The 72,089-nt window shown below is 40.0% G+C and overlaps 1 protein-coding gene across 1 annotated transcript; it reads left to right on the top strand.

Annotated features, from left to right (window-relative positions):
• The first annotated feature begins 27,677 nt into the window (after positions 1 to 27,677).
• LOC124283448 lies at positions 27,678 to 69,612 on the top strand. Its single transcript, XM_046719509.1, has 2 exons — positions 27,678 to 27,835; positions 68,140 to 69,612. Exons 1-2 carry the CDS (start codon positions 27,764 to 27,766, stop codon positions 69,010 to 69,012), a joined length of 945 nt encoding a protein of 314 aa, XP_046575465.1. The 5' UTR covers positions 27,678 to 27,763; the 3' UTR covers positions 69,013 to 69,612.
• The last annotated feature ends 2,477 nt before the right edge of the window (positions 69,613 to 72,089 follow it).

Here is a 72,089-nt window from a genome sequence, read left to right as displayed (position 1 = left end):
GGAAAACAATGACAGCATGTCAACGTCGTCAAACATATCTTTTTTCACATATATATCAACATCAGATTAATCAATCAGACAGGAGAAAATGATTTCTGTCAGACACAAAAAATTCACAGATTATAATCTGACAATCATGGTGAAAGCAATGTCGATTAGAGTGGTTATATTCTTTTGACACTTTTGCTCTTGATCCGATTTTGACACAAAGTTGCAGGTGTTGTCATAAATGTAGACAGAGATGCATTATATATAAAGAACGTGCATTTGTAAACATGTATGGATTGTGGAGTGTCGAGAGAGATTCGGTCTCAGTGCTAGTCTCTCTCTCCAAATGTTTTGTTCACTCTCAGGGAGACCTCTTATAACAATAGCCCAATAAGCTGATTGATATAGTGGTCTACATGATATTTCCAGCAGTATGTAGAAGGTTGCTACATATGCTTATAGGACGGCTAGTATTGTCACGACCGTTGGTAGTAACATGAGCACAGAATAGATGGTTATTGAGTTGCAATCATTATTACAGTTAATCATTTTTTCTGCACTTGTGACTACAATAAATACTGTTTCAGCTACAAACCTAATCTTGAAGGAAATTATAGTGTGGGGAAATAGATAATGTAGACCTTTTTTCAATTTTACTCTCAACAATTGGTATCCGCTGTCACTAGAATGAATGATGTTATTGGTAATCTGTAATGGCAAATGTAATCGTTTTTCCTTACTTCAAGTTTTCAAGCGTTGGTTGACAGATGACTGTCAAATTACAAATTCTCAATGGGAGACTGTAGATACGTTGTGCATTTGGATGACGTTCTCTGGAACAAATAGATGCCCTTTTAGATGTTTATGGAGTTTAACTTTCCTGTGCGTTTTCGTAAACGATCGACATTGAATTTGCCCTTTTCCCAAGAAAGCAGCTATACCGATATGACGAATTCCATAATTTCTTTTAGCAAATGACAAGAAACGAATTCGGAATAATATTGATTTTGTCTGACTCGATAATTGAAAATTGCCAGACGATGGGCGTTTCAAAGATCTAATTTTCTAAATCTAAGAACGTATCACATGTTATTTGAAGTTTAAACAAAATGAAACGACTAAGGAAACGGAGACATTTGCATTGATGGATATTGATGTTTATTCTGTGAAGGAACAACTTGCAGTGATTCTGGGGTACAGCTGATCCCTAAAAAGCTATGGTTAGAGTGCGAGTTGACTAGAATGAATCAGATGGTCAGACTATGTGATCTTACTGAGTGGGTGGTACTGTGTTCTGATGGTGCGTATCGGTGTTCTTGCTTTCGCTCACAGGTTTCAACTCGATTATTGGCAATCGCTGTAAGTTGTCATTGGTCTCTGTGGTGTGAAGAGCATTCAACCAACTGTTTAAACAGTTTAACTAGTGTCACAGAAGTAGGGCAGTTTTTCCTGAAATAAAATGACACAACCTCACCATTACTCGAGGTCCTTGACCCATTGAAATCCATATATCTGTATCTTTGGACACTTTCACACTTTCCAGCTGCATGTTCCGGACACTCCTCACTTAACAGTTCGAATTAATAAGATTCACAACGGAGTGAGTGGGTAAGATTTTACGCAGCTTTAAGAAACATTCCAGCAAAAACACATCAAGGGAAGACCAGAAATATGATTCATACATTGCACCAATATTGGGATTCGAACCGGGTCTTTGGTAGGACGAACGTAGGCTTTACCCACAAGGCTACCCAACAGCATCCATTCACAACGGAACTGCAACATAGACGCCTATTGCCAACAAACACACTTTATACAAGCAGAATTTCGTGAAGTTCGGGGAAGATTTTGAAAAGAAGCCAAAACAATCAAGATTGTCACAAATGGCAAAGTTTTTACATGACACTACATAATTTGATAGCACAAATTTAGTGTAGAAGATAAGGTAAAAAAGTATCTCCAGTCGTATTGATGGTCACTATTATTATTAACCAATTTCTATTTTATCATCTGATAAAGTTGTGACAAGCTTTGCTCTACTTGTGGTTTCGACTGTCAGTTTCAGAGGATAGGTAATTAAACAAAATTAAACTTGGACCTTTTACCTTTAAGATACGGGCAGCCGATGTGCACTAAATCTGTATGAAGAGCGGGTCTTCCAAAAAGAATTGAAATTTAAAATCAGCTTAGATATTTATCTGAAAAAGTGAAGAACGAACTTTTTAGACCATGTTTTATCGATGTACTATGATAAATAAGATGATATAGGAAAGATAAGTTTCGAGTAAACTATTGGAGAAAAAGAAATATATCAAACCCTGAGAATATGATCAAGTGCCACAGTTTAATATCAAATATGACGGTTCCGAAGGAAACTGATGCCAAACATATGAACGCCAATATCATTAAAAAGCAATTACCCTACATTGATAGGTTTGAAAAAGGAGGTCAATAACGAATCAGGTACGCTCATTGCAACATGGCTTCTTGTAAGCTGTTTTTGTGAATTGGTTGACAGTGTATCTGTCTAACCGGGAATGGGGGAAATGTATTGTCTTGCCACTGGGAATAGTAGGTGGTACGGTGCTTTCGTTGATACTGTTTGGAAGTTTGCTATGATAACGCCGCACTTAGCAATATTGAAGCTATATGGCGGCAGTCTGTAAATAATCAAGTCTGAACCAGACAATACATCTATCTGCGCAGTTGGGATACGATGACATGTGTCAACCAAGTCAACGAGAATGACCATCCGATCCTGTTAGTCGACACTTACGACAAGCATGAGTTGCTGAAGACCAATTTTAACCCGGATCTTCATGGGTCGTATAAGAAAAGCTATAAAAACCTAGTTCTATGTGGATGTTTCTCATGTCCGTTTGGGTAGCTTATGTTCAGCTCATTATTTACATCTTCCCCTTGTGGTGTGGTTGTTAGTTTGCTTGTCGTGTTTCCTCATTTTAGAAAACACATTCCCAGCTATTCGCGTTTAGGGGTCCATGCAAGCTAACGCAGACTGAATCCTCCGACCTTGGCCCTTCGCCTGACCTTGCTTGGCCGTTACTGGTCGTGGTGTTATTAGATGGTCAGATTTCAAAACTGAGTTCGCTATTAAGGATTTAAAGGGCGATTTTGATCTTGTAACGACTTACGTCTGGTGTTACTCAGCCGAACCTGAAGGGGGTTATAGTTTATAGCCCTGCAGTGGATAACCAATTTTCACGGGATTGATTAGAGTTTATTGTTTTGAGTTAAGTGACACTTCTGGTCAAGTAACCACATCTTCTAGAAATCTAGAAATTCTTTGTTCAGTCTAAGCGACTCTATGTTGTAAGACTAGGTATTTTAGGTGTGTTCGCCTGATCTTATTTGTCCAAAAGACATATTTAATGGGAATATATGTAGATGGTCACAACTAACTTAACCGGTAGTCTGTGCGTCTTGTCAACTGCCTTTCAGAGAGGTTTGTTACCTATCTTCAGTACTAGCGGTTATACCATGGCGCAGCTAATCGGTTTGTATTTCTGCTGTTGTTGTGTGAATCAACGATCACTGTCAGTGTTCGTTGGGGCTTTGATCTCTTGGAATCACGTTACTGTCAGTTGCCAAGAATCAAACTTTGTACTCGTTTATTAGTATCACTGTATTTGTATTTAATGAGACCCCGATCTCCGGAGCACAGTTGGGAAAGACATTTTGAAAACAACATGTTTCAGAGGCCTTGAAAGTTGAAACCTAGATAAAAGACTTATGAGAAAGTCCCACGAGACTCTTTGAAATACGATTTTCTCAATATCTATTGCCAATGTAATAACACACTGGCGACTTAATAACACAAAAATGGCACGCAGCTGTCAGTTTGGACAAGCTATAGGCTGGTTTAATAGAAAATGACACAACTCTTCAATAACAGGCCAAGTTTCTTGAAGGTTTCCCTAAAAAGAAATTTCTCGAGCCCATTGATTTCATTAAATGTCACTATCAGCCTCGTCCCTTCCCTTCATCAATCAGCTGAAGTTGCACGAGAGCATGCTAATCTCGCGCACATTCACGCGCTCCATCGCGCATGCCTTTCCTTCAGCCGTAAAGGTTTCACCTCCGCTTTTAAAACATATGTGGTTTGGTAAGAAATTAAATAATAACCAGTTTTATGAGAACCTAGAAGGTTCATGGTCTCTTTCACTTGATTTTATCGATTTTGTATATCATCTGTCATGAGTCAGAGAGTATTATTTCTGCAGAAGATAGCGTTCTGTTTTCATCCATCAAAATGTCATCTGTGATGAAAATTCTTCATTTCTTCAGAACAAATTTGTTCTCCGACATATTTGCCTTCATCATGCCTCACGATGGGCCACAGGAACAAATATGAATTGTTTTGATCACTTCTCATTGCCCAATGACGTTTGTGTGATTTTAAAGTTTGTTTTTCTTCCGGGTATTCCCTGTTGGAAGAATTATGATTGGAATGTCATTTCATTCGTGAATCAAAACGGGTTTTGTCGTGTTCCTTTTTTATAAAACGTTCTTCAAACTCCACCTTTCTGTACAATCTTACTGCGATCTTATTGTTACTTAGTCTCCTATTAAACACGGGAATTGTGGTAATTTGTGCCTGTAGCTCCACAAGCAGGCGCATTTATGGGGTTCCCCGCTGTGATATTGCTGGAATATGCTCACTGGGGCGTAAAGCCATATTCACACACTCACCAGATGCACAAAGCGATATTAACATATAGGTCTCTTGCATAAAGGTATTTCACTGACACGATGTTCATCCTTTTGCTAATGTTTATCAGAAACGCTGCGGTAGACTGAGTGTGGTTTTACGCCGCATTTAGCAAATATTCCAGCAATATCACGACAGTGTACACTAGACATGTGTTTCACGCATTGTACCCACGTTGGTGATCGGATCCAGGTCTTCGGCATGGCAAGAGTTAACCACTAAACCACCCTTATGCCGCTCATGCCGAATAACTCGGCAATAATGTGTGACCTAAGTGATTGGCATCATTATCTTCTACTGGTCTGGATCCCTTTGGTTTAAAATTTCAGAAATGATTTTATAAATCTGGATTAGGAATACAAGTTCCAAGCAAGTCTTGAAGAATGGTTTCAGTTGGGCAGGGATCTGGTTAGAACTGATCATCAGCAACCCATGCTTGTCGAAAGAGTCGCCTAGAGGGTTCGGGTGGACAGGCTCACTGACTTGGTTGATACATGCCATCGTATCCCAAGTGCATAGATCAAAGCTTATGATGTCAATTATAGGACTGACTGGTCCAGATTATATTATTTACATATGGCTGGGATATTGCTGCACCCGGCGTTAACAAACAAACAAACTACATCAACTGGACATGCATTCTTTCTACCGAGGGTGAGTTGTCGGTGCTGATTGTTTTAATCGTGTCTTCACTAATCACTCGATTATCTGGTCCAGATTCACACATTTTCGTTATGGTGGGGCAGGACATCCTAACCCTTTCAGCAAACACCTGGTGTCATCAACGATATTCAGTGATTCATCATGCATGGGGTTCCGAGCTATTTTGCCTTTAACACCCAAAGGAATATCTTTCAGCTGAACGAATGAATGTCTTTATTTCCTCCATAGCTGACTCCGAAGATAATACAAATTCAAATACATTATTTACAATACATTATTTCCGTGTATGAAATGAAACCACTATGCTGTTCTCCCCTTTCTTAAATAATTTACAATGTACAATTTGTGAGAAGTAGGGAGCATGTGTGTAGTAGATGTACATAAGATGTTTCTTTAGATTCCACACAAAGTGACAAAATGACACTGTGATGTATTCCCATGAATGTTTTCAGAAAAGTCACGAATATCATCGCGGAAAACAATGACAGCATGTCAACGTCGTCAAACATATCTTTTTTCACATATATATCAACATCAGATTTATCAATCAGACAGGAGAAATGATTTTTGTCAGATACACAGATTATAATATGACAATCATGGTCAAAGGAATGTCGATTAGAGTGGTTACATTGTTTTGACACTTTTGCTCTTAATCCGATTTTGACACAAAGTTCCAGGGATTGTCATAAATGTGGAGGCAGAGATGCATTATATATAAAGAACGTGCATTTGTAAACATGTATGGATTGTGGAGTGTCGAGAGAGATTCGGTCTCAGTGCTAGTCTCTGTCTCCAAATTTTTGTTCACTCTCAGGGAGACCTCTTATAACAATAGCCCGATAAGCTGATTGATATAGTGGTCTACATGATATTTCCAGCAGTATGTAGACGGTTGCTACATATGCTTATTGGACGGCTAGCATTGTCACGACCGTTGGTAGTAACATGAGCACAGAATAGATTGTTATTGAGTTGCAATCATTATTACAGTGATACATGTTACCATTCATTGACCACATTTCTAAGTTTCAAGTACTCGAATCTGTTGGACGTCTTTTACCAAGGCCGTATATACATATGGCGAGCGACGGAACGCTGTGTGCGCGGTTTAGCAATATTCAAGCAATATGACTGTAGGGAAACATCTTAAATGGGCTTCACACAATAACCCATGTTGGGAATTGAACCTTCGTTCTTAGAGTGACAAACGAACACTTTAGCCATTCTGGAATATTGCACTAATATAAACAACAAACAAATTCTAATTACAGAATGACTAAATAGGTCTTTTATGCCCAGGGAAATCTATCTCACCAGATAACTGATTGAATATCGTGGTTTTCAATTTGGCCACATTTTTCCCTGATGAAGACCTAATGATCTACAGGGTTCCGTCTTATAGTTGAGGTATCGTTAACTGCGGCGTATAACAACATTTACTTATTTAGTCTCTCACAGAGCGATTAACTGCTGGCTTTCACTTTTGGAAACTATTTGTAACTGAGACATAGAATAAATGGGAGTAGGTGTGAAATAATATTTTCTGCACTTGTGACTACAAGACATACTGTTTCAGTTACAAACCTAATCCTGAAGGCAATTATAATGTGGGAAAATAGATAATATAGAAAAAGACCTTTTTTCAATTTTATTCTCACAATGTATCCGCTGTCACTAGAGTGAATGACGTTATTGGTAAACTGTAATGGCAAATGTAATCGTTTTTCCTTACTTCAAGTTTTCAAGCGTGGGTTGACAGATGACTGTCAAATTACAAACTCTCATTGGGAGACTGTAGATATGTTGTGCATTTGGATGACGTTCTCTGGAACAAATAGATGCCCTTTTAGATGTTTATGGAGTTTAACATTCCTGTGCGTTTTCGTTAATGATCGAGATTGACTTTGCCCTTTTCCTAAGAAAGCTATACCTAAACTAGGGCTGGGACGGGTACTCGGGTACTCGAATCCGGGTCGGGTACACCTGGAATCGAGTCGTATTTCTAGGAATCGAGTACCCGGAAAGGGAGAGAACTCTGTAATGACAAGGGCAGATAATAAATTGTCTTTTTCATAATTGACGTAACACACAATTAAATCATTGGTATTGTCCGATTAAGGAAGGTTATTATTAACGACTGTAATTTATCTACGCGTGAGCGGCGGGAACGAAAAGTTCTGTGAAATAAAACACTATCTTTATACATATATTTGGCTCGTTTTCTCATTAGGTGTGCTCTCATTCGCATAATCCGGAATATCCTCTTCTATCAACACGTAGGCCCATCATTGTCTCTATAATCCAATGTGAAATGGCTAAAGGACGGGACATCGACCTTTTTTTTCTTAACTCATCCGTTTGGACCAAAGGTCGATAGAGGGGAGTTTCCATGTATATTCTCACGCCATTATCTGGATAAAAGTAACTACAACCAGGTGAATAGAAGTATATATGCATAGTGACAAGCAGCAAATTAACAACAACAGGTACTTCAGCAAGTAGCACATCGTTGGGGTCAACAGGAGAGTAAGATCAACAAGTCGAAATCCACTCCATTATCCAAGTGATGGAATCAATCAACATTCAGTCAGCTTGTTTATTCTGAACGATGTACATCGGAATGCCGTTCTATGCAATAAACAGGGAGTTGTTATCACGTAAGTGGTATGTTTCGTTATGTATCCCCATATTGTTTACTGCAGTATAAGTGAGATCTGCTTCAGTTTGCGAATGACCAATCTTTTGAAGTTGATTTAAGTTCTACTTTAGTAAACTGCTACCTAACAGATTGATCTCAGATTAAAACATCTCATCCAAATTCGTGTTTTCTATTTCAGGTACTAAGAAATACTGAATTTTTACATATTAGATATAAATCTATCGGTACCAGTTTGACGTGTCTGGTCATGAGTTAACTAACATAGTGATTATGTATTTTTACCATTACATGTGTCATTAACACGTCATTTATGCCATTATAATGTTCTCTGATCCATTTCATCATACAGCATTTATTTCATTCAATGTTTTGAAGCTCATATGATAACATGAAAAATGTTACTGTTCCAGTTCCTTTTGAAGCGAGAAATTATTTTTGTTCCTCAAGTGTTCCAACCAATATAGTCATGGTTACAAACGGCTTGATTTTAATACCTATCAAGTTAGATGTTATACACGAGTGCATGCACACAAACCCACACAAAACATCTGTAATTTGTGAATTCCGTTCGGACGATAAAGAAATATCTAATTTGATAAGAATCACTATATAAATTATCTTCCCTTACTCTGAGAGAAGCATGGCATTATTCCTTCATTTTTTAATAATTTTATCTGCATAAAAGAAGGTATTATCAAAAATGTGAAACAAACTTCCGTATACTACCATTTCACTCACATTGCGATATTGACCATGGAATAATGTTAAGTTTAGTCTGTTTTCAATGTCATAATATGTGAGGTTCCTCATTCACACATACATACAAACTGACAGCATAACACAAAACAATATGCAACCAACCAAATTCAATACAATACAACTTTCACCGCCTGTGCATACAACACTGTTAACGAATCTCTCAGGTGTGTTAGAGCGATAATCACATCGAGACATGATTAACAAACCTACAGCTCAGTGGATTTTAATAACTTACCTTTTTAATAAGAAAAGCAAGATTTATGGATGTCAACTTCTTTATTGTGAATAACACGATGTTTCGGAGCATATGCTTGCTCCTTCATCAGGTGAAAATCAGGTCACAGTAAGGAAGTTGACATCCATAAGTCTTGCTTTTTGTATGCATTCCACTTCTAAATGGCCATCAAAGATATAACTTACTTCCAGAGGCTTCTTTAAGAGGCATAAAAAACTTGCAACTTGGTTTTCCTTCCAGAGGCTGTCTAAACTGACTTCACTCACTCATTAATTTAACAAGGCAGTAGGCCTTGTTAATTGGTGACTCTTAACTGCCTTGACTTACTCATCAATTAACAAGGGATTAGGTCCTGGGCGTGCAAAGAACAATCATTTACCATCACCCACCAGTTATCTCCCCTTGTTGACATTTCCAAAATTGTAAATTTTTTGGAAATCTCATATTTCCAAAATTGTAAATGTCTTGGAAACATCATCTTTCCAAAATTGGAAATGTCTTGGAAACATCATCTTTCCAAGACATTTCCAAGCTTGTAAATGTGGACTTTTTTTCCAGTGTAACGAGGAATGTAAGTAATGCTGATACTCTTTATATTGGTTAAATAGACGTAAATTAAATAGCCTAAGATCTGTTTTAATGTCTTATTGCCATTCTTTCAAGTTTCTATAATAATCTCTGTCAACCCGTGATTGAATTTTCAGACAGTTGACAGAAGCGCTGTATTCCTTACATTTCCGGGTACTCGATTCCGATTCGGGTAAGCACATGCGGGTACTCGATTCCATTTATTCCTACCCGTCCCAGCCCTATTCTAAATCGAAGAACGTATTCAGTCACGAATGGATGACATGTTATTTGAAGTTTAAACAAACTGAAACAACTAAGGAAATGGACACCTTTGCAGTAGTTGATATTGATCTTTACTCTGTGAAGGAAGATCTTGCAGTGGTTCTGGGGTACAACTGATCCCCCAAAAGCTATGGTCAGAGTGCGTGTTGACTAGAATGAATCAGGCGGTCAGGCTCTTTGCCTTACTAGTGGGAGGTACCGTGATCTGATGGCGCGGATCGGTGCTTATGCTTTCGCTCACAGGTTTGCCTGACTGAACACGGTTATTGACAACCGTGGTATTTCTTCAAACAACTGTTTCATCAATTTAATCATAGTGTCACAGTGGTTGGGTAGTTGTCAGTGAAAAATCCCAACTTAAACTCGGTTTACTTCAAGCCATTGGTCCGTCGAAATTACATCGATATATCTGTATTTCGGGACAATAGGATGCCTTAGTATACGTTAGTGCAGGAAATGATTCAGCTGGGCCCAATAAATAAGGTTTCAACGTCCATAAAGTTGAGAGGTTACTTGTATCGAACCTTTGTCTTCAGTGTGACGAGCGTAGTGCTTTATCCACAAGGCTACCCAAGAGCACCAATTTACAACGGAAAAGGGAACTGTATGGCTATGTCCTACAAACACATTTTTTAGAATTTTTTAGAATTGTTTTAAGATTTTAATGAACAAAACAATACAATCAAGACTGTCGCAAATGACCATGCGTTTACATGACATTACATAAATTAATAGCACATAAAGTTAAGGTAGGAAATAAGACAAAAGAGCCACGCATATCGTAAGCATCATTATATCGAATTTCATTGTACTTGCTAAAATGCATTAACGGTGATCATATAATTCAGATGTTTTAGCTGCAGACATTCACTTCATAAACGTGTTCTAATGACTGATATTCAAAACGATTGGAGTGTGTACGATTTTACGTTGCTTTTAACAATATCCCAGCAACATCACTCCGGGGAAGCCCAGAAATGTGATTCACAGATTTTACCTATGTTGGGTATCGAACCTTGTCTTCAGTGTGACGAGCGTAGGCTTTATCCACAAGGCTACCCAGAGCACCAATTTACAACGGAAATGGGAACTGTATGGCTATGTCCTACAAACACATTTTTAGAATTTTTAGAATTGTTTTAAGATTTTGAACAAAACAATACAATCAAGACTGTCGCAAATGACCATGCGTTTACATGACATTACATAAATTAATAGCACATAAAGTTAAGGTAGGAAATAAGACAAAAGATTATCTCCAGCCGCATTGTTGTTATACGTATTATTAGTAACCAACAACAAAAGCCACAAGATCTAAACATAACAAAGGAAAGATCTGCTAATAGCAAATTCAGCTTACTTTGATATTATGTGTTGATGATTTAGTGTCAAATGGTGATTATACGTGGAGCATATTCGGCTACACCAGATATCCTACAAGACGATCAGCTTCGTATTTCTAATTTATCATTTAATAAAGTAAGCTGATTTGATAAGCTTTGTACTACTTGACACGTGGTTTCGACTGTCAGTTTCAAAAGATAGTTAACTGAACAGCATTAAACGTGGACCTTTTACCTTTAAGATACGGACAGCCTATGTGCACTAAATCTGAAAAGAAATGAAATAATCTAAAATCAGCTTACATTTTTATCGCAAAAAGTGAAGAAGAAAATATCAAGCTTTATAGAGCACGTTTTATCAATGTACTATGATAGTTAAGATGATTTCGGAATGATAAGCTTCGAGTATACTTTGGAGAAAAGAAATAAATCTAACCCTGAGAATATGATGTCTGAAGCTGTACACGTCACTATCACAGATTACACTGACATTATGATCAGGTGGAGGGACAGTTTAATATCAAATTCCAAATGAAAGTGATGAATGCCAGATATGTTAACGCCAATACTGTCAAAAGCCAATTACCCTACTTTGCATGGCTTGAAAAAGGAGATCAATAACGAATCTAAGCAGGTACGCACATTTCAACATGACCTCCTGTAACGGTTTTTGTCTCTTGGTTGAGAGTGTATATTATCTAACCGGTAATAGGGGATAGGTATTGTTTGATCACTGAGAAATATAGGTACGCTGCATTCCATTACAATGTTCAGTACGCAGGTTGTTAAATAGCAATACTCCAGCTATATATCCGGTAACGGGGATACGTATTATCTGGACACAGAGAAATATTGATGCAATGTATTCCTTGATATTGTTTGGTATGCAAATATAAGGTGTTTTTGTTTCTTTGTGTTGTTTTAACTCCGCAGTCAGCGATATTGAAGCTATATGGCAGCGTTCTGTAAATAATCGAGTCTGGATCAGACATTTCAGTGATCAAAATCAAGAGCATAGATCTACCCAATTGGGATACGATTATATGTGTTAACAAAGTCAGCGAGACTGACCACCAAATCCCTTTATCGCCTCTTACGTCAAGCAGGGGTTGCTGAAGACCTATTTTAATCCAGAGCTTCACGGTATCTAATATAAGTACGAAAGCTTTCAGATTGCCACCTCCAATGTCTGACCATTCTCTTGGCCTTACTTCACCGTTACTGTCTGTGCTGTTACTGGGTAGTCAGGCTTTGCGCTAATAAGGATACAAAGGGCGATTTTGATCCTATATCGATTTACGTCTGGTGTTACTGAGCTCAACACGTTGCCAAGGGGTATTTTGTACTTTGTGACTTCTAGCATTACGTGGATAACCAGTTTTCTCGGGATTGCCTAGTCTCTTTTAAGTACCACTTTCTTGTTTTGAGTGAAACTACTCTTCTGGTCAGGCACCCGCATTTTCTAGAAATCTAGACATTATTTGTTCAATCAAAACGACTTTTTACGTAAGTCTTTTCAGGTGTGTTCGTTGATCTTAATTGTTCAAAAGACATATTTTGGGGGCAGTTTCTCAGTGCGCATCTTCCCAAATTACCCAGGCCTTTATATCCTGAGAGTTTTGAAACTTCAGATTTCGAGGCTTCAAAGTTGTAACCGAGATAATAGAACATATGAGCAAGTGTCGTACGAGATTCTTTTAAATCTCTGTACAAAGCATAAGCACGCCCGCACAGACAACACAACACTTTTTTAGTAATCTTAAAAACTGCGTTAAACAACTTGTTCACCGTGAGGAGCGAATACCGACAAAACTAGCTCAAACTGTTCAAATATAGGTTTTTTATCTGTATCAAGACAATATCTATTAAATGCATATAGCACACGGTTATTATGACAATATGTAGACCAAGACTGAACTGTGCTACAAGAAAGTGGAAGAAAGCCTTGTCTTTGCATGTGTTTGCGACAGGTGCGTGGGCTAAACAGGGTAGGCTCACCTTTTTGCAAACACTTCGTATAATCTCTTTTGTAGTGAATAATAGACACATGCTCGTGATATAGTCAATATCTGGTCAATGGTTTCTGTTTTACCAGACATTTCTTATGATCAAGGAAGTGGCTTTTGACGCTTGCTATTTAAGAAATCAACAACCAGTTCACTCGTACTGCACAGGACGTGGTCAGTTTCAGCCCAAGGCTATCGTTACTCTAATACCTTGACATAAAGCTTCCGTGGTTAAGTAACATTTGTTGTTGGGAACAAGGTTCTCATATATATAGTAAGGAAGATACTTGTTTTCGTCCAAAATACATCAACGATCGACCTAGATAGTGAAACAGGTCTTGTTTGTTTGTTGTTTATCGCCTTACTCAGAAATAGTCCAGACAATCTAGTGATCACCATCAAGAGCAACATCGATCTACCCAATTGGGATATGATGACATGTTTCAACCAAGTCACCGAGACTGACCATCCGATCCCGTTAGTCGCCACTTATGACAAGCGCGGGTTGCTGAAGGCCAATACTAACCCGGATCTTCACGGCTCTCAGAAGGGGTAGAGTTTTGAAATGTATGTATAAGATGCATTACAATACTTAGTAAGGGTTTCAAAATCACCACTCAGAAACATGAATGTCGTTAAATGCACTTTCTGTCTGCAGTGAATGCTCCTCATCAAAAGTAGATATTTCCCCAGACCTGCAATCTCAACAAACAAATCTAATAGAGTATTTTACGTTGCGACGTTCTTAAGCCTAATAATTGCAATTGAAGGAGTGTACACACATCAAATGCCCTAACTCTGTCTTCCGACACCGATTTCTTAATATTTGTTGCCAATGTAATAACACACTGGTGACTTAATAACACAAGAAATGGCCAGTAGCTGTCACACTGGGCAAACAATAGGCTGGTTTAATAGAAAATGGCGCAACTCTTCAATAACAGACTGAGTTTCTTGAAGGATTCCCTCAAAAGAAATTGCTCGAGCCCATTGATTTCCCTAAATGTCACTGTCAGCCTCGTCCCTTCCCTTCATCAATCAGCTGAAGTTGCACGAGAGCATGCTAATCTCGCGCAAGTTCAAGCGCTCCCACGCGCATGCTTTCCTCCTGCCCTAAAGGTTTTACCTGCGCTATTTAAAACATATGTGGTTTGGTAAGTAATGAGAAAAACGGTTTCAAACTTGTTGAATGTCAGAGAGTAGTATTTCTGCAAAAGATTGCGCTGTGTTTGCATCATTCAAAATGTCAAATGTGAGTACAATTCTTAATTCTTTTCAGAACAATTTTGTTCTCCGACATATTTGCCTTCACCATGCCCCACGATGCGTCACAAGAAAAACTATGAATTGTTTTCATCAGTTCTCATTGCCAAATGACATTTGTGTGATTTGAAAAGGGGGTTTTCTTCCGTGTATTCTCTGTTGGATGAATTTTGATCGGTATGGCATTTCATTTGTGAAACAAAACTGTTTCTTCAGGTTTTGTCGTGTTCCTTTTTTATAAAACTTTCTTCAGTCCTTCTAACGTAAAGGTTTCACCTGCGCTGTTTAAAACATTTGTGGTTTGGTAAGAAATGAAAAACAAATGGTTATAGGGGAACCTTGAAGGTTAATGGTCTTTTGAATCTTGATTTGATCGATTTTGTATATCATCTGTCATGCAGAATATAGCGGTCTGGTTTAACATTCAAAATGTCATGTGTGACGACAATGCTTCAATTTTCCAGAGGAGATTGTTACAATTTCATTCTCCGACGATTTTCCCCTTCATCATGCGTAATGATGAGTCACAAGAAATAACATGAATAGTTTTGACCACTTCTCATTGCCCAGTGATGTGTGATTTGAAAGTTTCTTTTTCTTCCGGGTATTTCCTGTGGGAAGATTTGTTATTGGAATGTCATTTCAGTCGTGAATCAAAACTGTTTTGATGGGTATTTTCTTCTTCCTTTTTTCCAAAAACGTGCCCAATGTCCATCACAGAGTACAATCTTACTGGGATCTTACTGTTTTGTAGTCTCCTGTTGATCAAGTAAATTGTGGTAATCTGTGCCTGTGACTTCAACATGCAAGGTCATTTATGGTGTGCCCCGCTGTGATATTGCTGGAATATACTCGCAGCGGCGTAAAAACGTATTCACATACTAACCAGATGCACAAAGCGGTGTTGACATACAGGTCACATAGGGCACAAAGTGACCTCAGTGACACGATGCACATCCTAAAGATAATGTAAGGGAGGAGTGGCCCAGTAGAGCAAATCAAATTACGCCGCATTTAGCAATATGCCAGCAATATCACGAGAGGGTACACTAGAAATTAGCTATACACAATGTACGGTGGGGGTGTCGGCGTTACAAGAGTTGACTTTAACTACTTGGCTACCCCACCGCCCCTCAATCATAACGTGTGACCTAAATGATTGAACATCATTATCTCCGACTGTTCTGGATCGCTTTGGTATAACTTCAGAAATGATTTTATAAATCTTGATTAGGGATACAAGTTGAAGAATGATTAATTGGTCTTCAGCAACCCGTGGTCGGGCTCGCTGACCTGGTTGATGCTTGTCATCGTATCCTATTTGCGTCGATCGATGCTTGAAATGTCAATCATAGGATTGATTGGACCAGACTCGATTACTCGCAGACCGACTTCATATAGTTGGGATATTGCCGAGTGCAGCATTAAGAAACAAATAGCGTACATCGGGTGGACACGCAATTTTTACGACCATGTGTTCACTTATCACTTGATTATCTGATCCAGATTTGACTGCTGAGTGTGCCGTCAGGCAATACACATTTTCCTGTCAGTGTGAACTGTGTGAGTGACGGGACGGGACCTTCTGGCCCTTTCCGCGAACACCTGGTGTCATCACCGATCTTCACTGATTCAACATTCATGGGATTCCAAGCTATTTTTGCGTTTTACACCCAAATGAATCTCTTTCCGCAGAAGGAATAAATGAAAGTCTGTATTTCCTCCAGAGTTAAATCCGAAGATCATACAAAGGCAAGTACATTATTTACAATACATTATTTGCATTCCTTCAGTGTATAACATGAAAGCATGACAGTGGTAGTTTGTGACAGTATGATGTATTCCTATGTTATTTTCAGTTTCAATGACAGTATGTCATCGTCATCAAGCATACCATAAACAACAGCATCAAGTTTGTCAATGAAGCAGGAGGAAATATTATTTCTGTCAGACATAAAAGATTCACAGTGCAAGATAATATGACAATTCTGGTCAATAGCAATGTCGATAACAGTGGTTACATTCTTTTGACACAAAGATGCAGGGCTTCAACACATGTTATATTTGGGATTACACTTTCTTAGTAAAGTACAAATTCTAGTACTTTTGGGGGTTGAGTCCCATCCGGGATTGGAACCCACACACTCAGAGTCGGGCACCAAATCGCCAACACACAAAGTCAGCCGCCTAACCCGCTCAGACACCGCGACTTCCATTTGTGGATGTGGGTTCCAATCCTAGATGGGACTCTACCCATAAAAAGTACTAGAATTTGTACTTTACTAAGAAATTTTAATCCCAAATATAACATATTTGCATTTGACCACTTTCTAAATGGCATTGTGTAACCGATGCAGGGGGTTGTCTTAAATGATGCATTATATTACAAAGAACGTGCACTTGTAAACGTGTATGGACTGTACAGTATCGCGAGAGATTCGGTCTTTGAGCTTGTCTCTCTCTCCAAATGCTTTGTTCACTCTCCGCGAGACGTCTGATTACAATAGCCCACCAAGCTGATTTTCTTTTGGAATGTCTTTAAATACTTTCTTCGATGTAGTGGTCCACATGCAGTATGTAGAAGGTTGCTAAATATGCTTGTCGGACGGCTTTATCAGGGAGTGTTGGTTGTAACATGAGCACATAATAGATTTTTTGTTACAGTGAGTTGTAATCACTATTACAGAGACTTCCTAATACTTTTAATGTATATTTATAAACGTGACCATTCGTGATTAAGTTCGAAATAGACGAATCTGTAGGATGTCTTTTACCCAGGCCTTGCACATGGCGATCGAAGTAACGTTGTCTGTGCTTCTAACAATATGACTGCGGGGGTTCATACGAATTGGCTTCATGCAATGTGCCCATGTCAGGAATTGAACCCTCGTGTTCGGCGTAACGAACGAATGCTTTAACCAGGCTTGAATATTGCGCTAAACGACAAACAAATATTAATTATACAATGAATTAATAGGCCTTTTATGCCCAGTGAAATGAAATCTATCGAACCTATTTCCCCAGATAACAGAATGAATATCGTGGTTTTCAATTTGGTCACATTTTTCCCTGATGAAGACCTAATGATCTACAGGGTTCTGTCTTATATTTGAGGTATTGTTGACTGCAACGTAAAATAACATTTACTTACATTGTCTTTTCTAGAGCAATTAACTGCTGGCTTTAACAGCTTTTTTGTTCAGATTTACCAAAAAATTCACCACCTTCATCACGTTTAAAATCTAATTTGTAACGGCGACAGAGAAGAAATGGGACTACATTTGACATCATATGTTCTGTACTTGTGATTACAAGAAATACTGTTTCAGCTACAGACGTAATCTTAAAGGCAATTATAGTGTGGGGAAATACATAATGTAGACTTTGTTTCAATTTAATTTTCCACAAGTGGTTTCACCGGTCACAAGAGTGAATGACGTTATTGGTAATCTGTAATGACAAATGTAATCGTTTTTCCTTGCTTCAAGTTTTCAAGCGTGGGTTGACTGATGACTGTCAAATTACAAACTCTCATTGGGAGACTGTAGATATGTTGTGCATTTGGATGACGTTCTCTGAAACAAATAGATGCCCTTTTAGATGTTTATGGAGTTTAACTTTCCTGCGCGTTTTCGTAAACGATCGACATTGAATTTGCCCTTTTCCCAAGAAAGCTATACCGATATGACGAATTCTATAATTTCTTTTTTAGCAAATGACAAGAAACGAATTCGGAATAATATTGATTTTGTCTGACTCGATAATTGAAAATTGCCAGACGATGGGCGTTTTGAAGATGAGTTTCTAAATCTAAGAGCATATTCAGTCACGAATGGATGACATGTTATTTGAAGTTTAAACAAACTGAAACAACTAAGGAAACGGACACCTTTGCAGAGTTGGATATTGATCTTTACTCTGTGAAAGAAGATCTTGCAGTGATTCTGGGGTAAAGCTCATCCCCAAAAAAGCTATGGTTTAGAGTGCCAGTTGACTAGAATGAATTAGATGGCCTGGCTAGCTATTCTCGAAACGTCCGTAGCCTTACGAACTTCTTAAGCCCATTCTTAACACATTGGCTTCGATCAAAGTTACGAACTCTTAGGGACACGAACGTTTCGAGAATAAGGGCCCAGGCTCTTTGATATTATTGAGTGGATCGTACCGTGATCTGACTGCGCGGATCGGTGCTCATGCTTTCTCTCACAGGTTTGCCTGGTTCAACTCGGTTATTGACAACCACTATAAGTCTTCATTCAAACATCTGTTTCAATCAAAGCGTCACAGTGGTTGTGTAGTTTTCACTGAAAAAATCCCAACAAAAGCTTGTGTTAATTCAAGCCCCTGGTTCATCGAAATTACATCGATATACATGTGCATCTGTATCAGGACATTTCAGTACACGCTAGTGTCGTTAATGATTCAGCTGGGCCCCATAGATAAGGTTACATCGTCCTTCATCGTTATACTGAAATTCATTGGAGGAGTTGGGACTGCACAAAGTGAGAACAAGATTATACTCTTAGTCATTAAAATAAATTAAACAACTCCAGCAACCTTTGCTGATGGGTGGACGCCCACAGTATATCGACTAGAGAGTATATAGAGTATATTTCTTGACATTGCTTCGAAGCGTTTGGCGAAACCAGAAACAGACTCACCTGAATCGGACAAAGACCGCATGTTCTTGAATCTGAAAGTTGCAAACAAGGGAATTGATGCTTTCAATTTAAGCAGCATTCTGAACCAAAAATCAGTTTCCCAAATGTGCCAAAATATTTCCGATTTCAGGAAATACCAGCAATTTTCCTATACAAACATAATTTCATCCAGGTTGTTCAATTATAGGAACGTGTTGCAGAACGTGGACTTGGCAGATTACGATGTAAATTCCACCTCATGTGGCCGCCAAGACTCAAAGTTTTGCTACCAACCTGCAGAACATATAATGACAGGTGACTTCTCCACTATTGACATAGGCAACCTTCGTCAACTTTTTCGATATGGACCTAGATGTCGTGAACAGCCTCCTACCATTTGAGACTACAACTTTAATCTCATTTTGGATGCTGTGAAATCATATGCCAAAAATATACCATAAGAGAAGATGAACCTGTAGAATGTCCTTCAGAGGGGGTTAAGTGCGTGATTTTGTCATTGGTCGAATGCACAAACTGAAAAAGAGGAAACAGAATTGGAATAGACCCATTCTGTCCCAGCCAGTGGTCATCCAAAGGCTGGCTGCTCTGCATGAAATGTTTGTATTATAACTGACAAGGCCTCAAATAGCATAACCATTATATGTAAACATCATTACATGATATATTTTAATCAAATAGCTTGGTATACGTGACATATCGGATTGTTAGATGCTTGATTGGCATTTTAGAAGATGATATTTGATGAACATAGAGATTTTTTCTGGGTTACATCTTCTTTTTATTCTCGAGTACAACGTTTCAGGGCTTGTTTTGGCCCCATCATCAGGTAAACTGTTCAGTTTACCTGATGATGGGGCCAGAACAAGCCCTGAAACGTTCATTTTACCTGATGATGGGGCCAGAACAAGCCCTGAAACGTTGTACTCGAGAATAAAAAGAAGATGTAACCCAGAAAAAATCTCTATGTTTATCGGATTGTTGTTTTGTGAATCAGCGATCACTGTCAGTGTTCATTGGGGCTTTGATCCCATGGAATCACGTTACTGTCAGTTGCTAATAATGAAAATTTGTAGTCGTTTATTAGTATCAATATATTTGTATTCATTGAGACCCTGATCTCCGGAGCATAGTTGGGAAAGACATTTTGAAAACAACATGTTTCAGAGGCCTTGAAAATTGTATCGCAGCTAAAAGATTTATCAGCAAGAGTCACACGAGACTCTTTGAAATACGTTTCTTCTCATAGTTGAGTAATATGGGTCCAGTACATTCCTTTCTACTGTTTGGTTTATATAAATATAAGGTTTTTTGTTATTCCAGCTATATGACAGCGGTCTGTAAATAATCGAGTCAGGACCAGACAATCAAGTTATCAATACCATGAGTATCGATTCGCACAATTTGGAACCGATGACATGTGTCAACCAAGTCAGCCAGCCTGACCACCCGATCCCATTAGTTGTCTCTTACGACAAGCATGAGTTCCTGAGAATGGTGATCTTCGCTTTGTCTTAATAATTAAATACACCACTCAGAAACATGAATCTCGTTAAATGCACTTTCTGTCTGCAGTGAATGCTCCTCATCAAAAGCAGCAGACATTTCCCCCGACCTGTAACATGGGTAGTCTATTTGACACCTGCAAACTGTTTGACACCTGCAATCTCACCAAACAAATCTAGTTGATTAGTTTACGTTGCGACGTTCCCAAAGCGTAATCATTGCAATTGAAGGAGTGTACACACATCAAATGTCCTAACTATGTCTCCCGATACCGATTTTCTCCATATTTATTGCCAATGTAATAACACACTGGTGACTTAATAACACCAAACATGGCACGCAGCTGTCAGTTTCGGCAAGCTATAGGCTGGTTTAATAGAAACTGATCCAGCCCTTCAATAACAGACCGAGTTTCTTGAAGATTTCCCTCAAAAGAAATTGCTCGAGCCCATTGATTTCCCGAAATGTCACTGTCAGGCTCGTACCTTCCCTTGATCAATGAGCTGAAGTTGCACGAGAGCATGCTAATGTCGTGCCAGTTCATGCGTCCCCTCGCGCATGCCTTTTCTTCAGCCGTAAAGGTTCACCTCCGCTTTTAAAACCTATGTGGTTTGGTAAGAAATGAAAACATAACAGTTTTATGAGAACCTAGAAGATTAATGGTCTTTTTCACTTGATTTTTTCGATTTTGTATATCATCTGTCATCAGACAGAGGGTATTATTTCTGCAGAAGGTAGCGTTCTGTTTTCATCCATCAAAATGTCATCTGTGACGAAAACTCTTCATTTCTTCAGAACAATTTGTTCTCCGACAAATTTGCCTTCATCATGCCTCACGATGAGCCACAGGAAAAAATATGAAATGTTTTGATCACTTCTCATTGCCCAATGACGTTTGTGTAATTTGAAAGTTTGTTTTCCTTCTGCGTATTCCCTGTTGGAAGAATTATGATTGGAATGTCATTTCATTCGTGAATCAAAACGGGTTTTGTCTTGTTCCTTTTTTTATAAAATGTTCTTCAAACTCCACCATACGGTACAATCTTACTGCGATCTTATTGTTACTTAGTTTCCTATTAAACACGGGAATTGTGGTAATTTGTGCCTGTAGCTCTACATGCAGGCGCATTTATGGGCTTCCCCGCTGGGATATTGCTGGAATATGCTCATTGGGGCGTAAAGCCATATTCACACACTCACCAGATGCACAAAGCGATATTAACATAGAGGTCTCTTGCATCAAGCTATTTTACTGACATGATGCTCATCCTTTTGCTAATGTTTATCAGAAACGCTGCGGTAGACTGAGTGTGGTTTTACGCCGCATTTAGCAAATATTCCAGCAATATCACGACAGTGTACACTAGACATGTGCTTCACGCATTGTACCCATGTGGGTGATCGGACTCAGGTCTTCGGCATGGCAAGAGTTGACTTTAACCACTAAACCACCCTCCGCCTCTCATGTGGAATAACTAGGCCATAATGTGTTACCTAAGTGATTGGCATCATTATCTTCTACTGGTCTGGATCCCTTTGGTTTAAATTTCAGAAATGATGTTATAAATCTGGATTAGGAATACAAGTTCCAAGCACGTCCTGAAGAATGGTTTCAGTTTGGCAGGGATCTGGTTAGAACTGATCATCAGCAACCCATGCTCGAAAGAGGCTCCTAAAGGGTTCCGGTGGACAGGCTCACTGACTTGGTTGATGCATGCCAAAAATATGCCATAAGAGAAGATGAAATGTCCTTCAGAGTCGGTTAAGTCAGTGCGTGATATTGTCATTGGTAGAATGCACAAACTGAAAAAGAGGAAACAGAATTAAAATAAACCCAATTCGTCCCAGCCAGCTGTCATCCAAAATCTGGCTGCCCTGCATGAAAAGTTTGTAGTTATTCCCACTGACAAGGCCTCAAATAACGTAACCATTGTATGTTAACATCATTACATATATATTTAATCAAATAGCTTGGTATAGGTGACATATGGGATAGTGCCACATATAAGGCCAGTCTGTGAACTGAGGAAGAAATCTGTCTAAACTATGCAACGGTGTTATCAACGTTTGTCTTGACTTTGGAACCTGAAGACATGTCCATTCCTCTTTTGTACTGAATTTCAAAACTACATACAAATCCGAGAGAGATTTATTGCTGGATCCAGTAAATGTACCACGAAATCCCTGTCTCAAAGATTATCATAATCCGTAATACTGTCAAGGAAGGAATTTCTCGATATTCACAGAAGGTATTTTAGAGAAGCGGAATTAACACCATGTGGATTCTCAAAAACTCAAAGAATATGCTCACATTTTTTCAACCTCCGAAACGGACCGAGTTCCGTTCTGTCAAAATATCTTTCTTCTTTTTATCACTATCCCACATGACAAAATTAAGGAAACCCTTCCATTCTTGATCCATTGGGCATTTGTAAATTAACGTGGTGGACACAGATGTACCTACATATCTATCTTCAGAGGTTCAGGACAATTTGTCAGAAATGAAAGCAAATGTCATTTGAAGTTTTCCGAGAAAACGATATGGGAAATGCTGGACTTTCTCATTGATAACATCTTTGTAAAATTTTGGGGTAAAACATTTCGCAAAGACGTAGGCATCCCCATTGGCACCAATTGTGCTCCCCTCCTTGCGGATCTGATTCTTTATGCATATGAATTAGAATTTCTGCTTGAGTTGGCAATATCAAAACAAGATAATTTGGTCAAGAAGTTTAACTTAAGCTTCCGGTACATCGATGATCTAATGTTCAATAACCATTAAATAACCAATTCCCTTCCACTTATTTACCCACCTGAACTTGAAATTAAGGGGACAAGTTAGACCGTCTCAACTGTTTCATATTTAGACCTATGCATAAAGATTCAGAGTGACAAAAATCTCTCCACAAGCCTGTAAGACAAAAGATGATTTCAACGTTCCAATAGTCAACTTTCCTTTCATGCACTGAGCACCCGTGAAGATCCGGGTTAGAATTGATCTTCAGTAACCCGTGCTTGTCGTGAGAGGCGGATACCGGAATCGGGTGGTCAGGCTCTCTGACTTGAGTGACACATGTCATCGTATCCCAGTTGCATAGATCGATTTTCATGCTGTTGATCACTGGATTGTCTGGTCCAGACTCGAATATTTACAGACCGCCGCCATTTAGCTGGAATATTTGCTAAGAGCGGCGTAAAACTAAACTCACACACACACTAATGCATCGAGCAATATTCCAACAGCTCCAGCCTTTGGTGTTTACATTTCACAACTTTTGAGGTACAATCGAGCGTGCTCTTTTTATCAGGATTTCAAAGAGCGTCATACACGCAGTTGTTCGATCAAGGTTACAATATTCAAGCCCTCAGTAAAGCTAAGGAGTAAGGAGCTTTATGGTAGACATGTAGAGGACATTTCGAAAATTGATTCATCAGTGACAAAAATGATGTCCCTGTTTTGACTTATACCACACATTCCTGAAATATTTGAGGTGAACAAAAAAATAGACTAAGCATATGTTTATGACGGGTGCCCCTCTGCGGGATGGAATACGCTCACATTTTCGCGAACACCTGGTATCATCACAATTTCATAGTGATTCATAAACACATGCTCTGTCATCGTATTGAATGGTGCCAATCACTGGATTGTCTGGTCCAGACTCGATTTGTTTACAAACAACATCAAACAGCTAATGCTGCTGAATCAAATATATGCTATAGTCACAATTGTACAACCGACTCTTGCTTTTAGCAGGGATTTCTTATGAATGTGGAAAGGGTTTGGTCGCTTCTATTTGTTAAAATACATTAACAGTGGTCATAATTCAGACTTTTCAGCTGCAGACACTCACTTCATAGGCGTGTTATAATTGATATTAACAACGGAGTGACAGAATAAGACTTTAGCAATATCCCAGCACAACACGGCAGAAGAAAACCAGAAATGTGATCCACACTTTTTACCCATGTTGGGAATCGAACCCTGTCTTCGGCTTGACGAGCGGAGGCTTTATCCGCAGGGCTACCCAATAGCACTAATTCACAACGGAACAGGGAACTGTGTGGCTATGTCTTACAAACACATTTTTATAATACAAAGTAGAATTTCGTGAAGATGATTTTGAACAAAACAACACAATCAAAACTGTCACAAATGACCTTGCTTTAACATAACAGTATATAATTCTATAGCACATAATGTAGTTAAGTTTGGGTAGGAAATAAAGCAAATGATGCTCAGATTTTAATACTTATTAATGATAACAATATAATCAATATTGTAAAAGCCATCCCTTACATTAACGTACGTGACAGACTCTACAGAATGTGTTGAAACATGACAACCGCGCAAGGCGTGATTGTCTGAGGTGTGACAACGGCACCATGTTGAGAGATCCTCCTGATTCACGGTGACATGTGTTCTGATGATAAACGGTGCAAGCTTGATAATGTCCACATGGAAAGCAGCACCGTAGACCACATGTTAGAGACATACGTGCTAAGTGACAATCTACATCCGGGTTTCAGTCAGACCAGTGCTACGTGCATTCATCAAAACAAGGTTAAATAAAACTGGAAGCAAAATTGTGAAAAATCAAATACTCTTCCCCTCTGCTGATAAATGTATGTAGTTATTTTGTTGACATAACATATGCATAACAAAATTATGGATAACAACTTTATGTTGTGAGTGTGAAGCTTCGGTCCAGATCCTTGCTAGACAATGATACAACAATCTATACCGAAACGTCGAACTCTCAAAATAGAGAAGGTGCTATTCCAAAATTTGTCAGGATTGTTCTTCCAATTTTCTACAATGCCACTTAAGCATTTAGAGGTGTGCCAAATGCTTAAGAAATGCGTGTAAATATTCATAATTCGCTAAACGACTTCTTCTCACGACCTTTTCTTGGTGGAGTGGAGATAGTGTCAATCCTGAAAACGGGACGTCGGTGTTTCAATCCCCTGCCGTAACAGTAAGTTGTGGTTCGGGTCTGGGGTTCATATTCATGGGCTAAACAATGACTAATGATGAGCTCATTGTGAGTCAGGTTACTGTGGTGTGACAGTGTTAAAACTAAGGCGGGGTATCTCAGTGGGGTCGCTCTATGAAACCGGTAATAGTCCTGGACTAGTAAACTCACTCACTCACAGCCCTTTTCACTCTCTCACTCACACACACACACACAGCAATAAAAGCGTACTAATCTAGAAGGCCAAGTTAAACATTTCACTCACTCATGCACACACGCACATATTATCTCCCACTCCCTCACTCACGCACACACTGCTAAATAATCTGGAAGGCCAAGTGAAACCCCATTTCACTCATTCACTCGCTCACTAACGCACATCTCCTTTTTCACTCACTCATTCACGCAAACACAGCAATAAAAGCGTAATAATCTGGAAGGCCAAGTTAAACCACATTTCACCCACTCAATCACACACTCACGCACACAAGCACACATTATCTCTCACTCACTCACGCACACACCGCAATAAAAGGGTAATAATCTGGTAGGCCGAGTTAAACCACATTTCACTCACACAATCATACACTCACGCACACATTATCTCTCACTCCCTCACTCACGCATACACCTCAATAAAAGCGTAATAATGTTGTAGGCCGAGTTACACCACATTTCACTCACACAATCATACACTCACGCACACATTATCTCTCACTCTCACTCCCTCACTCACGCACTCACTCTCACTCCCTCACTCACGCACACTCTCACTGCCTCACTCACTCTCACTCTCACTCCACACTCCATACACCGCAATAAAGGGGTAATAATCTGGTAGGCACACATTTTCACTCACACACAATCATACACTCACGCAGCTCTCACTCTCACTGCCTCACTCACGCACACACTTCACTCTCGCACACGTTATCTCTCACTCCCTCCCTCACTCACGCACACATTAGCTCTCACTCCCTCATTCACGCATACACCGCAATAAAAGGGTAATAATCTGGTAGGCCGAGTTAAACCACATTTCACTCACACAATCATACACTCATGCACACATTTTTCTCTCACTCCCTCATGCACCTCAATAAAAGCGTAATAATCTGGTAGGCCGGGTTTTTATCAACATTTCACTCACTCAATCACTCACTCACGCACACGTTATCTCTCACTCTCACTCCCTCCCTCACGCACACATTAGCTGTCACTGCCTCACTCACGCACACACCTCAATAAAAGCGTAATAATCTGGTAGGCCGAGTTAAACCACATTTGACCGACTCAATCACACACTCACGCACACATTATCTCTCACTCTCACTCCCTCCCTCACGCACACTTTAGCTCTCACTGCCTCACTCACGCACACACCTCAATAAAAGCGTAATAGTCTGGTAGGCCGAGTTAAACCACATTTCACCCTCTCAATCACACACTCAGCACACAAGCACACATTATCTCTCACTCACGCACACACCCAATCACACATGCACACGTTATCTCTCACTCACTCACACTCACTTCAATAAAAGCTTAATAATCTGGTAGGCCAGGATAAACCACATTTCACTCACGCACACACGCACACATTATCTCTCACTCACGCACACACCCAATCACACATGCACACGTTATCTCTCACTCACTCACACTCACTTCAATAAAAGCTTAATAATCTGGTAGGCCAGGATAAACCACATTTCACTCACGCAAACATTATCTCTCACTCACTCACACACACACCTCAATAAAAGCGTAATAATCCGGTAGGCAAAGTTAAACCACATTTTATTCACTCAATCACACATGCACACATCCTCTTTCACTCACTCACGCACATACTGCTATAAATGTGAAATAATCTGGAAGGCCAAATTAAACCACAATTTATATCGTTTTAATTTACGTGTAACGCGAAACAACATGGTTATAAAACTATATCCCCAAGTCATTGCCATTTGACAGTACACCGCCAGGAAGTCATGTGACCAGCAGGAAATCATGTGACCTCCCTATGCTGCTGGATCAATAGCGACTCCGAGTCAGAGTTGAGAGAGACAGAAGCTGTTGCCAATGGAGGCAGAGTGATTTGATAACACCACACGCAAGCCATGGACGCCTTCAAAATGCTACTACTACCAGTCTTTGGCGTTCTACTTACCTCTATCGCAGGACTTGCACAGGTAACTTTTATTAATGCTACATTTAAACCCATTTTAAGCAACAACCATTGAATTTCATTCGTGCTTAGGTTGATGGGTTCAACGATAAATCGTGCTTTGAATAAGGACGGAAGTACTTTAATGTTCATATGTTGTAAGTATTGTGCTCTTCACTGAAAGCGATGACTTGGATGATTTTGAGAAACAATGGGAGACCGCAATATCCATATTACAACTGTTTTTATTCTACTTACCACCATAGATACGATAAGATAAAATGCAGATAGTTTACAATCCGAAAACAACATCGACTGAGCCAAAACAAATAAATAGAAGGTAAGCTAATATTTGAGCTTTTGGGAACGCAGTGTACCAGAAACTAACCTCCCTATTCCCATCTTCACAAAATGTCCACATGCACCACACACAAAAGCATATTTTCGTCCGAATTATATTCGTTTAAGTGCCAGTGATTAATTATATTTAAACATTTTATAATACTCGATAAAAATCATTCACTCGAGAATTATAACATCATTATTTGGTTTTAGAACTAGATGGAGATTGCACATTATATTACTGGCGTATTTCTCATCATAAAACAAAAGCGCCCTTGTGGGATTTGATTTTCAAATCATATTATCTTTTTTGTAACGCCGGGAAAGAATCCCCGAAGAAGAAAACACTGTGATGTAGTCGTGTCGTCTGGTTTTAGAATGGTTTGGATTGTCAATTTTGAAACGCAAACCATTTTTGGTTTATAAATCTGACATCCCAAGGCGTGAGGCACCACGCATAGTCTCCGAAAACTGGCGAAAAAGCAGCAAGGAAAGTGAAGAATACCTAAAGTACGACCATTGGACATATAGTACCATACATTAGGGGCGAGTAAGAAACAATACTTAACAGTTTCAAACAGCGTGTTTTCATATTGAGTATCAGTGAGTATCAATTGCGTATTGAGTATCAATGGGATGGAATGATGTATGGAAATCGTTTCCTTCAGTTGCCCTTGAATTTGAAACATCCCGAAATCACTGATACCGTCTTCATCTTGTGAATATCAGAAACACACTGCATAATCACATTTAGTTAAATGTATAATTTGCTTCATGTTAAGTTTGTTTACTTTATACGCTGAACACTTGTCTTGGTCATCGGTCAGCATATCCCCGTATGTCTAAGGTATGGTCAGAATAAGATTGACCATGGTCGTATTGAACGCATACGGATGGCATTGTCTGGAATCTAAGGGTTCCTGGAGACCTTTATATCCCTTGTTTGATATTATTTCATTATTCGTGTGTATCATATCCTCAAAAGACCGCTTTGTTGTTGCTCGGCGCGAGGCATTACAGGTGGATACGACTTTAGCACAGAGTCAGTGCGTAGAGTCTATGTACTGTGTTTGAGAGGGTACATGTATGCATGTTTAACAGTGATATGGTGTCTCAGAAGATTATTACTATAAAACGAAATCAGTGCTTACTAGTACAAATAGCCATTCACACACGCACACGCACGTTGCTATAGGAGTGCATTCACCTTGAATTGTATGCTACATTAAACCACATTTAACGTCATCTTTCATATCATTTATTATATGAAATGAACGAAATATTCCACACAAATTGATTGTTTCAATATATAATACAAACATCAGGCTTACTTGTTCGTTTAATTTGCAAATTTATTGTGATAAATGTAACATTATCCGGACACTTTGTAATCCGGACGACGTCATAATGAACGATACTTCCAGATTAAGGTTTACTGTATATTTAACGTGTAAGCAAAGCAAAAATGTTTTTACATCAACTTGTCTGCAGCCATCGCAGCTTAGACATTAACACTTATACCCATACATCCTTGATGTCTACATTCAACGTTTTGCCTTCCCTATGAAGTCTTATGCTAGATGAAATACAGCTTAGACAGGAACACATACATATACACATAAATCTTTGCAACTGACGTCTGCATTCCGCGTTTCGCCTTGACTAAGAAGCCTTACGTTAGAGGAACCTAGTTATCAGACAAAGTTGAAGACACATGTTGTGATTTAGGGGGGAAAATAGTCACTGGCCTCATGATTGAGTGTTTAAGCTCTGGGGACACTTGCCCGGAAAAAGCCATCGTATGGCTGGGGTTAATAGAAATAGCCGTCAGAGCGTGAACTGACCCGATAGTGGACAGGACGGACGCAGATATAGTCCGCCCCGTCACATTGGACATAGAGAATAATGCGGTTTCATATCGAGTGTTAGTTTCGTCTGGGTGGTTCTATGCAATGTGACGACTTTGTGCTAAAGTGGTGATGTATGTGATCTTTTTTTCGTTTCCTTGATATTGGATGCTTCCCAAACGGAGTGACAGGAGAGTAATTGGTAACAAAGGCTCCATTGACAGGAAGCCAATATCGAAAGCATCTTCGTGGAAAACCATCGACATGTGAAATAGGTCTTGACTTGTTTCGTAATTTACGTTATTGGATCATGAATAATGCATCATGTGACGTCTATATATAGCAACAGTCAATTTTTTTGCAAACACAAAGACGAGGCATTGTATGCTTTTTAAATCCTGTGAGGGTTGAGTGCTATTTTCCAGACTAATATACTTGTAGATATTTTGAATTTATTCAACCTCGTTTGTAGTTTAACGCCGCACTCAGCAATATTCCAGCTACAAGACGGCGATCAACATATACTAGTTTCTGTTATTGCAGCATGAAGATCACTGATATCCCCAAAGGCTGAAAGCACATGTCTGAATAATCTTGGACAAACGAATTCCCCAAGCTAATCTGTTATTTAGCTTATACAAATAGCTGTGTTAGATTTGGATGACAGTATAATGGAAATTGCTACAGTCGGACCACAATGGAGTGGTCATTGCTTCAAGTACAGAAACTCACTACGGCACTAATGGCAGCCTTCTGAAGGCGACATCATTGTTGATCCAACTGTTTGTAGCAGACAGTAGTGCCATTTTAAAGTCAAGGGATCAATCTACCATCATCCTTAAGAGAGGTGTAAGAGGGACATGGACTCAAACGGGCAATAAATCAAACGCCGCATATCATCCGGAATAATACCTCATTAGTGTTGACCTTTTGGCGGATTAATTTCACCGGAAGTGGTAAACGGGCTGTGATTTGTGACTACAGAACTGGGACTATTGTAATGCCCATGTACAGTTCAGCTAAACCTCGGGGAATGTTTCCATTCCTGCCAAGTCTTTGCGCTGGATATCTGGAACAATGTTACCGACTTAAAACACTGGTGGGAGGTTTTGGTATTCATATTGCGTGGGGTAAAATCGATCGCAACGCCAAACGTGGACATGAGAAGAATTTTAACGTTGGAAATCCAACCGGTCTCTATGATACTTCTGAAAGACCTGAAGCAGGAATAACCCCATTGTGTCACATTGTCTTGAATTCCTTGCCTCTGAGGAAATTGAAACCTGTTATATCTTTCACTTTCTATTATCGATCGGGCCGGTTGTCGCTGTTAAACGTTAGTGGTTCTTCTCCAAGCCATCGCCTCAGTTACCAGACTTGTTTTGATGCCCAATCTGCATATATTTAATATAACGGTACATCTAAACATCTGATTCTAGGTCACGCTATATACGTCATGTCTTAACTGTTACAAAATATTCTGCTTCTTGAAGCTTCTGGTCTTTGACAGGTCGTGCCATTATATTATGATCATGATTATGATTTATATAAGTAGCATTCATTATTCTCACAACAATTGTCGTGTAGCCTTGATACGGCCGAAACTGTACAAGGGCATATTTCAAAGATTTTTATGTTTACCCTTTTCCAAGGCACCCTGTGCGTATTTTGGGTCGTACTGTGAGTGAAGTCAAAAACGTAAGTATGGCGAAGATGAAAGGATTGAACCACGCCAATAAGTTACTGTATTTGTGCCAAAGCTTGACATTCACTGTCACGTTGGTGATAGTCTCATCAAATTCACTGCACTTACATTTCATAATGCCCTTTTTCTCAAAAGCACGCATTGGCGGTTTCGAGTGGGATTTAACTGGTCCTGAGTATCAGCAAGAAAGCCTTTGTTTCACTTCAGATCTGTAGGGTTCTCAAGAAAAAAGTTACATAACGTGCTGCTTATAAACTCGATTGACTGGTCGTTGAGAGAACCTTCTCATTAACACTTTGCTTGCCTTGACACGCCCCACAAGATTATCTTCAGAGATGTAATTGTGAGCAAATATGCACAATATTATTCTGTCATGAGACTACATGTTACTTAAAACACTTCCCCCTATTTTCGCCTTATTCTATAAGAGAATGATAGACAATGGAAGGTGATGGTATCTATTGTCGTACACGAGTCTTCGTGTGAGGTGTCAGTACCCTGGTAGGGTTGGGTTTTGTTTTGTTTTTTTAGTAGTATTGGTAGTTGTAGTAGTGGTAGTAGTAGTAGTAGTAGTAGTAGTAGTAGTAGTAGTAGTAGTAGTAGTAGTAGTAACATTAGTAGTTGCAGCATCCTCATTACATATTCACGGTCGATCGTATTTATTGTCCTATCACCACTGTTACAAGTCCCGGTTTAATTATTATTACAGCTATAATCATCCGCTATATTTAATTACAACACGGTCATAATTATCTGTATGAATATCCCCCTGTTCCGAATCCCAAATTTGCTCTGATTACTCTTCAAAATTCTTCATTTAAACAATCCTACTGGCTCACAGACGATCCATTTCTGTATAGTTTTTAACCCACTACACAGGCTTTTGGACCGCCTCCGTGGTGTAGTGGTTAGAGCGTCCGCCCGGAGAGCGGAAGGTCGCGGGTTCGATCCCCGACCGCGTCATACCAAAAGACGTTAAAATATGGTACTTGGTCCCTGCCTGGCGCTCGGCATTAATGGGTACAACAAGGACTGGTCAGTATAGTGTGTCTGAGTGGGGTATTCATGCTTCACTGCGGCATGGTATCTCAGTGGGCTAGCACTATAAAACCAGCTTCAGTCTGGGCTAGTACAAGCAGCCGCACATACACATACACACGCATGCACGTCGTCATATGAGCGAAATATTCTCAAGCACGACGTTAAACCCAATTTCACCTCACCACCTCACACAGGCTTTTGAATAAACCGCGTGAGCTCCGTACATCAAACAAACTATTCATTTTCCCTGTAACAGTGAAATCCTTTTGCATTGATGATGTAGATGATGCATTTGGTGTTGTTTTGTCCCTGACTGTTACAAGTGAATGCTATCGCTCCATCGACTTCATCTCCACCTTGTTATAGAACCAATGAAGATCCGGGTTACAATTTGCTTTTTAGCAACCCATGCTTGTCGTAAGAGGCGACTGATGGGATCGGGTGGTCTGGCTTGGTTGACACATGTCATCATGTCCCAGTTGCGGAGATCGATGTTCATGCTATTGATCACTGGAATATCTGGTCCAAACTCGATTATCTTCAGAACGCCGCCATATAGCTGGAGTTTTGCTGGGTGCGGCTTTAAACAACAAACCGACCAACCTTGTTTTACACATGAAACATCTGTTGCTGGCCAAAACGTTGGAATGTTCAGAGAGGCTTACTAATGCATTTCGTAATAGCAGTAAAAAATGACAAGAAATTAGCATTAACTTGTCATATTTACATCAAAGTTTCATGCAGTGAAGGGTTGGACGGTTGTGGTCGTTACGTTTCTTTTACTCAATGCATATAAACGTTATTGTATCTAAACTGTTACCGATATCGGGTGGACGTCCGGATAATGGAATGTCGACGGTTCGATCCCTACGTCGAAGTAAAAGACGGTATAAAGTGGCACTTCTTGTTTCACTGTCTGACGTTCGGTACTAAGGTTGAAAATAATGGTCGTCTTGGAGTCCGTATTGCTAGGTCGATAATATGTTTGGTGATGTGTTCATTTACTGAAGACCTATTTAGTCGCATCTAGGTTAGCTGTGTGCGTTTGATTCACCTTACTTTTAGTGGTATTTCAGTGTTCTATCACCGCATGCCGGCCGAATGCTGAAATATAAGTATAAAAGGTTGTCAGAAATAGCGTATAGTGTCTCGATTGTAGGCTTGATCGGGCTTAAAATACTAAACAGAAGCAAACCTTATATCTATATACCACTATAAGTCACCAATGACATAGATGTCTGCGAATGTAAGTGACCTGATTTTCTTTTGTGACTCTCTTGTATTGTGCTGACTGATGACCAGGCCAAAGGAGATTAATATCTGGTCATCACGTGGATCGCACGCCTACAGCTAAGACGGATTTGAAGTGATTAAGTGAGTGAGTTTTACGTCGCTTTTTGCAATAATCCAGCAATATCACGACGAGGGACACAAGAAATGGGCTTCGCTCATTGTACCCATGTGGTGAATCGAACCCGGGTCTTCGTCGTGACGAGCGAACGCTTTAACCACTAGGCTACCCCCACCGTCCCTACGGAATTGAAAGGTGATATCTTACGTCAATCAGAGGGTACGGTACGTCTTAAGCTATTCAAAATAGATTCACTTCACGATAAAGCCATTCTCATGAACAAATGGATGGGTGCATCTAATTGACAGGAATCTACAAGTCTCACTGGAACACTGATGACGTCATGGTGGCAGCCATGGAAACAGGGTTTCACAAGATTACACATATGCTGGTATTCATAGAGACTCCTATGTGACCTTGAAAGGATTTGCGATATTGCGTTTCTTGTAAGATGAAGACGAGGAAGCAGGGGTTGAAGCTTCTCACTAAGCGAAATACAAGCTGTGAATCGATAGGTAATGGAATTAACTGAACTCATATAAGACAGGTGGTGAACATGATGGTGATTACTTCCATTTAAGGTAATCCAGGCCTCGAGGTTTGCAGTTTAGGAGTTCGGCTTGTAAAAACCCTCAGTCAGAGCGCTGTAAATTATTTACTTGATAACGTTAAGTGATATTCATTGTGGCCACGGGGCGGTGGGGTAGCTTAGTGGTTAAAGCGTTCGCTCGTCACGCTGAAGACAAGGGTTCGATTCCCCACATGTGTACACTATGTGAAGCCACTTTCTGGTGTCCCCCGCCGTGATATTGCTGGTACGTTGCTAAAAGCGGCATAGAATTTAAACACCACTCATTGGGACCACGGTTCACTGGTTGTGAGCTTAAATCCCAGGTGCACACTGATCATACATGCGCCCATGCGTCTTCTGAACGTCCAGAACCAATGAAACTTAATCGTGGAGACAGATCAAAGAGGTCTATAGATTATCACCACGGAGAGAAATAATCTCATTGAGTCATTCTTTTTAACATATTTAACGTCCCATCGAGCAATTGAAACATGAATCATGTACATTATTGTTAAAAATGTAACTTTCCAAACAGCTGGCGTCTATACAGATTTTCAGTGCTTCATTTCTATGATTTTCACCGCTATTTTGCCCTATAAACCATATGGAGCATTTCTGGGGATAGTCAAGACTGGGTATTGTTTTGCACTGAGCTTATAGATTTGATTATATTGGCATACAGTAACTGTTTGTATGTTTAAGGGATGCATAAGGTCGACATTTTTGTACGTGAGAGATATAGTGTTAAACTCTTCTTTTCACTTCAATTGTGAGATCATATCACTAAGAGGACCTACTGTAAACTGTCTCTCAACAAGTAGTTTTGTACACAGTGCACTGTTCACTGCAACAATGTACAAACAAATGCGAGAATAGACAAATGCTTGAACACACAAATGCTTGAACACACAAATGCGAGAATACACAAATACGAGAATACACAAATACGAGAATACACAAATGTGAGAATACACAAATGCGAGAATACACAAATACGAGAACACACAAATACGAGAATAGACAAATGCGAGAATACACAAATGCTTGAACACACAAATGCGAGAATACACAAATACGAGAATACACAAATACGAGAATACACAAATGTGAGAATACACAAATGCGAGAATACACAAATACGAGAACACACAAATACGAGAATATACAAATACGAGAACACACATGCGACAATACGAGTATATACAAATACGAGAATACACAAATACGAGAATACACAAATACGAGAACACACAAATACGAGAACACACAAATACGAGAATACACAAATACGAGAATACGGAGAGTGACCCGAACTAATAAGTGTGTATATATAACACCAGCGGTAACCTCCCTACACTGGCTTCCAGGCCAAGCTCGAGTCCAATACAAGATTCCTACCTTGATATAAGTGTGTCAATCAAACTGCTCCTGTTTATCTGACAGAATTGATTGAAAAATATGAACCTTCTCAGACACTAAGATCTGCTGATAAGTTACTTCTTAAAGTACCCCAAACCCGCCTCAAAAAGTATGGACAGAGATCATTTGCTTACATGGCCCGGACTCTGTGGAACGATCTTCCCTTGGGAATAAAGAAACCCCAGTCATTAACAAGCTTTAAAAGCTGCTAAGACATAATTTAAACCAAACATTCTGTAAAGATTAAATTACCAGTTAAAATATTACATCTCTACTGCAGTGTATTTTATTTTGTGTAGCGCTATGAGCAGGCACTAAGTGCCTGGAGTTTTTTGCGCATTATAAATCTACTGTATTATAATGATTATTAATAAACAAATCCGAGAATACACACATCTAAAGATTGCCTGCTATGCAATATAAAATATACAAGCATTTTGTTCTAAAAAGGCGCGGTAAGGTAGTTCAGTGGTTGAAGGGGCGGTGAGATAGCCTAGTGGTTAAAGCGTTGGCTCGTCACGCCGAAGACCCGGGTTCGAATCCCCACATGGGTGCAATGTGTGAAGCCCATTTCTGGTGTCCCCCGCCGTGATGTTGCTGGAATATTGCTAAAAGCGGCGTAAAACCAAACTCAGTCAGTCAGTCAGTCAATGGTTGAAACGTTCCTCGTCACACCGAATGTCCGAGTGCCATTATTAACGTGGATTCAATGCATGAGACCCATTTTCGGTCCCCGGCTGCGATGTTAGTGAATGCCTTAATCACCCGTTCTCACACTGACGCTGGTCAGGTAGTCATTAGAAGCCTTTGTAACAACTGTGCTCAGTTGACAAGATACCTTTTAAATTATGACACATGGGGAGAACGTGATTAGCAGTGAATTAAATATTAACGTATATTGTCCATGGACTCGATATGTAAATGAATGGTCATTGTTGGTACCCTACGATCAATACCGCATTCCGATTCAAGTTCTTAAAGCGTATGTGGAAACAATGGATGAACTATATCTCAGGAATAATGCTCGTGATTTCAGTGCAGGTGTCTGTAGGAAACCAAACGGTAAACCAAACAACATTCCGTTCTACATGTTGGCCTTGTAAAATGTTTATTAAGTTTATGGAAGTATATTTTCAGTTTTTTAGTTTTCATCCACACTGACTGGTGAAAACATGAGCCAGCGTTCGCGATGTAGTAATTAGGTGACTTAGGTTTTAAGCCGATTTACCACTGGTCCAGCAATATAAAGGTACTGGACACCACAAATGTGTTCACATTTAATCCTTGTCAATAATAACAATCGAACCTGGGTCTTCAGTGGGACGGGCGACTACTTTGACCTCAGAGCTACCCCGCTCTCAAAGATACAAGAAGTAGACACCACAACCAACAGCATTAAGGACCTACGATTACTATATTTCCAGGGATCTCGTTAAGACTTTACCCAATACCTCTGACTCAACAGTAATCCACGAAAAAGCAATAGAAAGGGTAAATGAAGCTTGCTGAAAGCTGAAGACCCTTACAACGGCAACCTAAAGCCTACCTTGAACTTCTCAGCGTAAAACGATCACAAAAATACTTAGAAAACATTTCAAAGTACAAACTTCGAATGCGTGAAAAATAGTTTTGAAGGACAAAACTACTATCAATTTGTTCTGAACGATGCATCTGATGCCCAAAGTCCTCATTAATCCCCACCTGCTGATGAGAACTTGCCCACTAAGACATCCCGTTCTGATTATGTGCCTCCTCAGACTCCGGGAGACCTAATTAACAGCCCCTCCTCCAGCTGTTGCCGGCTGCAACCGCCTTTCCCAAAATGGTGTCTTCCTGAAGTTCACGTCAATTCGTAATGACAAGAAATCCGTCTTGCTTTGAACATGAACCTAGGATGCTGTTTAGATAACTAAGGCCCAGACGGCAATCTTCCCTTAGTTGCCTGAGAGTGAAGGAATCGAGGCTATATATTTCTGGGTTTTGTGTTAGTCTGATTTCATCAGCCGTAGCACGGAAACCTCTCGACATAAAGGTGTCTGGGATTTGGCAAGTATCGATGGTAAATTTTCGTACTGTAATCCGTGTCCATAACTCTTTTCACGAAGACAAGACTTATGGAGATGTTATTTTCTATTTATGGTGAAAAGAGAAGTGATTAGAAAATGCGAATACCTCAGACGTATTCATTATAAGATATCTTGCAGTAAAGAAAAAGTCTAAAAAAGCAACCTTTGCAATTTTTTTAAAGGTACCACTAACAGTTGCTTCTATATTCGAAAACTTGTATAGACACATTGTAAGCAGCTATATAGTGTTTACTCATTTCAGAATCGACATGTTCGCGAAACTAAACTATAGTCCGTTTGGCTCAAAGAGAGGAATAGCAAGGTGTACGAAAAGCACGCGCACAAGTGCCGACAAGTTATAGATTCATTTACCTGTGCTGTGCCGTCACCATCCTTTATCACACCTGGCTGTTCATCTGTTTGCACTCCTCCCGCATAACAAATAGTGAACTGTGTCAATATTTTAATGATAGTTTGTTAAACAACTTTTTATTTTTAGGACATAAATTCTGCAATAAAACTCACAGAGTTGGTCTGATGTTTTGATTATGATCAGCGTTTCATTGAGAAATATATGTTTATTAGTTTTCGAGTTAGATTGCAATTCATCGGTCCGCTTTTAGGCCAAACGAACTGTAGTCACGTTCAAGGTGAATGACCTCAAATAATGCAAGGATAGTGACGTTGTCGAGTTTGGGCACTCAAGATATCAAGTTATCCGGGGACCTTGTGTGAAACAAGGTGAAAGAATTTGACACGCGGTTTGCACTGATATATGCCAATGGTATCAGAGACTTATGTCCCACATTCCCATCTCAGGAGAGAGTTGTGTTCAATAATTGTCCCTGAGAAGTGCAATGCCTGAATTATTTAGAAAGTAAAACTTTATGATGTTCAATGGAAACAGAAAGAGGAGTCGTTCCTTAAAATGTTTGCAATTTAAGTACAGGAGACCAGATTCGATGATCCACAGAGAAAAGACAAAATGATGTTCAATGGCTACAGAAAGAGGAGTCGTTCCATAAAATGTTTGCAATTTAACTGGAACCCAGATGATGATCAACAGAAAATGGTGGTGAAAGAATATGTCAGTTGTTTGTTATAACAAAATAATTGTATTTATAAATTACGGAAAGTGCTTAATGTTACCAGTGTGGAACCTAATCGACCTTAAAACATTGGATACATATGTGCATATTTTCGGTTTCAACAACGTGTAAGTACATCTATAAATGTATATCTCTCTTTGCAACAGATTGTGTAATTGTTCTGCTACCACGTATTGAGTCATTTTGCAACACATGCTAATCATGCAGTTACCTCATATTGTGAATACCAAACACCACACAGAGCGAGCACGTTTGCTGATGTTGAGCTGATTTACAGCACAAACATTAATTGACATGGTGAATAAAACTCTTCACATCAAAGACCTACAAATAGGATATAATTGTCAACATAAAAAACGAAACATTTGATATCTGCAAATTATGATACACATGGACTGCGATTTATGTCTGGAATCCCATTAATATTTCTAAACATCCAAATTATCAGCGAAGAATGATTCAACCCTGTGTGGTTTTACTGTAATAGTTTGGCACAGTGACTGTACTGGGGCAAAGATTAACTATGCTCTTAGTTCTGTCCATACCACAAGCAATGGTTCATAGCGTATAACAAAACAAGATATAACTGAAAAAAACACTGGAGGGGTAGTTTGAATATACTCATGAGTGTAGTGCAAAAATACAGAAACATCTCAAGGACAAAAAGCAACATCCCTCCTAGTGCACAGTATACATCACCCGTCTACAGTACAGAGTATCATTAACGAATTGACACGTTTGACAACACAGTCTTAAAGGATTTGCAATCAGTTGATTCGAGTTTTACATAATACGCACTTGACATATAGTTCAAAGGCTCCTTTTCAACATCAACTCCGCAAGGGATACAGAGATGTTATGTATTTAGGCAAAAGTTGACAGACAAGTTAATCTTGACAGACATGAGGGCCTCTTGAGGTAAAGGTCAGCAGACAGGATTTCGAACACTGATAATGTTTATTGCCTCAGTCCTACATCGGGTAATTGTTCTTGTCTTCTGACTGGAGGATCCCTGATTGCTACAGATCCGCAAAGTAAGCAATAAGTGTTACACTTCCAGTGCAAAACAGCGAACCTTGAATATAGGTAAGCTGGGAGTTGTATCGGATTGGTTTGCTCTGATTGAAGTGCTGTACAGCGTTACCAGAAGCCTATGTTATCTTCAGAACGTATGTGTATTTTTTTTAGTTTCATGTCCATTCTAATGATCCTTCAGCTTAACATGTGATAGAACCTGGTAATTGTGTTTGTTTAAAAAGCCATGATAGATCAACAACAGGGCGAATATGGGATTGGATGCAAAATCAGAGGATCCTCGTGCAGCTAATGGAGGTAACTCTGCACTGTGACTTCCCATAAATGGGCAAGTGTGTCTCTAGGGTAAGAAGTAAAGGCATCATGTTTTACTGTATTATTTGATACAATAACACTTTAGAATTACGCATGTGTGAACATTGCAGAAATTCTGCTGGTTGAGCCATCAAAGAACTTGGAGAAATAGGTGTCAATACATATTTCACATAACATTTATGAAGGCAACAAACCACCGCAAGTAATGGTAAAATTCCGTTCTATAGCATAACCTTGAAACATTACAAAATACTGATGATAAATCGATTTAAAGCGTTTGTAAGACGTAGTGTGTTAAAATATATATTAGACTTTTTGATCAAGAGCCACATGATGCTCTTTGAAATCTTCGTAGAATGAGCATGATCCAGTGGTCTTTACACGTTGTGAAATGTAGTCATTAAGGTGTAGGACATAAAAAGTTGGTTGACAATTGGAAAGTTGAAATTATGCCACTTGTCATTAATGTCTTGAGGATAGTTTGTTCCATCCTGAGTCGTAAAGCATAGACCTAAATGAGAAACACATGTGGCACTTTCATTGGTATCTTTTAATTCTATTTCCGGTGAAGAGAATTGACTATCTGATCATAATGAAACCATGAATTGATGTAATTATGGCTTAAGTTAAACTTTGCATATATCCCTAGCCATGAGCTTTTTCCAAATGTCGCACACAACCACACACATTGCTTTGAGGAGTACAATTGTATTATAGTTATTATCATATACTGAGGGAAACAAATAAGGAAAGCGTTCCTTTATTCTTTTCCCGGTTTCTTCACAAGCTTTGTATTGCACTGTGGGTGAAAATCTAAGAATAAATAAAGGAGCACTGCCTTTGAAGTGGTGTTCCCATATTTGTTTCCCTCAGTTTATAATGAATAATTGTTTGTATGAAATGGGCTATATAAAGCGCTGTACAAGTGCATGTGTGTAAAGCTAGTAAAAGCCCATACTAATATCTGTTTAAAGCGCTAAAGCTCTACAATAACATGATACAAACTTAGACCCAGTACATTGATTCCAAGCCGACCAGTTCTTGCTTCGTCCACCCTCCGCGCCGAGCGCCAGGCTGGGTAACAACGAGTAGAGTCTTTTGGTAAATGTCGCGGCCGATGATGGAACTACCGACCATTTGCTCCAAACCGTGGATTGTAGGGTAATCTTATGTGAAGGTAATTGTCGCTTATGAAAATGGTGTTACCAGGTTTAGTACATAGCAACCTGTCTAAACGATTACATTTGTTAAACGGTTTCAAATCTTCAAAACTAAAAATATTTATGTTGGGCTGTACATATTAACAAATATGCTAGGATAGGTAGACCCTTACTGACATGTGTACGAACAATAGGTGCGTGCGTGTGTAATTGGATGCGCGTGTGTGGTGTCTTGTTTCTCTAACTATTTTCCGGTACTCCATGGGGAAAGGTATGGGGTTCCGTACTTGATATTAATGTATGGACATTTCGCATGATGGATGGACATCTGTCTGTCAGGAGAGCGTTCGAACGAAATCTTAGATTTCCGGAATATCGTAATGCCTATGCATAGTTGAAAGGGAGGGTGTGTTGTTGAGAGTCTGAATCGGATGAAGGTTAAGATGCATTTTAAACCTTCGCTTCGCTCCCAAAGGCACAAAATGAAAACACTCAAATAGGTTTGAATGATACTACCAAGGTACACTTTTACGACAATGGAGATACAACAAAATATCCACATCTTTACGTTTGTTTATTATATGAACTGTAGATGTACATGTTTCAGATACATCCTTAATCACATCCATCTTGAAAGACACGTCTCCAAACGCTTCCCCGCTTAGAAGGTTGTGTAGTATGTAATTCAATTATCCTTTGGAGGACAAGGAGGGATTGAAGAGATAGGTTATTTTATTATTATTGTTATTTATTATTGGATATTTAGATAGCACATATCCAGGCAACTGGTGCTTACTCAAGGCGCTGGTATTTTTCCCCTCTATCACTGGATGTCAATGTCAAACGGCACATCGTATTATCAATCTCAACTCCCTGGGGAGTATACAACTCTTGCAGCCACTAGGCGCACCGAGTTATTATGGCTTTCTCATCCTAACGAGGTACCCATTCACAGCTGGGTGGACTGAGACACATAGTCACAGTACTTTGTCCAAGTTCACTGCACGTTGCTGTACCCGCAACTAGGTGTTTGCACGTATTCATGTGGCCACCATCTGGTCAATTACCAACGGCTTTGTGGGTTCTTGTAAGTGCACAGGGTTGTGTACTGTACACTAGGGGTTGTGACAACACTGAAAGAGTCTGCACACAAAGTTGACTCCAAGGTTTTTACACCTGGTCACAGGTGGGTTCGATCCCGACACCTCAAGGTTCTGGTGAAGTGACAGGTTCAGTCACAACGTCCCCATGTGACTCATGGTTGGAGACATATTGCTATTCAAATAAACCTGCGTGTAATGCACAGAAAGGTTCCATATTGCTTTGGCTAATAGAAGCCACTTGCAGCGAAATTGAGTTGTGATGAGAAAACTTGAGATCAGGTCAACTCGTTCCAAGAACATGTTTCTTTGATCAAACTTCCCGGTGAAAACCCCTTTTGAGGATTCCCCATCAACAATGAATCTGATGCACATTTTTCATCCTGGCTTTCAATTCCCAACCTAATCACTATTCAAGTGCTGTTTCAGCCAGTTTATGAGTCCTCAAATTGGTCCATTTCGGCTAGATTTCCAAATTAAGTTTTGTCGGGCTAGATGAAACCGATGTGATAGTGTGAGGTCCACCTAGGCTTCTTTGCATTTGTAAGACCATCCTTCAGTAACGAACTGACACTGAGCCCTACACTGCAGATTGGATCTCCACAAGTACGAAGCACTTCAATGTAAAACACAGTCCTCAAGCTCGAAGATAATTAGACCTTTCTCCGTGCATTATCGATTTGAATCTTTAGGAAAGCAACGATTAAAAGTTTTTAAGCTTAATAGCTATCAAAAAATATTTTTCTCTTTCTCAGTAAGAGCAGTTGATGGATTAAATCAACTTTAGGTTAATCTGTGACATCGGATTGATTAAACCTGTAGACATGGATGACTATAAAACAATAAACATGTTTTCCCGGGGGTTAACTGTAGAATAGAATGGATGTTGGTCCTGTTCCAGGTTAGATTTAATGACGTAGTTAGATGCAGTTAGTGCCATGGTAACAGGGTAAATAAAAGCGACAAAAGTGAGTGAGTGTGTGAGTTTTATTGCAAAGTAAGGTCACAGAAAATGTTGACTCAAACTTGGTGCGAGTCTTAAACTTATAAAGTTAAAGATTGGCTGTGATTCGTCAGTACGATAACTGTGCTCGTTGGTTTAAAGAGGTATAAAAATGTGAGATCACTGGACACAGGCTATATTCCATTATAAAGTTGGCACACTATCAAATAATTGAAATACTGTCAAAGCAGTGTTTATACACACTTAAATTGAACATTTCGCCTGTGACCTAAGGTGTAGTGAGTTGGTGAGTGCGTTTAGTTTTACGCCGCACTCAGCAATATTCCAACTATATGGCGGCGGTCTGTAAATGATCGAGTCTGGACCTATGAATACAGTGATCAACAGCATGAGCATCGACCTACGCAGTTGAGATACGATGACATGTGTCAACCATGACAGCGAGCCTGACCACCGGATCCCGTTAGTGGCCTATCACGACAAGCATGGGTTACTGAAGATCAATTCTAACCCGAAGTCCCCGACGTGATATTGCAGGAATATTGCTAAAAGTGGCTAAAAGTAAAACTCACTCACTGAAGTAATCTTTCAGTCATATCGGTTGATAAAAAAAGTAGATTCTAGTAATTCAGGAAAAGAAATATATAGATTATATTCACGCGTTGAACACTGTACCTAAGGAAAGAATGGAAATGTTGGCGACCCGATAACACATACAAAATAAACACAGTGATGGAAATTGATGCTGATTCCATCCTGGCTGCATCCATTATTAACTCACAGTGGCGGTCCCTCGGGATCGCCTAGCCGCGTTAGGTGCTCAAGGACTTAACTTGTCTTCTACCAGTAATAGGGCAGAACCGTTAGAAAGTCAGCCAGAGATACATTTCCCTAAAACACTTGATTTATTGTGAAACAAACACGCCAATAAAATTTTGAGGTAAAGAAACGAAGACCTTTACATTCAGTTTTTCAAATGTTATTACTGAAAATTTCTCGGAAATCTTGTGTGTCTGGCAGGTAGTGTGAACAAATTGAAGTAAAAAAAATACATACAGCAGCAAAAACAGGAAAGTACTAGAGAGGTGTAGAAGCTAGGGTGGTGATGCCCTTTTTCTGTAATCTGAACACAAGCTCGGATGAGATTCCTCGTGCCAGGGCAGTGGGTCAACCTGGCGCTGTTTTAGTTTTAGTACGTTTAGTTGAAAGACTCTCATGGGCACAATCACAATGTAAGATTCACTATTGTACCTTTGTCGTAATATACCGGATCCGGTGACTGAACGCGATACTTGCGCTACGTCTGTTGAAGGCCTAAGACTTGCGTTAAAGTATTATAAATATAGTGTATAAATATTATAATATACTCTCTCTCTCTCTCTCTCTCTCTCTCTCTCTCTCTCTCTCTCTCTCTCTCTCTCTCTCTCTCTCTCTCTCTCTCTCTCTCTCTCTCTCTCCTCTCTCGTTTATCTAAAGTATTAGGAGACCACGGGCTGGAGGCTGAATAGGAACTCTCTCCCTCTCTCACGATCTGTGTGTGTCAACCTTTGTTTCTCTCTCCCTTTGTCTCCGTCTGTCTCTCTCGCGATCTCTCTCTTTGTCTTTCACTCCCTTTGTTTTTCTCTCTCCTTTAGTCTCCCCCTCACACAAATGGAATAGCAATGTTAAAGTACATTGATCATTTCCTCTTTATTAGGTATTGGCCTACTTCAGTACCGCTAATGGCAAATTGTATCATCTGACATCACTACAGTGGTTGTGGTTAACCAACCATCGATGAACACATACATTGGGGATTTATATGAGTAGCGCCACTGAAGATGGGAAATAGTGTTGAAATCATGGCTCATTATTCGTTCCATGACGATTCACATTTTCCCATAAACCAGCGTGGACTCCTACCTCGCACGACATTTCCAGCATGTTACACACCAATAACAACATATCATGAAATGACTATTTGTTTCATGCTATGAAGATTACATGAATCGTCCCATTAAATACTTGAAAACCAGTGTTCATTTAGAAATGACACAAATGTTTGTCTATTGTTCTCATTTCATAGGGCTAGAATGTTTTACTTAAACAAAAATGTTGGTTTTTTAGGACAAGGTTACGAGTTCAGTCATTGTTACTAACAAAGTTCCATTGCGTGCAGTCAGTCGATGCTTTTGAATTGTGTTTACAAACGATTCGTTGCTTCCATACCTTCAGTCCAGGTGGAAATGAGCTTGTGGCAAGTATTGTCATGAGTGAAACGATTCAATCACGAAATAACCTTTATTCCTTTCAGTGTTTTGATTACAAGGTCCGTTGAGTGTTGCCGGCATGAGATCATTTACTTCCCGCCTTGCTTCCCAAATAATGGCAAATTGATCTACCATTCAATGGTACCACAGAATGGCGAAACGTAAAGTGTTTTCCTTAAGGCATTACAGGATTACTGTAACCAGAGCGGTTTCATGAAGCGTTTAAGCCATGAAAGTACAAGATAAATAAGACATATGGGATTCTCTAATGGTTTAGTGACTGCTATGTGTGTGTAAAAAAAACAAAATGGCGCCGTAGTGGGCGGATAAGAAGGGAGGTAATTCAATATTCTTCAGTTTTATACAAGGTGTTACTTAAATGAGGCATTACAGGAATTCATTTAACCAGAACATTATGCCATGTAAGTACATGATAAATACTTTAGAGGGAATTATCTAACGGTTTAGTGACTGCTGAGTGTGCTTAAAAACAGAATGACGCCGATGTTAGGAAGAAGGGAGGTAATTCAGTATTTTTTTGACACATGGTGTTGCTTATATTATTGTTGATAAGTGTTTTGTCTCATATACCAGTAAAAGTTCGATAATTGATTACAATACCGCGTGAAGTTTGAAACAGACTTCATGAAATTTAGGGTACAATTTTTTTGTATTTGAACTAGCATTACCATAGACCACTCCTTATTATAATCTGATAGTACACAATCCCTTGGGGTTGTGTTCAGCCCTAAACTCCCTGGGGTCCCGGATGACTCATATTATTGCACAGGTTAAAGGGAGGAGGGAGGAGGGGGGCGTTTGGGGGCTCTCGTCAAAAGCTCAGAGCTGCGTTTCTAATGCGTAACAGAATCCTGTTACCGGTCGTTTGAATTCCAGCTTCGTGGTTTTCTACGTTCATGGCTTTCATCGCTATGGTTCAACTTCTATGACGGGCAACACTTCATTCACACGCCAGGCATATAACCAAATGCGCTGGGCACGATTGGCATGTCGTCATTTTGCATGGGTTCGAATCCAACACCATTCTATGTTGTCAGTCCCTTAACAGCCGTGATTTCCTCATGAATCATAGTTTATATATAACTGAATTACAGTTTTAAGTGACATCGAATCGAACTGGCCCACTTCTTCACTATATGGTATACATTTATCTGTCTTTTTCAATACAGTAACACCAACGGATTGTTCACATCAGAAGCTCGAATATCCCCATTATAATCAAACATATGATTGACGCTTGTATGATGTTAACACTGAAATCATGAATTTATGATGAATACTCCGTTCGTTCAAGCCAGCCTTACAAGCCACAAACACGCTTAGCGTTTGGTTCTGAAACCAGGCTTAACACTGAAAATATCGATCGTACATTGTACACTTTTAAAGAGGATATGTTTATTGACCTGATTACAGTTTCTGAGCAGATGGGTTATTTTGGAAAGATTTCCGATAGATTCCACAAAGGAATGACATTTACGTAAATATATGGACACGTTTTCAAACGGACGATTGTCATGTGAGTCCTTGAACATTGCGTAAGATGTAGCAGCTATATATAGTCACTGGTGTTAGTACCCCCTGTCTGATCTGTTGTGGGGCAACGGGGTAGTTTAAAATGTATGGATTTAAATGTCACATACAGTTGACTTAGGTATCGGTCAAAATGAAACTAAGAAAAATAGAATTTAGAGTTATAATGCATCTGAATATTATGGTGTTTGGAGGCGGCGGGTAGCCTCGTGGTTAAAGCGTTCGCCCGTCACGCCAAAGGCCCGGGTGCGACTCCCCATATGGGTACAATGTGGGGAGCCCATTTCTGGTGTCCCCCGTCGTGATATTGCTGGAATATTGCTAAAAGCGGCGTAAAACCAAACTCAGTCAGTCAGTCTGGTGTCCCCCGTCGTGATATTGCTGGAATTTTGCTAAAGGCGGCATAAAACCATACTCACTCACTCGGGTTTATTGTAGGCATTGTGCTAGTTTTGTGTATAATAATTCTGAGAGCATCCCTCTCAGTCTAGCGGACTCATAATATATGCAAGAAACTAGCATCCTTGGGCGCAACATGTGAATGACAAACTGTCGTCGCTGATTCCAATTATTCATACCATGCCGCTCGTCAGCATTTTTTGCATTTGACACTGAGAGGTTCTGCGGAATACCTCGTAGGGGCAGTTGGACGTTAAAGGTGATGGACATTAGGGGATGACATTCGCTTTGGACATGTGAATATAACTTCATAACGTCATCTGTGTCTACGCTCCCTTAACCAGTCATGTAATGATGTAAATCCGTCCCACTGATCTGTGAGAGAATAAACATAGGTAACACCTTAAGAAATTTAATGCGTAAACTCTGCACACTTTTATGTATTACTGAATATCATAAATAACATACATGTATGGAGAAAATAGCCATATACCAGAGCAGTGGGAAACGTCAATGTCATTTTAAAGGTTGAAACGTTCATATAACATAATGTATTGGTATTAAGATGGGTTTAAATTTAAATAATTCAAACTGATTATTCTTGTGCGTATTATGATCGGCATGGACATACATCTGAATCATATATCATGTCTCAAGTCACGAGTTTGTGAACATGTATGAAATATCATGTATATCCATGCAATACCAAGTAACCCTAAACATGTGTTACTGACTATAATGAAATTAGGTGGATAACTTTCCCGTCTAAGGCATACCCCAAACAGTGATGAAAGCAAACAGAGCTGAAACACCCGAGAGTTTGTGTGTTTGGGAAGGAGGTGAGGTGAGGTGAAATTTGGTTTAACGTCGTGCTTGAGAATATTTCGCTCATATGACGACGTGCATGCGTGTGTATATGTATGTGCGGCTGCTTGTACTAGCCCAGACTTAAGCTGGTTTTATAGTGCTAGCTCACTGAGATATCATGCCGCAGTGAAGCATGAATACCCCACTCAGACACAGTATACTGACTCCGAGCCGACCAGTGCTTGTTGTACCCATTAATGCCGAGCGCCACGCAGGGACCAACAAGTACCATATTTAACGTCTTTTGGTATGACGCGGCCGGGGATCGAACCGGCGACCTTCCGCTCTCCGGGCGGACGCTCTAACCACTACACCACGGAGGCCGCCTGCAATGCCAAGTAACCCTAAACATGTGTTACTGACTATAATGAAAATAGGTGGAAAACTTTCCCGTCTAAGGCAAACCCCGACAGTTATGAAAGAAAACAAAGCTGAAACACCCGAGAGGTTGTGTGTTTGGAAGGAGGTGAGGTGAGGTGAAATTGGGTTTAACGTCGTGCTTGAGAATATTTCGCTCATATGACGACGTGCATGCGTGTGTATGTGTATGTGCGGCTGCTTGTACTAGCCCAGACTTAAGCTGGTTTTATAGTGCTAGCTCACTGAGATATCATGCCGCAGTGAAGCATGAATACCCCACTCAGACATATTATACTGACTCCGAGCCGACCAGTCCTTGTTGTACCCATTAAAGCGGAGCGCCAGGCAGGGACCAACAAGTACCATATTTAACGTCTTTTGGTATGACGCGGCCGGGGATCAAACCCGCGACCTTCCGCTCTCCGGGCGGACGCTCTAACCACTACACCACGGAGGCGGCCTGCAATGCCAAGTAACCCTAAACATGTGTTACTGACTATAATGAAAATAGGTGGATAACTTTCCCGTCTAAGACAGTGATGAAAGAAAACCAAGCGGAAACACCCGAGAGTTTGTGTGTTTGGGAAGGACACTAGAGGTAGGGTGTGTCAGATGCAATACAGGCATCACGGAGGAATGGTTTGAGCTCAGGTAGCTATGAACAAAATTACACCGTTTTGCTGGACAGTAAAATAAACATTAGAGAGGAGAGATAAGGAAGAGAGAGCAAAGCAGAAGTCAGAGTAAATGTGGGAGAAAGCCGAAAAACATAGATTCCTCCCAAGTTGAACTCCTTTGTTGTTGTTTTTCACTTGAATCTCTGAACGTCTTCACAGTAGTCCATGCCACAAAAGGCGCCTATGCTTGTCGTAAGAGGCGACTAACGGGATCGGGCGGTCAGGCTCGCTGACTTGGTTGACACATGTCATCGGTTCCCAATTGCGCAGATCGATGCTCATGCTGTTGATCACTAGATTTTCTGGTCCAGACTCGATTATTTACAGACCGCCGCCATATAGCTGAATATTGCTGAGTGCGGCGTAAAACTCAACGCACTCACGCACAGTAGTCCTAATTCAAAATTAACATTTCTTCTGGCTCTTTGATCACTTGCTTGTCTGGTCTGTTTACAGGCCCCGTAGCTTGACAAGGCCCATCTGTGACGTCGGGCTGTACATGTTTACATTAACGCGATCTGTGTGAATAGCTGTGATACCGTTAGGACAGGACATGCTCACCCTTTCTGTGAACACCTGGTGTCATCACTAATTCTTAGTTGCCCATCCATATAAAATAAGAGCTATATTTCCATTAACACCAAATGTAATCTTTTTCTTAGGAAAGTCAAGATTGGGTATACATTCCTGGCTGCCGTTATACATTACCTTCAGGGGCAGTGGGATAGCCTAGTGGTTAAAGCGTTCGCTCGTCACGCGGGTTTGATTCTCCACATGGGTACAATGTGTAATGTCCATTTCTGGTGTCCCCCGCCGTGATAATGCTGGAATATTGCTAAAAGTGGTGAAAACCTAAAATCACTCACTCACACATGGCCTTCAATGCCTAAGGAGCTGATCGATTTGAATATTTGTCAGTATTTCACAACAAAAAAACGTATAAGGGGAAAAACCAAAAACGCAAAAGTATTAAGAACTTTGGTTACACCGAACTTCGGTCCTGCTATACCCAGCTTTAACGTGTTTGAAAACTCGACATCACACGTATCGTGACCTCTCTCCATCATTATCGAATTGTTATTACAGGATTCACTAATTCGACATTTCCATTTTGGTCGGAAATGGTGCTCTTGTCAAATACACCGTACTGTGATGATTAGGCTGAAACAACACGAGTTAATGCGATGCGTTTTAACACTACTTCATCAGCGGCAAACACCATAGAAACTGGGTTGATGGGTCCAGTTGTATTTGTCGATTCAGTGGGTACAGTTCAGCATCCTTCAAACGTTGTGATGGCTAGAATTAATAACAGGCGATGGTACTTGGTGTTGACTCTGGTCACTAGGGACATTTTACTGAGCGTCGTGTGCGTGGGCGAGTTAGTAGTTCCTGACGTAAATGCTGAAAGGCAGCTTAAAAAATATGGATTTAAATGTCACATGCAGTTGAGTACAGTATCTGTCAACATATTTTTAAGATGTAAATGATGATTAATATTGCAATTCTTTTATTTGTTGCTTAACGCCGCACACAGTAATTCAGCTTTATGACGAAGGCACTTGTATGGTCTAGTATTTAACGGACAACAGAGACATTAATAAAATCATCTGCCACGGCCAACCCCGTCGGTAACGTTGACACTCAATACACCAAAACGGCAAGCATACCATACACTTTGTAGCCTTTTACGGGAGGTATAGATTGTTGGATAACAATTCCAATCCGGAATTCACGAATTTCCGGATTCGTCTTACAAATTTTGTTACAGCTAAATTGCATGTGATATCAATATGGTATTATTTCAACAGCCCCTGTTATTTTACCTCTGGAATTTCGAATTAAAGTAAAGTCGTGTTGTATTCCGCAGCAAAATCATAGACGTCCTGCCTCGGGAACTGAAACAAAGGAGGTTTGGTAGTCAACTGATGAAAGCGTTGCTTGTGAAGCCGAAGACCCGGGTTCGATTCCCATTTTGGGTCCAATATGTGAAGTTATATTTACACTATTCCCATCCAGAATATTATGCTGGTGGAGAATGGCTTGTCGCAGCGTCCGTCTCGTGGACAAAGCCCTTGAATGTCAACTGTCTCGCATGTTAGGTAAATACTCGACAAGGGCATGTCAGTGTGGCATAGATTACATGGTAACTAATTGCCAAGCTATTTATAGGCTAGGAATCATTGTTCAACAGTCGACCAAACCGCCATGTCAAGTATAAAGGAAGTATGTGATCGCAATGGATAACATCGACCATATCTATTTATCTGTGACATTTCATGAGGAAGTTGGTTTGTACGCCTATCGTTGGTACAATGTCCAAGTCCCACTACTGGTTCCTTCACAGTGATATGTTGGGGAAACTGCGTGGTGTGATGATGTAAAAATCTCAGTTTAAGTTTAAAAGATTATCCACATCAGAAATTTTAAATGAAAATATGAACGCAAAAGCGGAGAATAGGCAGTCTCAGTCATTGGCTGTTATAATAATGATGAAAATATTTATAACGCGCCTTTTCCAGGCTAGGTATCCTGCTCACCCCGGATAATCCAAGCCCAGAGGACCAGATAAGCTGCGTATCCGGGTAAAATACGCATAGAAAATTTCCAATTACGCATTGAAAAATAATTGTTGCGTACCAATTACGCATTTAAAATGTTAGATACGCAAAAAGTTTAAAACAAATGCGTACGGAATATATTTATAAAAATCGCTTGCGTAATGAAAAAGACATCGATTGCTATCAAGTTGTACTGTTAGTATAGGACAAGTGTTGTACTGTCAGTATAGGATGACTGATTTTTTATGAAATCATTTCCATTATATTTAACTTGGTTTTGATTAGGTATGACATAAGGCAGAACATACCCGCTAAGTAAACTTACTCAATGACATAATACTTAGGTGAGTAATATGACTGAAATACGCACATATTTGAAAGAAGTGGGTAACGGAAAATGAAATACCCACTCAACATTCATAATACCCACTGCCAAAAATACAGTGGGTACAGTACCCACAATAGCTCAATCTTATCTGGAGCTCTGGCTTGCCAAGCTGTATGTTAGACGCTAGAAGGTTAATAGTCTCACGACATATTTCACCGGGTACCCATTCTCTGCTGGGTGAACTCAGGCAATTTTCGACAAACCTACTTGCCTAAGGTGAGACCAGATGTACCACACGTGCTTCGTGTCAAAGACAAAAGAGCATTGAAAACGATTTGATAATTGAAAGCCAAAGATGACTCCAGGTGTCCGCGAGAAGGGTAAGCATGTCAATCCCTGCAGGTAGCACGATTATATATGTATGTGTTTGATGCCTAACACCGCACAGTACTCCTGCCTTGCGATCTTGCCATGTACACAAACCAGACAATCAAGTGATAGAAACGGCGTCCAGTTATGCCGTATTAATGAATAACTGTTACAGTCACAATAAGGCCGAAATATTGCCGATATAACTTCCAGTTTGTCTTAAGTGAGTTAGTGAGTGTATTTTTACGCCTCTCTTTGCAATATTGCAGCAACATCACTGCGGGGGACACCAGAAATGGGCTTCACACATTGTACCCATGTTGGGAATCGAACCCGAGTCTTTGGCGTGACGAGCGAACGCTTTAACCACTAGGCTACCCCACCGCCCCCTCAGTCAAGTCACACAACAGCCCATTTGCAGTGAAAACAATGTTAAAATAGCATATACTAACACACGTGATAAAGTACAACTCGCTTTGCCGTTTCCACCGCTTGAGTAGTCTCCAGGTGGATGGAACGGTATCATATTGACTAACTCAATAAGACAAGGTTTCAAATACTATCTGAATGTATTCATATGGATATTGCAGTTTCTTCTTTTCATGTCAATCGCCAGCGGCTGAAGGGATGGTGTAAATCCAGCTAGGCTCCATGCAGGTAGCAAAAGTAATGTAAGTCCCCATGGTTCCTAGTATGGTGATCTACCATCAGTTGTTGGCGATCTATAGCCTGTTTTTATATTGTATTGTCCAAATAGTGCTATTAGTTTTAACTTTCCACGCTAGTTTTAATTCTAATTGTGATATTCTAGTTGTTTACTGTCCTTCGTCGACAGGTTTTTATAATATACATATATTCCATTTCAATGCCAAATATGTTTTCGTCACGATATGGCTGCAATATTGCCGATGTGACGTTAAATAATAACTCACTCACTCACTCACTCTTTTCATGTCCCAGTTGTAAACCGACTGTGTTTTCAATATAGAACTAGGAATTCGGCGTGATGAGGCAATGCTTTAACCACGAGGCTACTCCATTGCCCCCTGCAATTGGAACCGAACCGGATCTGTACATATTATTTTCTTTTCAAATGCCATCCGACATTAACCGGGAAGGCAACATTTCTGTTGATAGTATCTTCCGCGGTGACACTGCCTTAAAATCGGTCGATTCAGAGATTTGTTACTGCGATTTGATACCTGCGTAGACTGTCATGTTGTAAGCCACTAACATCGTGAAAACGGACAGTTCGTAATCTCGCGAGACAGGTCATGTGATCACAGTTGGTAGCGGTTTGAGTCAGTAAAATGCTGGGACCGAGGGGAAAGAACTGAACTAATACTACAAACGTTTTCTACCATCTCTGGCACTTAATGTTAAATGTTTTTACAATTTGTCGTATGACCTTATCCTCAGATAACAGTATGCTATTCTCAATTACAAAATGAAACAAATTACAGCAACATCTCATGAGAGTAACCAAATTGATTCGTTTTATGGCATATCTTCATAACGTATGTTAAAATGACACTAAAGCACGCCGCATCATGGAATATAACAGTATTAACGTATTATTCCACGGGCTTCATATTAAACCGTTAGATTTAGACGTGGGGTGACTACAAACTACGTGTGAAACAACATTCCGATATCAGAGTATTCGATAATAGCATATGATCACCCCACTCGATGGGCTTGTGTTAAGATAATGATATCACGCTTATGTGTCTGTATGTTGCATACACATGTCGGGATATTCCGACTGTACCTAAGGGACATACAATCTCATATATCCCCGACATGTAAGTTAGGCCAAAAAAAACAAAATCAGGGAAATTGTTTTGATAATGTCCATCATCTGTGCGGTGCTCTTCCCGATTCATCGTTGCCTTTAAGGCTGTGGCAAATTGATTCAAACTTGCCAGTACAACGTAACATGAATCGTGGCAACTCATACAAGATATTGATAACGAAAACATAAAGGTGGCTGCAAAACCTAATATCATCCCTAACAACGCACAATGTGGTGGATTATTAAATCACTTTTCGATAATGCGGTATCGTTTAAACGATGGCATCGGACTTCATGTCAGCAGAGGATGTGTCTCTGGTGTATAAAGTCATTTTTGAAGCTATTATGACACATACCTTGGCAGGAGAATATATCAGCCGCATGTAATGTATATTGCTGCCACATGAATTGATGTTTCTCATGCATAAATGTCTGATTCAATCTAACAATTAAGTAGTGAGTGAGGAATATTGCTTAACGCTGCATCAGCAGTTTCGCTGTTAGTAACAATTAAGGTGGGTGAGTGAGTTTAGTTTTACGCCGCACTCAGCAATATTCCAGCTATATGGCGGCGGTCTGTAAATAATCGAGTCTGGACCAGACAATCCAGTGATCAACAGCATGAGCATCGATCTGCGCAATTGGGAACCGATGACATGTGTCAACCAAGTCAGCGAGCCTGATCACACGATCCTGTTAGTCGCCTCTTACGAAAAGCGTGGATTGCTGAAGACAAATTCTAACCCGGATTTTCAATAGTGGGTCAAAATTCCCACTCGGTATTATCCTGAATGGTAGCTTGCGTTAGGGAATACTGCAGGAATAAAACAAGTTGTGTCTCAGCTTACACTTTGATGATATCGCCGTCGGATAGTACTATAGTTCGGTGTGTTTGAACTAAACCAAGTAGCCAAACATGCGCTCACACACGTACACACACGTACGTACACACACACACACGCACACGCACACACACACACACGTATACGCGGCGTTTACCAACCAACCTACTTTTCTCACCGGAAAGAAGCATACGGCATTCAACATTTTAGTTCACGATTTACTAAACATCTTCAACATTAATGGGAAGAAGATGATAAGATGCTCAAAAGACATCCCTGTATACAGGCAAACACTGTCAACTTTGGTGTCTTGTTTAATTTTTCGTTTAATTTTCGATTGTGTCGAACCTGTGATAACTCGAAGTTTCACATGGGTCCCTTCAACTTCGACACAATGGTATATGTCCATCTCCATGGCAACAGTACTAAACGATATTTAGATTTCGTAGCTGTCTAATTATTGTTGCAATATGTTTGATGGCCATCATACCAACCAAGTACAAAGATGTTGGATAACCGACAAGCTGTTGCTCATGGCAACGCATGTCATCCGGCCAATTGGACTGGTGATGAATTGCCTGATTTTCATCTGGCGTCATCAATAAATGAGGTGATTGTGCAGCTGAAATACGGTGATTGCTGATCTGATATAAAAACTTTGATCATTTGCCAGGCGTACCTGATGATTCAAACTGATTATTTATATTGCTTGAGTGTCCAATCTCCTGTGAATATCACCTGCTGTTTAATGAGGCGCGTCATTAAGTTTTCCTCGTTTGATCATCACATGGAAAATAAACCTTGATGAGAAAGTAATGGTGCTATATAATAATTGACAAACTATCATTCATTAGCTAAGTATAAGTTGGAGCGGGGTTAGCACAGGCGTCCACGCGGAATTTGCTGTGAAGAGTTGCTTCCCCTTGGCACGCCAGGAACATAGATCATGGGTTCGAATTCATACTATCATTTGTCAGCCTCCATACTATCATTTGTCTGCCTCCGTACTATCATGTGTCAGCAGCCGTACTATCACGTGTCAGCCTCCGTACTATCATGTGTCAGCCTCCGTACTATCATTTGTCTGCCTCCGTACTATCATGTGTCAGCCTCCGTACTATCATGTGTCAGCCTCCGTACTATCATGTGTCAGCCTCCGTACTATCAGCCTGTACTATCATGTCAGCCTCCGTACTATCATTTGTCAGCCTCCGTACTATCATGTGTCAGCCTCCGTACTATCATCATGTGTCAGCAGCCGTACTATCGTACTATCATGTGTCAGCCTGTCAGCCTCCGTACTATCATGTTCCGTACTATCATTTGTCAGCTAGGTATAATTGGGAACACGGGTAGTGCAGTCGTCATGAAGAGTTGCTTCCCCCTTGGCGTGCCAGGAACCTGTGATTGTGAGTTCGAATCCAGGTGTGTCCACACCATACATAAGCTATTAGGTTTCACCAACGTGGTAACCGTCTGAGACCTGCATCGCTTCTTAGGTTCATCCAAATACATTTCACACGTCGACACATAACGGGAGTTCTGTTCAAAGAACCGTTAAACCCAACTTACACAGTCTCTGGTTTTCGTTAAATACGAGTGAGTGAGTGAGTCAAGATTTTAAGTCACATCGGCAATATTTCAGCCATATCTTGACTACAAACATCTTTTAAAAACCTGTCAGCGAAGAACAGTAAAACAACTAGGTTATCACATTCAATTTAAAACTGGTAATTAACACTAAACATTTTAACTATAGGTGACAATGCCATATATAGGCTATATATTGCCAACACTGAAAGTAGATCACCATGCTAGGGACCATGGGGACTTACAGTACTCTTGCTTCCTGCATGGACCCTAGCTGGATTTACACCATCCCTTCAGCTGTTAGCAATTTAGATAATCTAGCCATACATTAAAATAACATATATGCACGAATAAAAATAGCAGTAGGTTTAAATTTACTATGAATGTGGTTAAAAACGACCAGACGCTGCTTGGTTAACTCAAATATTTCGTATTGTGATGAGAAAGCGAGTTATTATTGTAGTGAGTGGGTTAAAATGTAACGACATTGGCAGTATTCCGGCCATATAGTGACGAGGAAAGATTGTTGTGGTAAATCGCTTGTTCAACTGACTCTTCTTAGTCCTATGTAGTTTCGCCTTGTTGCTATTTCGCTAGTCGAGGCCGTAACTGTAGACGATACAGCGATGTCCCCTCTTGGCAACCATACCTCTCAAGTTCACTGATTATTTCAGTGAAATAAATTGCAACGGAAGCAACTCAGACTTCTACATATTACAGAGATCAGTTTCGGTCTGTGAATCACAGTAATGTTTAAATAACATTCGGTTAATGCATAAGCACCACATCGGCACTAAATTTCGAGATTAATATCTCATGAAGATTTCGGGATAGAATAGGCCTTGAGCAAAACATGCTTGCCGCAAGAGTGTTCAAATACGATCGGGTGGTCCGGCCCGCTGACTTTGGTTGATGAATGTCATTGAAATCCAATTGCATTGGTCGATGCTCTTGATGTCAATCACTGCATCGTCAGGTCGAGTCTCAAATTTCTACAGTGTGTGAGTGAGTTAGTAAGTGTAGTTTTACGCCGCGTTTAGCAATATTACAGCAATAAAACGGCGGGGGACACCAGAAAAGAGCTTTACACATTGTACCCATGTGGAGAATGGAACCCGGGTCTTCAGCGTGACGAGCGAACACTTCAGCCACCACGCTACCCCACCGCCCCTAAATGTATACAGACCTGTCAAATAGCTGTAATACTGCTGCGTGCAGCGTTTAAAAAACAGTCTGGTTATGATGTATGTTCGTGCAGCAAACTCCATGCGTGCCTGACGTCTATAAAAAATATATATATATTAGTGTATTTCATGATCCAGACATTCAAACATTGTTTACGAGATAAACATCTACGGAAACTGGGAATAACAGAAACCATTATGTTGCTGGTGGCCATTATGAGACAGGTGCCCGTACATCCGGGCTGTAATCAGTCAACACTCACGCGTCAGATGGACAATCAAAGTGTATTGATTTTCAGCAACCGCGACGCCTCGTGGTCAGGGGAATATCACCAAACAAACGTGTTCCTTTATGGTCTTTGAAATATTACAATAAAATTACCACCGGGTGGGGAAAAAAAGCACTAAAATAGATGGAATATTACTGTATTATTGTAGACCATTTATTATTGTTATTGTTTATTATTGTAGTTATTGATATATTGATATATTGCTCACTGTTAATATCCCTGGGGCATGCTGTCATTAAATGACCTTGACCAGGTCAGCGATAGAACGATAATGCTCTGCGATGTTATCATCAGCATTGTCTTTCATGAATGCATGCATTGTTTGTCAACATTGTTTGTCAACATTCAAACCACTAGAGCAGGGCGACAGTGGAAATAATATTCCAAGACTAAACGAATCTTATTTTTAAATATTTACTAACAGGACGAGGCAGAATTGTCAGTTGGACAACGTAGATTGAATTTGTAATTTTTGGCTGGTTAAAGATTTCCTTTGAATAAAAACTGGTTTGATCGAAATCAGATACAGTCTGTATGCAACAGGTATGACGTCACTTTGGTCTCTCCCTGGATAGCGATGACGTCACAACGTATTGTGTGACATGACATAATAAATGAACTCGCCTCGTAAGCAGAATGTGGGAATAAACAATTAATCATTCTGATAAATATTTGGTTAGAATTCATATATTTGTTTAGAATTCACATGGTGCTTTAAAAATCATTTTTGCACATTGAAAGATTGATGGGATTTGAAACCCATTTAACACTACTATTAAAAAATAGACACACACGTTGCAGCACACATAGCTTACTATTTCATTATATCCCGATATACTGTTTATTAACACCCGACTATTCCACAATACATTAGCTCCATGATTGTCTACGTAAGACGATATGTCTTAACGTAGAACACATTTTTGTAATAGAATCTGCAAATAGTAATATATAGGCACCAGTAACACTCAAATGACATGTAAATTTATCGTCGGTGATGCACACGTTACAGTCCATGCTTTGTGGATCATTTACCTAACTCAGTAGTCATACAATGTGATTTGATCGAGCCTCACGCTCGACTGACGATGAATTACTGAACACATGGTATCATTGTACATGTACATAACAGTTCTGTATTCCTCCCTGCCCTGCAGCAGATTCTTGTATACCCATTGTTGAAATCTGATTGCGAAAGCGTTCGTTAAATCGTTAGCATAAGAAAAGTGGAAAAGAAATACATCCTTGTCTCAGTCCATGTCGACTTTGAGTGTGGAAAAGAGAAGTATGGAAATGTCTCTTGCCTATATGATATTAAAGGCAGTTTATACTTGTAATAGATTTACAAATAGAGATCAGTTGTGACATGCTACAGACTGTCATGAATATTTTAGGTTCACCGATGGCTCAGCTGTCTAAGGCGCCTCGCCATGCAGTGTTGTGTCATAAGCCTACGATGTTGGTTGGAAACAGGATTCGACCCAATTCTGTTTCTAGGTTTGTCAGCTCCATCTTTACCCGTGGACCTAAGTTTGAAAGTGGTAAACGTCTGATATCTCCATCACCTCGGACTGTCCTTCCACATCTGATAGAACTAGGATATAGCATGCTAGGATATAACTGGAACACTGTCAAAATCCGTGTTAAATCCAGCTCATTCATGAATACGATCATCTCTTCGGCTGATTGTGAAATGTGAGTCTTCCGTTTGTGGAATAGATATACAGATATAAATACCCTTCAGACGTTGTTTATTAATATGCACAAAAAAAACACAAATATGTTTATATACCAACAACTCTGCCCCATAGTTTGCTCGTATCATGCAGAATCATTTGCAGAATGAATTCGTTATCATTATGTAAACAGAGGCAACAAAACCCTTTCCACATTCATAAGAAATCTCTGCCAAAAGAAGAGTCGATTGTACAATTGTGGCTATATCATGAGCAGGTATTTGTTTCAGCAGTATTGGAGCTGTATGATGTTGTTTGTAAACAAATCGGGTCTGAACCAGACAATCCAGTGATTGTCACCATGCGATACGATGACAGAGCTTGTGTTTATGAATCAATATGAAATAGTGATGATACAGGTGGTCGCGAAAAGGTGAGCGCATCCTGCCCCACCGTTGGCACCCGTCTAGAATGGTTTTAAATAATGTGATCATCCTATATTTCTGTTATTTTCAAAGGAGAGGCCATAAGATTGCTAGCAGCAACGACGTTCAAAAATAAAAAAATAACACACCAAAACATCAAACATTTATGAGGCAATATTTTGGCATTACGTCACCATGGCACCAGACTAACTTTAAGTGCATTACACGGCATCAATATTTTTCCAATCACTCACAATGGACGTCCTCATGTATTTTTATCGAACCCTGAGGAAGGTGCTTCAGACTTACTGATTGGGCTCTTGATACAGACGTGATTGCTGCATCGTGTTTTTTGCTCTTCAAGAGGGTTGCAGAGTTTTTGCGGGGACCTTTAAATCCTCTTATATCAAATCATACTTAAGAAAAAAATAGAACGTCCACTCCAGTTAAGTAGCGATGTGACTCTTCTTGCCGAGGATTTCAGTTTAAGCAGGTTCATTATTACATTTGGAACCAGCAGAGATGACGGATTTCTAAAACCCAATAAAACACTTTAATTAGCTTTTAAGAAGAATGGCAAAAGGTCGTTTACAATGTCCATCAAAATGTAATCAGATCAAATATTTCAGTGGTGGATTTTGTTTGATCAATTCAAGATGAAAATATTTCCCTTTGGTTCGTATTCATTTCCAATCCCAATTTATCGTGAGCTAATGCATACTGATAATTGAATAGTGTAATGATACACAACATTAAGAAATACCTAGGTGAACTTTCCAAGATATAACTATTAACATTTAGCTTGTGTTTATTTCCAATGCCCACTTTTCTCATGGCCTCAGAAATACTGATAATTGAATTGTGTGACGATACAGGATACACGACATTAAGGTGAGTGAGTGAGTCAGTTAAGATAAAATTTAAAGTCACATCGGCAATATTTCAGCCATATCGTGACTAAATTATTATATTTTCATGATAAATACACATAATGTATAACCCTGTCAACGAAGGACAGTAAAATGACTCGATTATCACAAAATGGGTTAAAACTAGCTAGCATATATCTTAAAATGTAGACAACTATTTTGGACAATGCATTGTAAAACTGGGCTATTTATCGCCAACAACTGAAGGTAGATCACCATACTACGGTCCACGACATTAAGGAAATACTCAGCGATTCAGTTTCTTGTTTACAATATAAATGTGTCAAGTGGTAATGTATAGTACAGAATGGTGCACACCAAGATATGATGTTTCCACACAGTAGTCTTATTGCATTAGGTATTTGTAGAGTTAAAAGTGGCTCGATTATGCCAGAAGTGAGTGAGTGAGTTTAAATTTAAGTATTGAAGCCACGGTGTGACTTTATCAAGTTATACACGTTTACGACAACTGTCAAAACTGTCTTCGAAGGACAGACCTGACAACACCTAGAAACATATCACAGATTGGTTTAAAACTAGTTATAGAACATTAAAACCGAGTGACTATTTGGCAACGGTACGACGTGAAAATGGGGCTAGATGTCATAGGTAGGAACACCACTCTGGGGACCAAGGGGACTCGCAGTGCCTCTGCTATTTACATAGATTCCCAGCATGATTTACACTTTTTCATCATGAACTGGCAATTATCGCAAGTTAGCCGGAGATATGAAAAAAGGAAAATATTCGCCACTTACAAATTCAGGTAGATACACTTTGAAAGACGTGGTCTAACGCAGTTTATTATCCATATGGTGAAACATAACCAGTGTCATATGATCATATGTGCACATGTGCACATATCACTTTTGCCTAGCAACCACTGTTTCCGTATATCATCGTATGTGACGTCATTAAACAATTGAACGTGACGTCAATGAACAGGGCTGTCACACATGCTTACCGTGTTTTACTGCACAAATGTACATGAATAAAATGGATAATAAAGAAATTACACGTGCAAAATTGTGTATTGCCCTCGCTCGGCCAATACAAAATTTCACACTCGTTTCGTATACGTCGTATGACACTTGTTCGTGTAATAATCTCTACTTAGTGTATTAATGTGAACATCCTACAACACGCTGACGTACATGTTAGTAAACTCTTATCAAACTAAATGCATAATTATACATACAGCTCTTTATACTGGATGTATGCACACACCTTATTGTACCCTATGCTTGTACATGCAGACTATTACACTGAATGCACGTACATACAGCTTATCACACTGAATGCATGTACATACAGTTTATCAAACATCGTTCTCTGTCAGCTGAAAAAATGATCACCTCATATGTAGGTCACATCTCGAGCTGTTCACAGCTCTATCTGGATGACAGCCCACGCCACTAATGTTGTTCATCTGTTCCCCGGAGGATAATGTCAAAGTGTTTGGGAGTGGATGTAGGTCGTAGTCCCATGTTTCAGTCACAGAATACAGTCAAACCTCGTCAGACGGCCATGTACGGCTGGTAAGGTCAGGGAAGAGTAAGAGACACATCGCGACATCCAGGACACGTTAATCCAGATACATAATATTCTAATGATTACGGGGCGGTGGGTTAAAGCGTTGGCTCGTCACGCCGAAGACCCGGGTTCGATTCCCCACATGGGCACAATGTGTGAAGCCCATTTCTGGTGTCCCCCCGTCGTGATATTGCTGGAATATTGCTAAAAGCGACGTAAAACCCAACTCAGTCTGTCAGTCAGTTCATAACGTATGTTAAAAGGACACTAAAGCACGCCGCATCATGGAATATAACAGTATTAACGTATTATTCCACGGGCTTCATATTAAACCGACGTAAAACCCAGCTCACTCACTCACTCTGATGATTACACGAGGATCCCTTTCCATCCAGACCAACCATGTTTCGTTGTACATTGCGTGTCTCTGTTTTACCATATTGTCTATTTCACTTTGCATGCGGTATTCGACATTGTCCATTAACGTATGGACAAAGGCCCAACACTATTTTAACTATTACGTTACACCAGGCACAGTAATGTTTTCTGTTGGTGTGCATGAAATACCGTATTGGTTCATATCTGCGTTTACATACATTAGCAAAGACATACACACATACACGCTCGCACACGCAGACACACATATATACAGACATACATACACATATACACACAGACCCATCCATCCAGACAGACACACACACACACACACAGAGTCAGGCAGGCAGACAGGTCATACTTACATACATGGATGCATACATACATAGACACATACATACATCCATGCATACATGTATGCGTGCGTGCGTGCATACATACACACATGCATACATTACATACATACATACATACATACACACATGCAAACATACATAAATACATACATACATACAAACACATACACATATACACATACATATACACATACATACACACATACATACATATACACACATACATACACATACACACATACATACATACATACTACACACACATACATACATACATACATACACACATATATACACACACACACATATACTAGGCACATAAAGTACGATAACAATGTCAAAGGTACATATAAATTTTAATGGAGGGATCATGAGACCATAACAAGTCGGGAGAATTTCAATTGAAAAGTCAATCACAATGACGTCACGAGTCCACAAGCGGGACAGGGGTCAAACGACCATGTCACAAGCTCAATAACGGGTATGTCCACAATCGGCATTGACGTGCAAGGAAGGCTTGTGGGATGTCACGCCAGATTCTCTCAAGTTCTGTTGCAAGGCCAAGGACGTTATCTGGCGGATGAGGAAGACGGCGTAGACGTCGATCTTTCTCGTCCCGAACATGCTCTATCGGGGAGAGATCCGTTGAATTTGCAGGCCAAGGCAGTAAGTCAACGTTGTGGTGTTGCAAGAAATCCATAGCAACCCTTGCCGTATGAGGGCGGGCATTGTCCTGTTGGAATGTTAACCCAGAGCCATGACGTTGCAGAAAAGGAATTGCCACAGATCGAAGAATCTGATCCCTGTAGCCCACACCAGTTAAGTTGCCCTGAACAATCACCAAAGGAGTTCTTTGGCGTGCTGTTATTCCTCGCCAAATCATCACGGGACCACCACCAAAGCGATTCCTCTCCAAGACACAGGCCTGTGCATAACGTTATCCCACGCGTCTATGGGAAATGTTAAACCTGGACTCATCTGTAAAAACAACATTTCTCCACCAAAACAAGGGTCTGCGGACATGATTTCGGAACCACATTCGGTGAGCTTGTCGATGACGTTGTGTCAGGATAGGCCGTATGGCGGGACGTCGTGGTCTGATCCCGTGATGACGTAAACGTTGTCGAACTGTGTTTGGGTGGATACGGCGAAGTCCTGGGATGGTTCGGGCAGTCATCACTGCAGTCTGAAACCTGTGGCGCAGATGGGTCACCCTTATCCATCTGTCCTGTCTTGGCGTTGTTACACGTGGACGTCCAGAACGTGGCCGATCGATGACGTCATTTGTGTTCTGGTAGCGTCTCACCAGTGCAGAAATGGTGTTCCGGTGGCAGTGGAAATGTGCAGCCACTTGTCGTTGAGACATTCCCCCACGGACCATCCCAATGGCCTCATGACGTTGTGCAGACGTGAGCCTTGGCATGCTATGCGTTTCAATAGCCGTTTAATTTTTTGAACGATCGCAAGGACATGAGTTGAGCTTTCCAAAGTGACAGTATTGTGAGGCATTCATTTGCTCTGTTTCTCTTTCCCGGAATGTACGTGCAACAACGTATTGCACGTCTCAAGGACGAACCCACTGCCGTCATGGAACGTGGCACGTGCATGCATGTTGGATACATGTCATTTATCTCTGAGTTTAAATCCTTATGTATCTACACAGGTTTGATAAATTTAGATTATAAATTTTTGTATGTACAGTTTCTTTATGTGCCTAGTATACATACAAACACATACACATACACACATACACACATACACTCATACATACATACATACATACATACATACATACATACATACATACATACATACATACATACATACATACATACATACATACATACATACATACATACATACATACATACATACATACATACATACATACATACGACACAAAAGCCTATCTTGTCGTCGTAATTCCTGCTTGTTAAGCACATTGTCTACACATATCTAAAACATGACACAAATGCAACTAAACTATAACTGTTAATGTTCAGGTGAACATCTGTTCAGTCATCGTGAGCGTTCACACCTTAAACAGTAAAACACCCTTCCCAAAGAATAGCTCGCACCTGTTGACACGGCACATGTTCACAGATGGTGTGCTCGCGAGACGTTAACATGAATGTATAGATTTTCTGATCAATAAGTGTCGCATCTCAGAAGATGTTTTGATTATCATAATATAACTATTTGTAAATTGTAACAATTATAGCATTGCCCGCAATATGTCAAATCAATTTAGTTCATCATTTTTATATTTGTTCTGTGGTTTCAAGACATTAGATACCGGATACCGATGTTTTAATATAACACTTCTTCTAGTTTTGTGTCTAGACTGAAACAGCCTAACATGTGTCAAACATTGATTTTTTTAAGATTGATGCAAAATGTGCGATGAAGACGCCATTGTGGGGTTTGTGTACTGTAAAATTACAAAGAATGTGTATCCACGAGGTTGCCTGACAGTCTTGATACTGAACAGGCATACTAATGGTATGAGCATCATACGATTCTCGACATCTTAGGGAAGGGGCGTTCGAGAGACAGAACACATCTGCGTAACAATATAAGGAAAGGCAAGCTCTTTCTGTGTTAAGTAAATTATTTCGGATACCATTTTTTTCTATGTAACATCGACGCTGAGAAGTTGTTTTTACACTATCTATACGTATTTGGTTATTGTATTTGACAACTGGTGAGGTGAGGTGAGGTGAAATTGGGTTTTACGTCGTACTTGAGAATATTTCGCTCATATGACGACGTGCATGCGTGTGTATGTGTATGTGCGGTTGCTTGTACTAGCCCAGACTTAAGCTGGTTTTATAGTGCTAGCCCACTGAGATACCATGCCGCAGTGAAACATGAATACCCCACTCAGACACATTATACTGACTCCGAGCCGACCAGTCCTTGTTGTACCCATTAATGCCGAGCGTCAGGCAGGGACCAACAAGTACCATATTTTAACGTCTTTTGGTATGACGCGGTCGGGGATCGAACCCACTACCTTCCGCTCTCTGGGCGGACGCTCTAACCACTACACCACGGAGGCGGTCTTTGACAACTGGAACCTGAATCATGATGACTAATATACATGTACCGAGTTGGCGAGATTTCAATAGTTTTATGTAGCACGTTTGTTAGCATTGCATATATGTTGATGCCAAAACATGATTTGGAAAGTATCAATGTATTTTCCCCCTATCCCGAACACCTGGTGTGAATCACCGATTCTCAGGGCTCTGTACAGTCATCACTGTTGTGCCAGTTAAGCCCACCGTTGGTGTTATGCAATAGTGAGTGAGTGAGTTAGTTTTACGCCGCACTCAGCAATATTCCAGCTATTTGGCGGCGGTCTGTAAATAATCAAGTCTGGGCCAGATAATCCAGTGATCAAGATCATGAGCATCGATCTGCGCAACTGGGAACCGATTACATGTGTCAACCAAGTCAGCGAGCCTGACCACCCGATCCCGTTAGTCGCCTCTTACGACAAGCATGGGTTACTGAAGGTTCATTCTAACCCGGATCTTCACTGGTCGTGTTATACAAAATACACTACGTTTATAACGTTTATAACGAACACGCGTTTGATTTTACTCGAAATTCGTACGAGTGAGTGAAACTACGGATATAACGACCTGTTTGGTCCTTGCCACTAGCTGTGTATTTTACTCGAAATTTAAATCTAAATCGTACAACGGTAATAACGAAATGAGATCAATGGGCCCTTTACGTTCGATATAACCGTAGTTTAATGTATAATACAACTATTAAAATTTAAACATAACCTCAAAACAGACATTGACTGAAGACTGTCTTGCCAAAACAGATTGACATCAAGACGCATAGTCAGTGTGTTTAGCAATTTTGAGTCATTGAGTAAATTCTGTTCTGTTTACATTGTTTTTTCATTTGATTATATTTTATTTTCAGGGTTCGTCCATTGGAAAGAGATCAAGTGAACGAGCTATAGACTTGGATCTAGAAAGTCAGTTAAGCAGAGTGAAGCGACTAGATGCTGAAGTTCCCGAGCTTTCTCGTACCAAGAGACGAGATGTTGTCGTGAATGACGGATTGTCACGCATGAAGAGATATAACACAGATGAAATGCCATCCCTCTCTCGAGAGAAACGAGGCGACATGGAAAATCCCGCACTTTCTCGAATGAAAAGAGGCGACCTTGACGACAATCCCGTCTTATCTCGTGAAAAAAGGCAGGATTTGTCTGAAATTATCGGTCTCTCTCGCATGAAGAGAGGCGATGAACTAGATGTGGAACTATCACGCGAAAAGAGACATGATGTGGACGGCAGTTTAGCACTTTCGAGAAAAAAGAGAGAGGGCAAGAATCTCCTGAGGGTGAAGAGAGTGGATCCCGATTCAATGGAGCTGGATAGAGTTAAAAGAGGGGAGGTAATTCTGATTCGAAAAAGGCGAAATACTGACGATGCCGAAAAGGATATTTCTGGTGACATCGCTCCAAAGGAGAAGACACAGAAGAGGAAAACCGAAAACCAGAACCTTGACAAAGCTGATCAGAAAGCATTGGTGAAGAAGTCATCTCACATGAAACGAAAACGAGGCTACTGGGAGAAGCGAAAAAGGGGAGACTATTTGGTCCGTGAAGTCAACAGGAGAGAAATGTACCACAAGAGAAGAAACATGAACAAAAGAGGAAGATCAAAGATGATGAAGAAGAAAGCCATCCAGGGCAAGCAGAAACTTCAGAAGGAGGCGAAGATGAAGCGAAATTGGAAGAAGGCCGCCAAGAAGTCACTGGGAAACAGTTCAATTAAACACTTATAATTAGGGGCAAATTCGCGCACAACTGTGTGTCAAGATCTTAAGCAAAATTGGTTGTGTTTATTTTGAATGTACATAGTACCGTGAAGTAAAGAACATCAATGTGCATCAAATTGTGATTCCTATTTTTTCAGCAACAAACTGTCTCTGGCGTAAGCTACAAGTCATTATCTGATGCCATGCACTGTCTACTACGGCCACTGCCAGTATTTTCTTTTTTTTTGGCTACACAACATGTGTTTATGTAGAGTTTCCTATTAATTGTATTCACGGGGGATTACAATAAGAGAACAAAATGTGTATATTCCAAAGAATATCAGCTACCATCGTTATAACAAAGATACACACTGCTCTGTATGCTCCTGGATTTCAAGAGACTGCCTTCTGTCACAATGAACATGTATTTTCATTACTGTCAGTTGTAAATCTGAATATATTCCTGTTGTGGTTGTACAATGTAAGTAACAGGGCCAATCAGCATATCTATCATGATAATTTCTCAAAGTATAACCAGTGAGGTTAATTGTTGAAATCAATATAAACGAATGTATTCTCATAGAGTGCCCTGTGCCTTTATTGAATAAATGCTGTTAGTTAAATGTAGCCATGTTGATTTATGATTCATATTTTCAGCCATAACCTTATGGTAATCGTGGCATATGCTTGTTGGCTAAGATGTATGCTCGTCATTGCCCATGTTCTTATTCCCAAATGATTACAGAGTGCGAAGCCTATTCATAGTATTCCCACATTCATGTGGTGCGAATATAGAAAAAGGTGTAGAACCAAACTCACTCACAAACAGAATATGGCTGGATACCATTGGGGTTAGAAGGTGTTTTACCGATGCTGTACAATGTATGGTGAATATGCTTAGTTGCCTCACGATGCTCCTGCATTAAATACGAACTCAAGTCAACATTTCAAGTATGTGAAGAAACAGTACAATATCAGATGTTTAAGTCCAGACTTAAAACCCACCTTTTCTCAGTATATTATGTATAACTTCATCTGTAAATACTCCAGTGTAAATATTCTGTAGCGCTTTGAGCATGCCTTAGGGTGTGGAAGGGGCGCATTATAAATATGCATTTATTATTATTATTATTATTATTTTACAGGAGTACACACACAAACATTCTACTTATTGACAACTTAAACCAAACAGACAAAGTGACTTCATGAACGTTGCTTTCAACCTATTAGAAAACACAGGTATCGATACCGACATCGGTAGCCCAATTACATGGCCCAATTACCTGACCATAGAGCATATTTCGGACATTATGGTCGCAGAATACGCCAGAGCGATCATCCTGTTCAAAATCTAGTTGTATTGGAACAAGCCCTCCATAAACAATGGAACGCAATACCTCAAATTCAATGTATGATACAATTAATGAGGGCGGAGGGGTCAGCGATGTTATTGCAAATGGAAGAGGTTAAAGCAGATATTGACATTGTGCTAGGTACAATCGTGTGCGATTTCTTATGGATTGTATAGCAGAACCTTGACCATGACCGGGCTTGCTAACGTCATACAACCATAGTTATCAACTATACATAATAAGTCAAATTTTACCATGCTCGCTTCTATGACTTAACTACGTTTAGATCCTTTTGCGTTAGATTCGCCGTATTTATTCCTTGAGAGGCAATTTATCCAGGTGGTAAGAATATTGGAAAAGTTACGCTGCGACAGTTATACAAATCTGGGGTGTTGCAAGACCTTTTTCCATGCATGTGTGTGTATGTGTACACATGAACAAGGCAAAACACCAAGAAGACCAATAGCAGCAATACCTTACTATAGTAGGAGTAAGGGGCGTTGGGGTAGCCTAGTGGTCAAAGCGTTGGCTCGTCACGCCGAAGACCCGGGTTCGAATCCCCACATGGGTACAATGTGTGAAGACCATTTCTGTTGTCCCCCGCCGTGATGTTGCTGGAATATTGCTAAAAGCGGCGTAAAACCAAACTCAGTCAGTCAGTAGGAGCAAGGTCACTATTTACTTGATTCTCCTGAACATTTGTTTTCTGTGTTTCTATGGTGAACTGCACAATGTTTACAGCATTCCACGGGAACATTTTCATAAACTTAGGAAATAATGTTTTGGGATGTACAGCGAAACCTTATTATTTCGCACACCTCGCCTTCCGTAGGAGAACAGCTGAGAATGCTTGCACATTACAAAGAGATGTATGATTAGTTAATCCGTATGAGTTAACGGGGACGCTATTGTCCGGATTAACCGGGTTCACCTGTACACACAATTAATGAGGGAAAAAAATATGTTGCCAATTCAAAAACAATGTTCAAAGCCGTTCAAACACGAGAGAGCAAAACGTAGGGATCTTACTAAGTGATCTGCATTGTGTTAAATCCTAATGGGTTCAATGCAGTGATCACATTAGGAGGATCTGCATTGTGGTAAAGCACGACAGCGCTAAACTCAGAGATCTGGCAGTTACCTAACGGTGATCTTCAGAGGGGTAAAGTATGGGAGGGCTCAACACACTGATCGCCCAATTACCTGACCATGATTTGTATTTTAATAAAGCATGAGAGAGCTAAACGCAGGGATCTTACACCTACCCGACAGTGGGATCTGCATTGTGATAAATTACAACAGAGCTAAATGCAGAGATCTGGCAGCTACCTAACGGCGATCTTCATAGTGGTATGAGAGAGCCAAACACAATGATCAGACAGCTACCTGACGGTGATCTGCATTCTTCACATCACTTCACGCCAAACTGTGTTGTGATAATCGCGTCTGGTCCGATCAATAGTTCTGGCAAACCAATACATTCAGTTTAGACAAGATTTCAGACACGTCTTATGAAGGCCTGGTCTGGAAATCGCTGCGTCCAGCAATCTCTCCTAACAGTGAATATTGACGACCAAGTGTCATCCCGGGATATTCACAGCAACGTACAGGAAAGTACACCGGATTAAACAAATTGTTGTATTTCTAAACATCAAACACAAGTCCCTGGGCCACAAGACGACCTGATAACAGACTGCCCTGATGGCATTATATAACTGAGATGAATGGAATCTCTACTTCAAAGGACCAAAG

Source organism: Haliotis rubra, unplaced genomic scaffold, assembly GCF_003918875.1.
Source record: "Haliotis rubra isolate DU_JTF1 unplaced genomic scaffold, ASM391887v1 Scf316, whole genome shotgun sequence".
NCBI classification, from domain to species: Eukaryota; Metazoa; Mollusca; class Gastropoda; order Lepetellida; family Haliotidae; genus Haliotis; species Haliotis rubra.
The sequence above is the reverse complement of the archived record's forward strand: the minus strand, read 5'-3'. Positions and strand labels throughout refer to the sequence as shown.

What these genes read in the sequence shown, in the direction of transcription:
- LOC124283448 (XM_046719509.1), top strand. Translation starts at nt 27,764, where the DNA reads ATGGACGCCTTCAAAATGCTACTACTACCAGTCTTTGGCGTTCTACTT. An exon ending in CTATCGCAGGACTTGCACAG is followed by an intron (nt 27,836 to 68,139) that starts GTAACTTTTATT and finishes TTTTATTTTCAG; the next exon opens with GGTTCGTCCATTGGAAAGAG.